This window comes from Cryptomeria japonica, chromosome 10, assembly GCF_030272615.1.
Source record: "Cryptomeria japonica chromosome 10, Sugi_1.0, whole genome shotgun sequence".
In the NCBI taxonomy this organism is placed as follows: domain Eukaryota; kingdom Viridiplantae; phylum Streptophyta; class Pinopsida; order Cupressales; family Cupressaceae; genus Cryptomeria; species Cryptomeria japonica.
In genome coordinates this window covers 404045613-404117701 of record NC_081414.1, presented here as the reverse complement: position 1 = coordinate 404117701, position 72089 = coordinate 404045613, and the positions used below count along the sequence as shown (strand labels likewise).

General features: G+C 36.8%; 2 protein-coding genes across 2 annotated transcripts; both read right to left on the bottom strand.

Annotated features, from left to right (window-relative positions):
* Positions 1-40291: 40291 nt before the first annotated feature.
* Positions 40292-41874, bottom strand: LOC131038511 (pentatricopeptide repeat-containing protein At2g03880, mitochondrial). The gene is made up of 3 exons (XM_059212515.1): positions 41574-41874; positions 41270-41341; positions 40292-41124 (listed from the first exon to the last, which is right to left on the bottom strand). Exons 1-3 carry the CDS (start codon positions 41872-41874, stop codon positions 40292-40294), a joined length of 1206 nt encoding a protein of 401 aa, XP_059068498.1.
* A 167-nt stretch (positions 41875-42041) lies between these two features.
* LOC131038512 (pentatricopeptide repeat-containing protein At4g21065) lies at positions 42042-42479 on the bottom strand. The gene has a single exon (XM_057970960.2). It carries the CDS (start codon positions 42477-42479, stop codon positions 42042-42044), a length of 438 nt encoding a protein of 145 aa, XP_057826943.1.
* Positions 42480-72089: the final 29610 nt, after the last annotated feature.

The following is a 72089-nucleotide window of genomic DNA, read 5'->3' as shown; positions in this document are numbered from 1 at the left end:
ACAAGGGGTAAAAGGGATAAGAATGAGCCCATTTTGTGATGGTCCTAGATCTTGCATGACTGAGAAGATAAATACCTTGAGAAACCAACCTTGCTTGACTAATACAAACATAGTTACTCTAACTAGACAATGCAAATGTGTGAGGAGAATTAGACTAAAAAGAAACATGTAAGATATCATTGCATAGATGTTCAAATTAGATGCTTAAATCCTCATAATATTCGATTGTGAAATTAATTATTTGTAGCCCATTATACATTTTTTCTTTCTCTACTTCATGTCCATGAATACATACCAAATTTGAATTACAAATCCAAGCCTCAACATAACTAAATTTAGCATCACTTTGAAATAGATTGTCTTTAAATTGTATAAGAGGACATAAAACTTGAAATCATGATTGCAATACATAAAATTGAGAAAAAAACACTTTACTTATCTACCTCATATGTGAAGACATTCATCATTTAATTTACTTCTAAAATTATTACTCTAAAATAAAAACACTAAAACCAAAATTGCAACAAACTAAACTTTGTCTAACCATGTGAAAAAAAAGAAGAAAAAGAAATGTTGGAGAGAAGGGTTAAAAAAAGTAGTCTTGCCTATCTTGAATTTCATACACTATTAAGAAGATCAAAAAGTTTGATGTAAATCATTCTTCATTTAGCCTAAAAATTTGTAACAACACACAAGAAGGCACAATATTCAAACAAATAAAATAAACTATGATAACTTCCCTATCCCAAGTGAAGGTGAAGATATCAATCCAATAACTGATGCAAACAATAAATATTCAATATTTAACTACACAAATATTTTCAAGTTGACCATACAAAACTTGTTTCCATCAATAAGACACTATTGATGTTAAACACGTTTCAAATTTATCCAATATTCATGAATAAAATGTATAAAGTGTAAAAGATTACATACTTAGCAATTCGAAAACCCAAAGAGGAATAGAATCAAGAGAGAATAAAGGAGAAAAACTACCTTATATTAATTTGAAATCCACTTTCTAAACCTCTCATGTGAGTCAGGTATTTGCATATTTTTATGATTTTTGGGTGGAGGAATATTGTAAGTTTTTCCTCCCAAAACCATATAGGACAAATTTACATCAGAATACCACAAAGCACCTAAATTGGACTTTTGAATTCTAATTTCATATTAAATTTGATTCAAAATTTAACATGTATTGTATGTCACGCTTCCTTATTCTATTTTCTTTTTCCTTTTCATCCAATTTCTCAACATCTTTATTCTTTTGCAAAACTATTGCATATTTATCCAAATTCGTTTTCACTAAATTTTGATATAGACCATAGAATATACAAATCCGACATGATTAACATAGATAAAAATATGTATCCCTCTTTTATACACCCTATTGAGCTCACTAAATCGTTATATGGACCATCAAAACATACAACACTAACATCAACATGGATAAAAATATCTCTCCCTTTTTGAGGTGCCTCTATTGAGCACCATGAGCTGTCTTTCAAAATCCTTTGAAGCTATCCTTATCTTCATTAACCTAATTATGGATGATGAATTAAAATCCAAGCTAATTTTTACTTCTTTTTTTATAACCTCTTTGAGTTATTTTTCTAAAATGTTAGTAGAATGAATACTATTATTTTCATTAAATCACTGAAAAGAATCCCTTATAAAAAATCATATTGTCAAAAGCATCTTGGGCCAAAGAATATGAAACATTATAAAACCAATCCTTTCTACCTTTAATGATCTTATTCTATACTTGAAAACCTCTCTCCACTTGTTATGTAGATATAATTCTCTCTGATTAAAAATACCTTTTGACACAAAAAGTCAATAGTCCTTAGCCAATTCAACAACCCGAGGGTAATTCTATATTGGTTCTAACTTTGAATCTAATCCTCCATCCAAATCCTTTATTGAATGAATTTCCTAGTGATTCTATGTGTAATGTAAGGAATTTGTTAGAGATACAACTAACTACTTTAAAGCAACAAATCCTTATATTAACCATTAACACAATGATTTTAGAAACAAAACAAGAACAAGAAAACCAGTGCACTTGAAACACTAGATTTACGTGGAGAAACGTTTTTGAGAAAAAACTCTACCACATAAAGAGAGGCAAGTATATTTCTAATCAATTGAAGAATACAACAACAATACACTTCTCTATAGACCTCTATAAAATCTACAAGCATTCTGTTACCTTGGAAACTAAACAAGATTGAATTGAAGAACACTAGCTCAAGGCACCAATTTATAGGAGCTTGTGAGGATGAATACCACTATGGTATCACCAAAAAATAGGCAACAAAACCACCTAGAAAAACTCACACCCACCTTCCAAAGTAACCTCTTACATATGTTTTTACAGATGTCATAAGACATCTCTAATGCATGTGCACTTGTGTAACTTGGATTTTGTCATAATATTATCATAGATGTTGTCATATAACAATAATGGTTGTCAATGACAATTATCTTACAACTCCTAAGAAGTGTCCAAGCACCTCAAAATATAATATTCCAAGAGAGGTCACCTAGCTATTTTATCATTTTCCCAGAGGACAAGTAGTAAAAGTAACTTTGCCTTTACACGGTCAACTCTTTCACCACTGTTGGTTAAACGGTTTAATCTCTTATAGGTAAATTACAAATGACATTAGAAAAATAATAAATTAAAGGGTTTGCAAGGTTGATGACACTTGAATCCTAACATTCTCATACTTGACATCATACATTGTAAATTACCCATAGAGATACATAATACAAATCAAGTACAATGACCAAGCCCCATGGACTTCCTGCACCAAGAGAACTTATTCATGGTTGTTGGCTTCGTAAGAGAATTTGCAACATTATCCAAAGTGTCAAATTTTTTAATCAATACCTGTCAACTCTAAATGATCTCTCACACAAAGTGATACTAAACATCAACATGTTTAGTACATGCATGATACATAGGATCTTTAGCCAAACATATGGCACTTTGATTGTCGCATCCAATCCTCACTGTCCTACAATCAAAACCAATACCATTACCAAGTCTTTATAACCAAATGACCTCCTTGGAGGTATGTGTATAAACCATATACATTACTTTAGTGGTGGACAATGGAACTGTAGGTTGTCTTTTATTCATCCAAATCATTGCATCTCCAAACAACCTAAACACATAGCCACCAGTTGACCTTCAACTATCCAAGTCACTTGCCCAATCTACATCAACAAAACCTTATATGTCCAATGACTTATCTACATCATCAGTACCATGATAAACCAAACAATAATCAAAAGTATCTCACAAGTATCTTAATACCCTTTTAACAAAATTTTTAATGCTCTTTACCTGGGTTAAACATAAACCTACTTAGAACTCTCATTGCTTGGGCTGTATCTGGTCTAGTACAAACCATTACATACATTAAACTACCAATGACACTAGCATAAGGAAAATTAAACATCTCTTCAATATCATCACCAGAGTCAGGAAACATGTCTAAATTGAACTTAGTACCAATAGAAAAATGAATACTTACTGAATTACAATCTTGCATTTTGAATCTCTATAAAATGCTATCAACATACTTACTCTAACTTAACCAAAGCTTCTCTAAAACCAATCCCTATTGATTTCCGTCCCAAGAATATATCTAATAGCCCCCAAATCCTCCATACTAAATGTGCCAAAAAGATGAGGTTTGAGCTCTCTAATCATTTCTTTGCTGTTACTAATAAAGAACATATCATCAACATACAAGATAATAATAAATAACTAATTATCAATAACCTTAATATAAACACAGTGATCCTCTTCGCTTCTAACATAACCCAACTTTAATGCAAAAGCATCAAATTTCTAGCACCACATCTTGGGCAACTATGTCAAACCATACAATGACCATTTTAACTTGCAAACCAAGTTTTCTTTTCTTTTCTCAACAAAACCGTTAGGCTGTCACATATAAATCTCTTCTTCAAGACCCCCATGCAAGAAAGTAGTTTTAACATTCATTTAGAAGTATCTTAAAATCACGAGCAATAACAATAGATAATATGAATCTAATAGATGCTAGTTCAGCAAAAGGAGAGAATATTTCACCAAAACCAATTCCTTTGTTGGCATATGATGAAGCGGTGATAATGTATGTTGTCATTGATGCCAATAAAGTGCTCAAGTAGGTGAACCAGTATGAAGATCAGAAGCGGTTATGGTCAAACAGGATGGAGTGGACTGGTGTCGGGGTTCACTAAGTGTGACTACAAGTTGGTAGTCTCAGTTCAGCTATAGGGTTACCGGTTTGGCTTGTGCGGTGCAACCGATGATGTTTTGTGACCAGTTAGTTAAGGAATAAGGATAAGGATCGAGATACCATGTCAGTTGTGTGCACATGAAGGATTTCTTTGTGGTTCTTGCACGTGAATATTGAATGCATTAAATGCCTACCTCGGGAATGAGAGTTTTTCTTAGCAGTGTGTGAAGAGCGCGTGATGGGTTATTGATTTTTAGATGCAATGAAGATTGGACAATGCAGAATGCCTTGAGATCTATTTTAGATCATTTCATTCTATGTAATGTGTTTGGATGGTCAGGATTGGACTGCTTGTAAGTGTAAATTTGAAATATTTAGGGTTTAGGGTTTATGCTACCGACCTAGTTGTTGTCTATAAGGTCGATGAGTTTTGTTATTGCAGGTGTTGGCAAAAGTTATATTTTGTGTCCGTGTGTTGGAGATTTGATACTTGTCGAACTAGAGTGAGGAATTTGCAGAATGTGATTGTAGAAGAGAGGAACTGAAAAAGGATATGCCTTAGCAAGAAGTGATGTTATCAGATCGGTGTTTTACTTGTTGCCTTCTAACCATTTCAACAGAAGGTAAATCCCTTGACCAGGTAGCTTTAACAGGCTTTGTTGTAAATCCTCTAACCAGGTGGCTCAAGGTTATTGAGTTATTTAAATCCTCTAGCGAGGTAACTCCTAACAAGGTTTCAACCTTTAATAGGGTATATAGCCATCCCTTAACCGAGTGATCCCTAATAGGATCGGTTCCTAACATGACCTTTATTGTAAATTCTTTAACTGGACTAGGCTCCTAACAGAGCGAACTTCAAAAGAATTCACAAATAGCTTGTGGGTATTCATTCCCACTATGGTTTTTCCCATTTGGGTTTCCACGTGAAAAATCTGTGTTATGGGTTGTGAGATTTTCATGTGATGATTGTGTGGTTTTGATTAAGTTAGATATGTATGCATTGTTAAATGGTTTTGGTATTATTGGTACAACTCATGCATGATTATATCAGTGAAGTAGTTATCAAGGTTTGAGATCTATTGAATGTTGTCTGAAGTATTTTTGTTTAAGCGGTATAGCTATGGTTAAGTTCAGTGGTGAAGACAACCGGTCAGCTGTGTTTTGATATGACAAAGTGTTGAAGCAGTATTTTTGTGTTTACTTATTCACCCCCCCCCCCCCCCCCCCTCTCTTAGTATCGGTTAGGACCTTAGTAGTTCATCATTATTCATCATCCTTCTCTCTGGGAGTAGCCCTTGGCTACTAGTTTTGCCTTGTGCTACTCGAACTGCTTATCTGCACCAAACTTCTTAAATACCCACTTGCATCCAATAGGCTTTCTTCCTTTGGGAAAACTAAGAAGATCCCAAATATCACAACTATCCAAAGTTGTCATCTCCTTCTGCATGGCCTACATCCAAGACTCATTTTCCTTGGAAGAGACTTCCTCCTTGTAAGATCCAAGTTCATTGTCAATGCATAGAAAAGATAAATTACAACGAAAATCTAGCGGGCTATACCCGTCAATTGGATTTCGTTGTCTTGTAGACCTTCTCAAATGTGGAGTACGAGGTTCTTCCTCATGTTCTTCATGATTTTCAACTTCTTTTGTCACAATTGAATTTTCAGAACTTCCACTTGAACTCTCTTCTTCTTATCCATCTTATTGTCCATTTCTTTGTCTTCCACATGCGCATATTCTTGATTAGTTTCAAAATGCATTGTTTATTACTTTTCCTTTGGTTGTTCATGACCCAAGTCAGCTCAAACTTCTCTAAAAATCACATCTCCAGAAAAGATCATTTTATAAGTTAGAGGATTTCAAAGCTTATAACCTTTTACATTCTCACCATATCATACAAATACACATCTTTGTGCTTTTGGATCCAATTTAGATCGCTTCTCTTGAGGAACATGAACAAAATCCTCACAACCAAAGACCAATAAATGTGAAATTGAAGGCTTTACAAACCACATTTCATAAGGTGTTTTATCAACAAGAGCTTTACAAGATCTATTAACCAAATAAAAATCAATACCTACGGCTTCTCTCCAAAAATATTTATCAAACTTAGCACTACTTAACATGATCCTACCTTTTTCCATTAATGTACAATTCATTTTTTTTTGTTACCTCATTTTGTTGGGGAGTGTAAGGTGTAGTCTTTTGCCTAACAATTCCTACATGTTTCCAAAACTCATCAAATTCCCTAAAGCAATTTATTCATCCCCATTGTCAGATCTCAATAATTTTATCTTATAATTAGATTGATTTTCAACCAATGCCTTAAATTCCTTAAACTTAGTGATTTCTATTTATTTTGAATGCATAAAAAAAATCCAAGTATATCTTATGACATCATCAATGAATGAAACATAATAATGAGATATATTCAAAGAGTCAACATCCACTAGACCACACACATCCAAATGAATAATCTCTAAAAATATCTTAGCTTTATTGACTCCTTTAGGAAATGAAGATCTATTTTGTTTACCAAACACACAATGCTCACAAAAATCACTCTTACTAACATAATAATTTGAAATAACCTCAACTAGTTTCTTATCTAGAATGGTCTTAAGACCCTTTTAACCAATGTGACCCAATCTATGGTGCCACAACATACATGTATTTGTAGGCCTAATTAAAAAAGATAAATTACAAAGAGTAGAAGCTTGTAGCTTAAACAAAGTCCCTATCTGAGATACTTCAGAAATTACCAAAATTGCTCTTACCAACCTACTCCAAACTTATCAAATATCACATGCACTCCATGATCATTTAACTTGGAAACCAAAAATAAACTTCTTGCAAGATCTGAAATATATAAAATATTATCAATGGAAACAATCCTCCAATCACTGAAACACAACTTTAGCTTTCCTTTGCCAACAATATTCACTGAGGTGTTATCAATAAGAAAAACATCTCTTCCATCATATCCTTTATATTTATAAAATCTCTCCTTGTGAGGAGTCATATGGTAGGAAGCACCTGAATCAACAAGACAAGCATCATTACTAATAGACATAGGTGAAATAAACAAAGCATTAGAATCACTATCATCTAAGGTCTTACCCATGGAAGCTTTAGTACTCTTTTTCTTGTTTCTACACTCCTTCACATGCCCTCTTTTACCACAATTCCAACACCTAACTCTTCTCTCTCCAAGGGTCTTAGAACATCCTTTTGACTTATCCTTTTTTTAATCCCCTTTAGGCCCTTTTTCTTTAGGGATTCCCCGAACATGCAAGGTATCTTGGGAGCCAACATTCATTGTCTTTATCCTCATCTCTTCTAAAAGAAGTATGTGAATCAAATTTTCCATCTTAGGCTCCACACCACCACTACTTATGGCAACAATTAGATTTTCCCAAGAATTAGTTAAAGAGAAAAGTAAAAGAATACATGTATCTTCATCTTCAATATTAAAATCTATTGATGCAAGTTGACTTAAAATTAAATAAAATGAATTAAAATGTTCAACAATAAAATCTCCATACCTCATTTTCAAAGAATACAAACACCTTTTCAGATATAGCTTGTTAGACAAACCCTTAGTATGATAGATATCACCTATTTTCCTACATATTGTGTATGCAGTGTCTTCTATAGATACACTCAAGAGGACATAGTTAGTGAGACATAACTGAATGGTTTCTCATGCCTTCTTGTTGAAATTTTTCCACTCATCATCTCTCAAGATATAATCCTTGGTTTATTTTCTTTTGAAACTGGTAACCACTGATCTCTCTCTTCTAGGAGATCCTCAAATTTTAGCTCCTAGATCTCGTAACCAATGAGATTGAACTTCTCAATATCTTGATGAGAGGTGGAGGCCATGGTATAAAACCTTTCTCAAATCTAAGAAAATAAAAAACCCACAAAAAAAAGCTCCCACTCTAACAAAAAACTTCAACACTTATCGAGAAAGGCATCCCTCCCTCAACAAAATCGCTAGTTCTAATACTAAACGTTGTAAAACAAGGTGAAGAAATCTTGCAATATGAACTTAAACTAAAAAATTATTTCAAATATGAAACTAAAGATTAACCATTAACACAGTGATTGTAGAATCAAAACAAGAACAAGAAAACCATTGCACATTAAACACTAGATTTACATGGAGAAACCCTTATGGGAAAAAAATCCACCATAGAAAGAGAGAAAAGTATATTACTAATCCAATTAAGAATACAATAGAAATACACTTCTCTATAGACCTTTGTAAAATCAATTAGCACTTCGTTACCCTAGAAACTAAAGAAGATTGAATTTTAGAACACTATCCCAAGGCACTAATTTATAGGAGTTTGTGAGGATAAATACCACTATGGTATAGCCAAACAATATGCAGAAAAACCACTTGGAAAAAGTCACACCCATTTGCCAAAATAGCCTTTTTCAAATGTTCTTACAACTATAGTAAGACATACCTCATGCATGTGCACCTATATAAGTGTAAAGTGGAAAATTGGACCTTAGTGACTCCCCACCTAGGAGAGAGAAAGGAAGTCACTAGGATGATTTTCACTTGGGGGAAATTTACATTCAAAAAAGGGGCTTGAATCCACCAGATCCAAATCTAAGGGAGACAAGGATGTGAATTCCAAGTGGGTTGCAAGGGTTGAAGTGTGTTTTGCCCTCTTTTGTAAATAGGAAAGTTGACTTGTTGACTATATGGAACAAAGAGAGAAATTGAGTGAAATGAGGAGCTACTGGATTGGAATTGCCCTGTAACTTCAGATCTGAGCTAATTAGATTGGTATGTATCTGCCCTGCAAATTTGGAGAAAATTTTTCGAGACCGTGGCGACAGTGTACATGGTCCTCCACAAAATCCGTGAAACGAAAATGGTTCTTTCGTCTCTGCAATGAAGCCCAAACCTGCAATTACAGCTGTGCACTTACAACCTACACACATAAATGAGGGGAAGAAGGGTTGTGGATAGGGATTTGCCTTAGCCAAACCATGGTTGAGGAATCAACCTTGAAAGAAAGTAATTGCAAATGCTTGAATATAAACAATGGAAATGCATACCTTGTAGATCTGGAACTTGCTGATGATGATTGCTTTACTTCTTGAATGTAATCACAAGTGTTGCATGAAATGGCATGTAATATGACAAAACCATAATGCACACACATGCTTGCCAATGAACGTTGTAATATTTCTCCAATGAATGAATAAAGAAGACTTGAATACTTGAATGCTTGATGATGAAGACCCTTCACTTGAATTTCACTTATTATCCTTATCTTTCTCATGTCTCCCCTCAAATGAGGGAATTGAATCTCCTTATATACATGCATCAAGGATTAATTTTCAATCACTAAAGGCTGACAAAGAGGAAATGAAAACCCCGAAGTCGGATTATGCATAGGGGACCGGGTAGACCCATCATAGGGCCACCCTAAGAGGTGGGGACAAAAGTGCTACACCCCTGTCCGAGGGAGGACAGGGATGCCACACCCTTGTCCTACACTATTTTGGGGTCCAAACAGGGTCTGGAAGAAAGGAAAAGGCCTGAGTAAGGAAGTACCCAAGGGGGAAGGTGTAGAAAGGGGTCTCAATCAGGAAGGAGGGTGTCGTCGCCAAAGTGAGGACTTCGAATATGGTTAAAATTGTAGGAGGCAAAATTTTATGACACTAAATTTAGCCCCCACTTTAGCGAGAGTATGAATTATGCCACTATTGTCGGTAAAGTAGAAGACAGAGAGAGATGAAGATAAGAGATGCAGAGCAATACCACAAGGAGTATAAGACATCACTAATATTGAGGAACAAAAGCCCCCAATCCTAGGATCTTAACTCACTCGAACATATGCAAGAGCACACAAAAATAAAAAGGAACAAGACACACGAACAAAAACAAAGTAAAAAAGACATGAGATGACAAACCAACTAGCCGAAGAGACCTTGATACTCAGATGTCTCAACAACTAATCTGGACACAAAGATCAATTCCATCACATAAACACAAGTGATCACATAAAAGAGCAAAGATGACATCATCCATGAACCAACAATAGCAAAACTATGGGTTCATGAGAAGAAAGAGAGAGAGTACATGAATACACACTTTGGTGATCCATGAGAAGAAAGGTGAACAAGAGAGAAACCATGGACATCTCGCTCCTAAAACTAGGTGATCCATGGAGAGAAGGACATGAAAATCTATCCCCTAGAGTCTGTCTAGGTGATCCATGTAAAGGAGGAGAGTGGGAACACCATTAGTTACACTCAACCCCAAGCACATGTGTGTGCAAGTGAGGTTCGAAGTGCCTCATAGGAGTTTATGCCCGAGTATGCTACAACCTATATAGAATGTATAGTACAAGTGTCAAGAAAAGCGTGATATCTCTCTCTAATAGTCTGTGCTCTGGTTCCAAGAATAATCACCCCGCATGAGAGAAAAGTGGCATCATCTCGCTCTAAGAGTCTGTGCTCTGGTTCCAAGAATGAGCTATGGTATAAGAAAAGAAGAAGTGAATACATCTTTCTCTAAGATTCTGTGCTCTGGTTTTGAGAATGACCCAATGTACCAGGAAAAAGTAGTGTTATCTCACTCTAAGAGTCTGTGCTCTAGTTCCAAGAACGACTTACTATACAAGATAAAAGTGATGACATCTTTCTCTAAGAGGCTTCCCTCTAGTTCCAAGAATGTTTCACTATACAAGAAAAGTGATGACACCTTTCTCTAAGAGGTCGCCCTCTGGTTCCAATTAGAATGTTCCACTGTACAATGCACAAGAAAAGTATAGTACAAAGGAGCAGTGTGGGTGCCCCCCACTTAAGATGTCAACATAGGTTGATTTTTATATCTTGAGGAAAGTAGAACAAGGATACCTACCTTCATCACAAAGAAGATATCCTCTATGCAACAATGTCATAAATCCAAGCAAGAGAGGGAATACTCTTCAAACAAGGATAAGATAGTTGAAAAGAGATATCTTGTTGTAAGTGTAAAGGAGATCCTTGGAGGAGAAGAGATCTTTGTTCAAAAGACATCTACCCCCAAGAGGAGTTGTCTTAGACAAATATAACATCTTCTAGAACAAAGAAAAGGAGAGAACAAGAATGCAATCCTTCCTCCTACTCCTACTTGAAAGGGATTCTTGATGAGGGATGACTCACTTTTATCCCCAAGATGGATGGATGAATTTATCATAGATGTACATTACCAAGTGTGAAAGAGGTTGCAGTCAAGGACTTACTCCTCTTGTATAAGAGAGAATCCTTGAGCCAACAACCAACAACTATGCACAAGGAATGGCATCAAGCAATATAGCTCACACCATCCAAAAAATAGGGCAAAGTAGATCCCGAGAGAGACAAAGAGAGAGAGAGATCATTGCCCCCCAAGTGTAGGGACAATGAGAAGAGCTTACACAAACTTCTAGAGAGAGATTAAACATAAGCAAATGTGCAATAAACTTACATGAACACATGCAAGAGAAGACATTAGTATATGTAAAATACACATCTCAAGAAGTGGTAATCTTCAAAAGGAAGAAAAAGTATCAGATATTCCCCAAGGGGAATTTAGCATATAGAAATGATAATCATATATGAAAAATGCAACCCCTAAAGGAAATAGTGATACATGAGATAGAGAGAAAGAGATAGGAGTGAAAATACTTGCCTCCCAAGTAAGAAGGACAAAGGGAAAAGGGGTACACAATTTCTAATGGTGTTTATTTTCAATTGATATGCCTTCTTAAAGGAACAATTTCTCTAAAGGAAGCAATATGCACTTCTCGAGAGATCATTTCATGCAAGGAGGCATATTGTGTTTGAGAATAATTGAAACCATAGAAAAGATACTCTTTCCAAGAGAATGAAAGAAATAGAAGAGGTGCATTACTTATTAAAGAAACTTCCTCTCTAAGCAAAGTGGAAAACCAAAGAACAATTACCTGCTCTCATAAGGATAACACAATGCAAGAAAGGAGATCTAATAATGAATAATGTACAAAGACAAAGACATATGTATAGAAAGAAGAAGGACAATGGACTTAATGTTGCTGCCCTAAAGTATGTAGAATTGAAACAATATCACCACAAATGATAACGAGCTCCCGATAAATGGGCTAGTTATGTCATAGAGTGAAGAGAAACATGAAGGGAAAAGAAGTGCTAAGGCACTATGTTTTTACCAAGAAATACAACTAGATCTGTTGTGAGACAAATTTGTGCAAGATCATATTGCAGTTGATCAAATTTATTAAATGCATAACATTTTCCAAGAGAATGTGAATATGAATAATGAAAAATGCAATATTCAATACCTTTCACTTGCTTAAGATTTTTGTTTTAATTTTGAGGAGGAAAGGAAATGTTTTTGTCATATTTCAATCTCTAATAGATTCTTGCAGCTGATCTGTCAGGATGGTAAATATTGTCTTGACATAAAGGAGAGGGTTTGTTAGGAGAGGAAGGTTTATTATCCACAATTCTAATTTTTCCACTATCTATGCCATCTTGAATAGATTTTTGAAAATCAGGGCAATCATCAGCATTGTGGTCATGGGTTTGATGAAATGAACAAAAAGGACGTTTGGAAGAAGAAGCATTCTTGCGGGCTCTCTTGATTTGTTGTCTTTGAAGATAATCTTTAAAGTTTTGGAGCCTAAGGGATTCGTCCATAGAAAGAGGAGTACCATTTCCTAGGCCTCTTGTAGTATTCTGTGTGGGAGGATTTATAGGGACACGAATTCCATGCTCAAATTTCCCAATTCCTTGTCCTTTAAAACCTTATTTTGTAATTATATGAGAGCCACGACTATAAGAATGTTGCAATTGACTAGATGGAGGAACATGATCATGAATTTCTTTGAAATCTGATGTGTAAGGAGGAAGAAAAGGATTTATAGATGGAGTGTCATGTGAAATGACAATATATTTTCCTTTATCAAGCTTATCCTTTGTGGGGGATTGGGGAGGAACTTCTTCATCATCTAAAAGCTCATTTTTAGTTATTTCTATGCGAGGGGAAAGGTCATGAATAAAATGCATGACATCATCCTCCCTTCATATACTTTGATGTTGAAGATAGGTCCTAGGAGAATAAGGAGGATCTAAAGATGTAAGAATGTTGATGTTTTGATTATTCCCCCCTTGCTCAAGGGTATGTGTATGAGAAGAAGATGGATTCATGTTACTTTCCAATGCTTGCTCATTTTTAGAGAGATCATTGGTTAAAGCATTAGGTCTCATCTCATCCACACAAGATACCCTAGGAGAGGTACAAAGGTTAGGATCTACCAAAGCTTTGTAGTGATTAACATATGAAATGCAGTTTGTTAACAACATCACCATAATTCAACATAAATGATACATGAAAGCTTTGAGATTAAGTGGAAAAGAAAAGAATTTGGAAATCCTAATAACACAATATGACCAAGTGCTATGAATAAAGAGGAGCAATAGGAAATGAAATAAATTCTTATCTGACACATGATTGTAGTAAATATATGCAAAAAGCAATGTAATCATATGTGAAAGAGCATGCAAATCCAATCTATTAATTGTCATTGAAAGTCTCTTAGTTAAATTTTGAATTTGTGGGAAAAGAAGATCTAAAATGAGGACCTTTCTATGAAAATCAATTTTAAGATTTGAATTTGATGAAGTTTGAATTTGTGTTTGACCTTAGAGGGTGTTAAAATTGATAAAGTACGCCGATTTTATGGATTTAAGCAAAAAAATACAATCAATTCCGTCTCTCAAAATCTCAGGAAAAAAAACGAGGACCGTGGCAAAAGTGCCCACGGTCCGACCAACTTTTTCCAAAATTTTTAAGGGATGATAAAAATTATGATTTTAATGTGGAATCCAAAAAAACAGCCGATTTGAAGATGTCTAGATCAGTCAAACTTGCAGTCAAAGGTTGAAAATAGAAGAATCTTAAAAATTAGGGTTTTATGATTTAACCACTAAATTTTTAGAATAAAGAGACAAATTTGAATTGTAATTTTGAAATAGAAATCAGATCTGAAACAAGTAATTAAAATTTTACACTTCACAAGCTTAATTTTCTCAAAATGAAAAATTAGGGTTTTTATGCCATTAACCTCTAAAATTTGCAAGTAGATGAAACTTGGAAATTCAAATTGCAATTAATCAGATCTGATAATGAGATATCAAAAATAATGTGTAAGACGTCGGGTTCACCAAAATGTAAAGTGGAAAATTGGACCCTAGTGACTCCCCACCTAGGAGAGAGAAAGGAAGTCACTAGGATGATTTTCACTTGGGGGAACTTTACATTCAAAAGAGGGGCTTAAATCCACTAGATTCAAATCCAAGGGAGACAAGGATGTGAATTCCAAGTGGGTTGCAAGGGTTGAAGTGTGTTTTGCCCTCTTTTGTAAATAGGAAAGTTGACTTGTTGACTATGTGGAACAAAGAGAGAAATTGAGTGAAATGAGGAGCTACCGGTTCAGGATCATGCTGTAACTTTGGATCTGAGATAATTAGACTGATACGGATCTGTCGTGTAAATTTGGAGAAAATTTGTCGAGACCATGGCAACAGTGTACATGGTCCTCCACAAAATCCGCAAAACGAAAAGGGTTCTTCTGTCTCTGAAAATGAAGCCCAAACCTGCAATTACAGTTGCGCACCTATAACCTACACACATAAAATAGGGGAAGAAGGGTTGTGGATAGGGGTTTTCCTTAGTCAAACCCTAGTTGAGGAATCAACCTTGAAAGAAAGTAATTGCAAATGCTTGAATGTAAACAATGGAAATGTATACCTTCTAGATATACAACTTGTTGATGATGATTGCTTTACTTCTTGAATGTAATCACAAGTGTTGCATGAAATGACATGTAACATGACAAAACCCTAACACACACACACATGCTTGCCAATGAATGTTGTAATATTGCTCCAATGAATGAATAAAGAAGACTTGAATGCTTGATGATGAAGACCCTTCACTTTAATTTCACTTATTATCCTTATCTTTCTCATGTCTCCCCTCAAATGAGGGAATTGAATATCCTTTTATACATGCCTCAAGGATTAATTTTCAATCACTGAAGGCCGACAAAGAGGAAATGCAAACCTTGAAGTCGGATTATGCATAGGGGACCGGACAAACTCATCATAGGGCCACCCTAAGAGGTGGGGACAGGGGAGCCACACCCCTATCCTAGGGACAACAGGGGCGCCACACCCCTGTCCTGCCCTATTTTGGGGCCCAGACAAGGTCTAGAAGCAAGGACAAGGCCTGAGCAAGGAAGAACCCAAGGGTGAAGGTGCAGAAAGGGGTCTCAGTTAGGAAGGAGGGTGTCATCGCCAAAGTGGGGACTTTGAATGTGGTTAAAATTGCAAGAGGCACAATTTTATGACACTACAATAAGGATTTTGATAATATAAATATTATCATAGATGCTACCGTAGAAAAAATGGCTATCTAACCATCATATATTCTCTCACAACTCCTAACAAGTGTCCAAGGACATCAAAATATAATATTCCAAGCGGGGTCACCTAGCTATTTTGTCCTTTTCGTAGAGGACAAAAGGTAAAAGTAACTTTGCCTTTACATGGTCTCTTTCACCACCGCTGGTTAAACGGTTTAACCTGTTATAGGTAAATTACAAATGACATTAAGACAATGATAAATTAAGGGATTTACGAGGTTGATGCACCTAAATCCTAACAAGAACCTTGCACCAAATGCAAGAGATCACTACTTAGGATGCCAACATGTAGCACAAATTTCCTCATGCAGAACTATCATTCTTCACCAATCAACTCTAAACTTATTAGAAATCTTGTCTTAACTCTATATTTCCTACTTTCTTATAGATGAGAAGAGTTTTGGGGGATGTTTAGGTTTACCTTAGTAATACTCTCAAATGAAAAATATGATACAAAAAGATTTTAAATCCTAATTGCATTAAGAGTCAAAAGAAAAATGTAAAAGAAAAATATTTGATAATGGTGTCAACCCTAGTCTATGAGTAAAACAACTATTGAATATAAACAGATTTGATTAAACAATAAATAGATATATTTTAATGTAAAGATATCATTTGACAAAAAGCAAAAATATAACAACACATAGAGATTATTACCAATAGTTTGGGCTCCCTTGTGGTAGTCGTCATTGATTTGACAATAAAGAACTAGCTTGGAAGCTTCAATTGTTGTAAGAACGAGATAAAAAGAACCAAAATCACTTTCTTGAATATAACAATAATTGTTGTAGATATTTTGAAAGAGTTTCCACAAAGTGAAGGAAATAGAGAATTGCTTGCTTTAAAGAGTTGAAAGATGAATGCAAAAATAATGAAAAGAGAGGTTTTTATTTGCTCAAATGGGATGGAAAATATTTTACTTTCTCATTTGCATCTTATGAAACACATCATAAATAGTCCATGTGGAAAGTGCACTTTCGAATTCAAAAAATTTGCATCTCACCCAAATGTTTGTAGGTTTTGCTACTTTCCAAGAGAATTTTATTAAAATTTTGGCTGCAACTTGGTAATACTATATGTTTGTTAATTTTAAAATAAAATCATTCATATCAAAATATTAATATTTATAATCAATTTTCAATTGTAAGTGAGTTTAGTTTGTATGTTTGAAATTGCACTAAATATGCAATTTTTGACACTATAATATGATACAATTTAAAATTTCCTTAATCATCTTTTCTCTCAAGGAAAGCAATTCATCATTCCATATCTAGTTGCTCTAAGTAAGCTCCCTAATTTTCTTGGTAAAGACATAATCTTATTGTTGCTTTGATGAATTATCATTTGGGCATAGTATAAGAAGAGCCAACATAATCAGCTAAATATTGTATGTATGAGGTTATGTAGTTAAATTTTTCCTTGAGCTCTTCTTTGGTGACATTGTCCTTGTAAATATTTTGGATCATTGAATTAAAAGAAGAATTTATGACCTTTTTAACCTCATCCATGGGTTGTTTATCTAGAGAAACCTTGGTTACTTGGTAATCTATGGGTTGTAAATCTTCTTCTACTTTATTTGTCAAATAGAACTAGTAGACTTATTGCGGAGGTGAGAAGTCCTATTTGGTTCTTCCCTTATCTTCATTAAAAGCATGAATTTTCAATGAATACCATCTCTTTACACATGCTTATAGCAATTAATAGGAACAATGCTTAAGATACTATATTTTTGGTTTGTAAAATTTTAAAATAGGATCTTTGGAATGAACAATCACAATTGTCATTTAATCCATCTCCATATGCTAGGACCTTCTCTATCTCTACTCTATGAAATAAATAGCTCTATTGCTTTATCAATCTACATCTTGTGTTCATAATTTTTTTCCAATAATTTCCTCCATAACATTCTCATGATAAAAATATATTTTTTATTATCAAAATAAAAACGTGCAATCATATATAACAAACATTATTTATTGCCTGGAATAAAATCTGTTCTCCTAAGGCCTTAGGGGGACTGGGCTTAAGGAATATTAGTTCTATGAATAAGGCTTTACTAGCTAAACAAATTTGGAGAATGAAAGGGGAGGAAAGAGAATGGAATTTAATCTGGAAAAATAAATATCTTCATATGCAACCTTATGAGGAAGAATTTTTAGATGAATCTTTTATTGTTGAAGGTTCTGCAATATGGAATGCAGTCCAATCGGCTAAAAGTTGGGCCACTGTTGGTCGAATGTGGAATCTGGGGGATGGCAGGAGTATAAGATTTTGGGAAGATAGGTGGATAATGGATAAACCTCTGGAGGAATTTCCAATCCTCAATGACTGGAAAGATTGGTTCAAAAGTAGGTTTGGGGAGTTGGTCAGAGACTACTGGAGAAATGGGAAATAGATTGATTTTAGCCAGCAGTGTCCGGAACTAAAGTTCCTTCAGATTGCTCTCTTTGCTAAAGTTCCTAGAGACAACAAAGAAGACAAATTGATATGGAGGGAAACCCCAGATGGGAAATATTCTATGTACTTAGCTGTGGCTATCCAAAATGAAGTTGTGGAAGAAATTCCTATTTGGGCTAAAGTCTGGAACACGAAATTAGTTCCTAAGGTTAATATCTTTTTTTGGATTTTCATCCAAAACAAGGTTTTAACTCTGGACAACCTTCAAAAGAGAGGTTTTTTTTTTCCTAATAGATGTTCTCTTTGTTGCAGGGAAGAAGAGACAGCTTGCCATATTCTTAATCAGTGTACATTTAGTCAAGAAATCTGGAAAATCATCTTAAGCAGGTGGAAATTGAGCTGGGTTTTTTCCGAATTCCCTAGGGGAATCTTGGCAGCAATGGCATTGCCCTAATTCCAATCCAAAGATTGTGGAGACTTGGAAACTTACTCTCCTGAATGTTATCTGGAATATTGGAAAGAGCACAACAATAGGATTTTTAGGGATAAAAGTGCCATTCCTGAAGTGCTGGTGGATAAAATTTATAGGAGCATATTTGAATGTATCTATGGTACTAATAATGGACCAGCTGCTAAAGATGACTTCAATGATAGGTGGAACCTCTCTACTACCATACCTAGTAAGGAGAAGGGAAGAGAAGGTCTAGTCTGGTGCTTCGCTCCTCAGGGATGGATTAAGCCTAACTTTGATGGGGCCTCTAAGGGGAACCCGGGTAAAGCTGGATATGGGGGCATTGTCAAGAATTTTGCTGGAAGTTGCATAATGGCGGTGGCTGGTCCTTTGAGGAGTCAAACTAGTCATTTTGCCGAAGCCTCAGCTACACTGAATACCCTAATTATAGCTAAGAACCTTAATCATGATAACGTATGGCTTGAGGGAGATTCACTTAATATTATAAAGTGTTTGAAGGGGGAGTCTGAGCCATCATGGTTAATTGAAAACATTATTTTGAAAGCTAGGGAAATCATTGCCAGTTTTAAAGAAATAATTATTCAACATGCCTTTAGAGAGAAAAATATGGTGGTGGACTGTCTGGCGAACCTAGGAGTTAATTCTGATTCTCAAATGATGTGGCATGGGGAAGATATTAATATGAATATTAAAGAGCTCCTTAGAAAGGACATATTTATGGGGAGAGAAGGACCGCATAATCATGATAGGGTATATGAATAATTTATGCTTTGATGGAAGGGTGATGATTACCTGGCAAAGCGGCAGAATCCCAACCAATTTTAATATTATTTCTCACACTTTGTGGGTCATCCTTTTCAAAATTTTGAGTAACTACGGGAAAGAAGTGTTGAGTTTGCAGAGAAACGAAGTTGAAAGTCCGAATTCGAAAATGGGAGGAGATTTAAGGAGGGAGGAACTAGACAATACGTCAAGATGGAAGGTGATGTCGAAAGTGTGGGTGAAGCTAGAAAAAGGGTCCCTCACAAGCTTTATGGAGAAGCTGGTGGATTATGACAAAGGTAGGGTAAATCTTGCTGTTTCCAAAATTTCTGAAAATTGGTGTAATGGGTCCTTTAAAATCTATGGGGTAAAGTTCAAATTGGACGCGGGACTCATAGCTACTATGACTGGTATGCCCCAGTCTGGGCTCAATTTTTTAAGAGACCTTAAAGTTTCCAACAACGCGGTTAATCTTTTCCCGCATAAGGAAAAAGAGAGGGCTAAAATTGGCAAAGCCACAGGGGGTTACTATGAAGCCTCCAATATCAAGAAAATCTGGGGCTGGGTTTTGAATGCCATAATGGAATATATAACTGTTGAGGGCCGCTTTTCCAGGGCCCACACTTATCACTTTGTTCTATTTAACCATTTCAGACATGACAAAAAGGGTATCCCTGCCCTACTATCTATTCAGGTCCCTCAACAAACACAATAAGAATCCCTCAAATCCGGTTCTCCATTGCAGGCTTTTGCTGCTCATTTATGAGCACTGTAAAACCCTCACCATGCTGAAAAACATGAGGTTATCCGCTTCTCCAGGGAAAGCCAAGAGAAAATTGGAAGAAGGTGAATCTAAGAAGGAGAAGGCGACCTCTAGCAAAAAAAGTAAGAGTGCCTCAGGGATGGAATCCCATGAAGAAAATAATGATATAGAGGAAACTGGTAAAGACGGCAGTGAAATGGATATGGATGATTCTGATGGTGAAGATAGCTGGAAAGATGAGGAGGTGGGTGTAGAGGATGAAGGTGGTGAGAATGAGTCTGATAATGACAGCCCAATCCATAGTGCTAGCCCTAGAAATTACAACAACAAACCTATGGTGGATGTGGAAGACAAGGATAATGAGGATAAAGATGTGAATTCTGAGAGGGAGGAGAACAAGGAACCTGAGCAGGATTTGACTAAGGACAATTTAAGTGAGGATAAGGAAAGTGCTGGTAAAGGGTTATTCCCGGATATCCTTAAAAAACTCACTGAGGCTAGATTGGATTATGACAGATGGACATATGAACTTTTGAAGAACTTGGAAAAAAATGGGAAACAAATGAACGAGAAAAGGAAGGATTATGATAGGGATCAGATAAAATGGAAGCAGGATATGGAGGAGAAGGTTAAATCGCTGGAAGAAGGGAATGTGGCGATAAAAATTTTGTTGGGCATTATCCCGAATATCCTGTCAGCTTTCACTAAAAACCTTGAGGATATTGCTAAGGTCCTCGATAATTCCAGCTCTCCTAAACTAGTGGTGGACCTTGACATGGATGAAGATACTATCGAGATTGGCAGTGGGGAAGCTACTCCAGGTGTTGCTACAAAGAGGACCACGGCAAGTGTCAAGAAAGTTGCGGCTGCTTCTGCTAAGGATATCCCTAATCTTAGGGAAAATATCAAAGACCTGTATGGGATTAGCAATACCCTGGCTAATGCCCTGAAAAATATCAATTAGTTTCTTCTCTCGGATTTGGCTGGTTTTTGTTGGCTTTAGCCGGTTTTCTATGGTTTTTTGCTAGCTTTTCGTTGGTTTGTTCCTTTTGGTTTCTTAATGCTATATCTTTTAAGTTCCTTTTGTAAAGGGTTTCGGGGTCCCTTCAAAACCTGTTTTTACTTTAATCAAAAAAATCATTTATTCCTCAAATAACAAAGAATAATCAAATTGGTCAAAACCTATCTTGTTTCTCATGCCTAAGTTAAGAATGATATGAGTAATGTATATGCATATTTGTCTTCCAAGACCTATTCATTTTAGCTAGGTACATTATTCATATCTCCCATTTTAAATGTTCACTCTTACACATCTTTCAAACTTAGTTCATCTCTATTTCACAATAAGCTTATGTTGAAAACTCAAAATGAAAGAGAAACAACAATTGAATCACTATATAATCCCCAAGCTTCTCCATTTTTTTTTCTCTATGAACATTGTAAGAATGCTCTAAATATTTAGTCAAACTCTCAAATGTTCTTAGTAGTCCTCATAGGTGTTTATACTCTTTAGTCTCGAGCTTCATGTTGATCTTCTGCTTCATCCCTATTCCAAGAACTTGAGCCATGTTCAAGTTGCCTATAGGTTATAAATATGTTTCCAAGATGTGCAAATATGTAAATAAATGCAAGCAAATCACTAAAGGTTACCTTCCATAAAATTATTGCTTCTTGTATAAGAATAAGACTATGAAGCCTAAAGGAAAAGACCCTGAAGGAAGGAGGAAGATAATTTTTTTTTTAAAAATATGGTACAAAATACATGATTGAATGCACCATTAAGAACTAGAGAAAAGAATGTAGCTTTAGAATGAAGCCCCAAATCACAAAAAAAAATATTATTGGGATGACAAACAAGTTATGCAAGTAGTAGAAATATTAAAAGAATATGAAGACATATTTCCTTAGATGTATTTAACTATCTAAAAGAAATAAAAGAATACTTAGGAATGATGAAGATTTAGTTAAAGGAATGAGTGAAATCATAAAGGAAAAAACCATATTGATTGAGCTCTAATATAAAAACAAGAGCAAAAGTTGAACTAGGCAAAATATTAGCAAGAGGTGTAATTAGACCTACAAAATATGTGGAATGGATAAGCACTATGGTGGTTTAAAATAGAAAATTTGATGAGATAAGAGTTTGCATTGAGTCTAGGGAATTAAATAAGGCTTGCATCCATGACCCTTTTCAAAACCACTTCATTGAAAAAATACTCAAATTAGTAGTAGGAAGGGATGTCTACTTATTTACAAATGGTTTCTTAGAATATCACCATGTAAAATTACATGATAAAGGCCAACCAAAAGTCACATTTACAACTAAATGAGGATAATTCCTATACACAGATGTCATTTGGCTTAAAGAATGCCACAAACTATTTAGTAGAATCATGACAAATGCATTTAAGGACTTTATTCACGACTTTCTAAAAGTATACCTGGATGATTGGATAGTATCCAGAGTAGTTAACGATCATGTTCACGTATTGAGATTTATGTTAGAATGATGTAGAAGCCCACAAATTCCATTAAAATTAAATTAATGTATATTTGTGATACCTTTTGGGATACTCCTGGGTCACATAGTATATGAAGAAGGTTTGCAGGTTGATTTGCTAAAAATAGTTATAATCATAAACTTATTAGACCCAAATATACTAACAAAAGTAAAGATATTTTTGGGATATATCAAATATCATAATTTTTTTATCAAGGGATAAGTGATAATAGTTGTAATAATAGAAGAAATTCTAAAGAAAAAGACAAAGAAAACTTTCCAATGAAAATAGTGGTGTTAAGAGCCTTTGATACACTTAAAGGGGAGATTGTGGAAACATTTATTATGTTTTTTCCAAATTGGAATATCCCATTCCAATGTGGATGCATCAAGCACCACAATTGAAGTAGTAATAATGCAACTAGATGAAATAATTACAATCCAATTGCATATGCTAGTTATGAGTTATCACAAGAAGTAAGAAATTACACTACCATTTAGAGAGACAAATTGGCTATTGGTTATGAACTATATAAAAATTGGATATTATCTATTAGCTACCCCATTAACGTTTTTCACCATATATGAACCACTTAAATATTTGGTGAATAGACTAATAATTCAAAGGATAATTTGTAGATGACTACTATTTCAAAATTATGATAAAACCAAGAAAGGAAAACCAAGGATCATACCATATTTCTGTTGACAGTGTTTTGCATTTTGACACACTCAATAAAAAGTAGGTAGAACATGAAAGTATATACCACCTCTCATGAAATGTAACCAATCTTGAAAGATTTATGACCTAAGGTCTCTATAGTCGGTCTATGATGATGTTGGATAACTCAATGGCTGATATATAGTTGTACCTATAAAAGGGACTTGGTGGTTTGATCTTTTCACTCATCTGAAAAACATGGAAAAGCTATTATGAGAGGACTAGGAATTCCTCACTCAACATTTCTGGCTACCTCACAATTTCCCAAAAGATGGAAGAGCCAATGTGCCAAATTGTTTTGAGACAACCTTCTTAAGGATGAAATGGTTTTGGAAGAAAACTATGAAAAAAACCTTTCCATATCACTCAACAAAATGAGAAGTGAAACCCTAGTTACTCCACACATTGTTAAGACATTCATCCATATACTTTCTAGCAAGCACTTTTTCACAATCAATAGCAGTGAGAAAAATAACAACATTCTTTAATTTTTTTTCACTTTATCTATTCCATCCACCATATCAAAGTTAGTAGTAATGATAATTTTTCTAGGGCCAAGAAAAAAAAAATTCTAGGGCCAACAAAGGGGTACTTCCTTTATCCTCTATTGGCTTGCTGCTCTCCGCTACTTTTGTCATTTTTAGCCTTGTCAAACCTTGCAGAGGTTTGGGAGGCATTGTTTTTAGCAAACCCTTTATTTTTCTCATTAACACCACCTGCCTTGGTCAAAATATTAGGAGGCTCACTCGATGCCTCATCATTCCCACCCATTAATGCAAGGGTAGGACCAACATCAATCACATAAAAGATAATAAATGCAATCCGACAAGGGCGAACGTGTGAAATAATAGAGTGAGAAAAAATATGAAAAAATCACAAAATGAAGACAAACTAACAATATTTTGGATCATTGAATTTTGAGTGTTGAAACATTGATATATAATTGTGTTCAAAAGTTAATGATTTAATTTAGTATAGTGTATAGTATTCTAGATTTAAATTTGGTTTTATTTTAATCTTATTTGATCTTTTGATTTAAGGTGTAAAATACATGTGACACGAAGAGCTACACTATATAAACCCACCCAGATTGCAAACAAAAAAGACACCAATTTTTCTTTTTTAATTCTTTTTTGTAATTGTTTGTTTGCTTTTTAATTCAATTTTTTAGGGCAGATTCTACATCCTCTGCATAAATTACCATGCTAGAAAAATACTATTGTTGTCCTTCCCCTTCCCACCAGAATTCATATTACACTCCTTAGAGAAATACATTAGAAATCCACTTTTATTTAGAAACCACCTCCTATGGAAGACCAAGAGTCACAACTTAGATTTTCACTTTAGATGTCCGTGTGAGAAATTGAACTTGGGCTTGGACATAATAAGAACCCAACTTTTAACCAAGTAAACTCAACCGCTTAATCGAGTTATAACATTATTAAAGTGAATTTGACTGGTATATGCCTGGCAATGCTACTGCTCCAAATACCTTTGTATCTTGATTTTTCTGCAAAATAGTTATTTTGCATTCTTATGCGCCAATGTAACTTCATGGATAAAATCCCTTTTTCCTTTGGAATCTCACCTGCTCAACATTTTTCTGTGTATACCTTCTTGTAAAGACTTGAAGATGAGTGTCTGTGTATGTTTGTTGTCCACCACCAAGCTCACTTCTTACATATGTATTTGCTTGAGAGTTTCAAAAGCCTTTTCAACAAACCATTATTCAAACGAGCAACCATGAGATTACATTTCATTGCCAAGCATTTTATTTGCCCTCGTTATGGTGCATGGGGAGGAACAACGTCAGAATACTTAGAGATATCTCGACAAGTAGATCATCTCGAACTCCCTTGCCATTGCTCTACGGACTGTATTTCGTGTCTGAGAAAGCAATATTTTGTTGTGCTTATACTCTTTCCGTGAAAAAAAAAAATGATATCGATTCTTGTGTTAATGCTGGTAAAGTAGTTATTTTTGAGAAGAAAATCAATGACTGGGAGATAATTCAAGAAAAATCTCAATGCCTTGCTTGAAGTGTTGATAATCCTGTGCGTTCTTTCTTCTATCTTTTGATGCGCAGTTCTAAGAAGTGTTGACGGTTTGTGTCATGCATTCTATGTGATGGAATTTCGTTGAGGCCTTCTATTTAGACAACATACATGCCACGACTTCGATGCTTTAATGTCTGCTAGGGCGTTGTTTCAAGGTTCCTGTTTTGGCACAGGCAAGGAGGATAGTTACAAAGGTTGTGGAATTTGGTTTGACACCTGCCATTTGCATCTGCTTGAAAGTTTCGAAAGCATTTTTAACATATTCATTTTGCTCGATGCTTCAACCAATACATTTGATGAGATGACACTTCTTAGAGCCATTCTGTTGGAGAAAGACAGAGTTAAGAAATATGCATCGGGTACTGATGAGGTTTCGAAAACCTCATTAGGACCCGATGTGATTCTCAAAGCCTATTAAAATTCCAATCAATTGCATTTTGCAAGCATGAGATCGGTGCTTATAAACTACTTGACATTATTTTCTTCAACTTTCAAAACATTATCCTCAAAACTTCCCTATGCTGCGAACTTATGCAGGCAGAAGCTTTAGACATCGGTTTTATGCTTTGTCAATTGCATTTAATAATTTTTATAACACAACAACAGATCAATTGTTCAACAAATATCACAGAAAAGAAACTATCTGATTTGTAACAATTAATACACTGGGTTAATTAACAAAAAACAAATAGCAGAAGCAAATTCAAATGAAATCAAATACATGAATATAGTTAAACCTGCAAATGTTGAATCTTCTATTCAACTTCTAGAGAAAACTTTCATTTCGAATACAATCCTAGTTGCTACAACAATTTTACATATATAGCCTTCTTGATGAAAACATCAACTATGCGAGAGAAGTGAAACTTTCCTCATGCAACATATCCTAAGAGAAACTTTCCTTGAATGATGCAAACTGGAACTTTCCTTACATGAAGCAAGAGAAAGGAAACTTGTCTCACATAACTAAAACTATCCACACATAAAACTGCTCTTGGTGCCAACTTTGATGATTTCCCAAATGAGATAGAGCTCTTATGAGGCTTGACCCTCAAAAAGACTTTATCTCCCGCAACAAACTATCTGAAAGTCCTGTTTCTATCAACATATTTTTTTGTCTATCGGCTGCCTTTTTCAATCTTGTCTCGATCAACTTCATCTGCTCATCCATTTCCTTGAGTATATAGGAGTAGGAGTCTCCTAGAAAAACTAAGTTGTCCTGAGTAGAATGATCCTTGGGAAGGATCAAGGATATGCTTAAGAACCTTTGAAGGGTTGGAGAGATTGGACCATTGGATGGTGCCAAGTGTTAACCCTTAAAGAAACCAAAGAATTTTCTCATTAACATCAAACCCTTTGCATCAGGTTTCAATAATGAAACATGGAAAACATTATGGATTCGAGCTAGAGCAGGTGGTAAAGCTAATCTATAAGTGACTATATTAATAACTTCCAGCACATCAAAGGGTCCCACATATCTTGGTGCCAACTTCGATGATTTCCCAAATGAGATAGAGCTCTTATGAGGCTTGACCCTCAAAAAGACTTTATCTCCTGTAACAAACTATCTGAAAGTCCTGTTTCTATCAGCATAGTTTTTTTGTCTATCGGTTGCCTCTTTCAATCTTGTCTCGATCAACTTCATCTGCTCATCCATTTCCTTGAGCAAATCAGGACCAATAATGATCCTATCTTCCATTCTATCCCAACTAATGGGTGTGCGACATTTTCATCCATAGAGTGCCTCAAAAGGTGCCATCCTTAAGGATGCGTGAAAAGAGTTGTTATATGCAAACTCAACCAAAGGAAAATACTCCTCCCACTTGTACTACTGATCCATACAGTACATTCATAGAAGATCTTCCACAACCTGATTAACCCTTTCCATTTGGCCATTAGTCTGAGGATGATATGTTGAACTAAAGTTCTATCTGGTTCCCAAAGCTGCATTCAATGTTTTCCAAAATATAGATGTCATCCTGGTATCCCAATCTGAAATAATGGTTTCTGGTACACCATGCAATCGGAATATTTCTTGCACAAATTTCTTTGCAAGAATAAATGATCCATCCTTGAGATTTCTAGGTATGAAATGTGCAATTTTTGTCAATTTATCCACAACTACTAAGATGGTATCATGCTTGTTTTTGCTCATTGGTAATCCTTGGATAAAATCCATACTGATTACTTGCCACTTATACTTTGGTATGACATGTTGAAACAAAAGTCCCATTGGATGAACATGCTCAAATTTCACTCACTGACATTCCAAACACTATGCCACATACTTAATCACCTCTTTCCTGAGTTTAGGCCAAAAATACAAAGATCTCAATTCAGCTACCATCTTTGTCACTCTAGGATGTCCTGAATAAGGTGTATTGTGCACCTCATGCAATATTAATTTCCTTAAGACTCCACCTTCAAGAATATACATCCTTCCTTAGTATCTCAAAATACCATCAGGTTCCAACTCTTATCCATCAAATTGGTGATCTGAAGGATCTACTCCCAAGGCTTGCTTAACCCTTAGGTAATGCTCATCTTCAGAAAGATTCTGCAACACTTGCTACTTCAAGTTTGACTTTGTAGTAACCATAGCAGATAGATGTCTTCTTTTGCTGAGAGCATCTGCTACCCTATTTTCCTTTCCTTTGATATATTCAATACCAAAATCATACCCACTTAGGAATTCAAGCCACCTTCTCTGTCTTGCATTAAGGTTAGGTTGTGTAAAGATATATTTCACTCCTAAGTGGTATGTCTTCAGCTCAAATGGCTTCCCTAAAAGGTAATGCCTCCACATTTGTAATGCATGAACAATAGCTAAAAGCTCCAATTCATGTGATGCATAGTTCAATTCATATTGCTTTAGTTTCCTAGACTCAAAAGCAACCACCTTTCCTTCCTGCATTAACACTGCTCCTACACCTTCACCTGAGGCATCTGTAATCAATGTGAGGTGTCCATTAGGATTTTGTATAGTCAAAACTGGTGTTGTTGTCAACTTCTGCTTCAAAAGTTGAAATGCCTCTTCGCACTTCTCAGTCCATTCAAATTTCTTTCCCTTCTTCTGAACAGAAGTAATAGGTGCTGCTATCTTTGAAAAACCTTCCACATACTTCCTATAATATCCCGCAAGACCCATAAAACTTCTAACCTCTCTAACACTCTGAAGTGTTGGCCAATCTACAATTGCCTTTATCTTTACCAGATCAACTAAAATTCCTTCAGCAGATATAACATGACCTAAGTAGTGCACCTTTTCCTGAAAGAAAGCACACTTTGAAAACTTTCCAAAAAGCTTATGAGCCCTTAATCTTTGCAAAACTATCCTTAAGTGTTTCTTGTGTTCCTCTTCATTCTTGGAATAAATCAACATGTCATCAACGAATATAAGCATAAAATCATCTAGATAATCTCTAAAAATGTTGTTCATAAGGTTCATGAATGTTGTTGGGGCATTGGTTAAACCAAAAGGTACGAACGTGAACTCATAGTGTCCATACCGAGTTCGAAATGTTTTTGATTAAGGTAAAAACAAGTTTTGAAGGGGCCTCGAAACCCTTTACAAGCGAAACTTAATCAGAAAATGTTGTCTTAGGAATATCCTCATCCTTAATCCTCAGCTAGTGGTAACCTAATTGAAGATCGATCTTAGAGAATATTGTAGCTCCTTTCATTTGGTCAAATAACTCATCTATCCTAGGCAAGGGATATCTATTCTTAATGGTTACCTTGTTTAGCATCCTATAGTCAATACATAATCTCAAGCTACCATCTTTCTTCTTCGCGAAGATTACTGGTGCACCCCACGGGCATACACTACGTCTTATGAAACCTTGCCTAAGAAACTCCTCCAATTGAGCCTTAAGCTCATACAATTCTGTGGTAGTCATTCTATATGGAGCCTTGGATTGTGGCTCAGTTCCAGGTAAGAGTTCTATAGAGAAGTCAAATTCCCTTTTTGGTGGTAACTTAGTAGGGTCTTCTAAAAAAAATCCAAAAACTCTCTAAGAACTGGATAATACTTAGGGCTCTTCTTAGCGTTATCCACATCACTTACAATAACAACAAAGATGGAACATCCCTTCCTTTGGGCTTTCTTGAGTTGCATAGCTGAAATGTGTCTCAATTCAAAAGGCTTTTGAGACCCAAAAATCTCAACTGGATTTCAAAAATCATCTATACAACTAACAACATTATCCTCACAGTTTACTACAACTTTGTGCTCAGTTAGCCAATTGATACATAAGATTACATCATACGATCTTAGTGGTGCCACATATAGATTAACCTGAGATTGGAAACTAGGAAGCTCTAAATCACTGCAAAATAGACATGAAGTTACCCTCTCCTATGCTTGATTTCCATATTGAACCATCCATGCATTTGACATATAACCAGGTCTAATAGATAATCTAGAAACTAATTAAGGATCAATAAAACATTCAGTAGCTCCTGTATCTATCAAAATAGAAACCGGTTGACCAAAAATCTTACCTGTCATCTGGATAGGTGAGCCTGAAAACTAGCCTGATGATTGTCAACCGCTGCATGAATCTAATGTTGTGAAGCTCCTTTCTGATTTCCTCCTCTTTGAGAAGTGGTACATTGTGGACAGTTTGAAGCATAATAAATTCCCCTACAGTTGTAACATCCATCTCTAGGTCCTGGGTGTCCACTAGATCTATTCTTGTCAAAATTATGCCTAGTATTGGGATTAGTGAAGTTGGTGTTACTATTCACTTTCTTGTTTCCATCCTGGTTTACTCTTCCTTTCTCTTGAGTGTTAGGTCCTCTTTTTAGATTTCTTATCTATCGGTTGTCCTTCTGTTGATGATTGTTTTGAAAATTTCTCTTCCCAAAACCTGGTTTGGTATTCACATTCTTTCGGAAATTTGCCAACTGCTGCAACTTTTGTTCTTGTTTAGTTGCTTTCTCAAAAAAATCATCCATAGTCAATGGATTATGAATATCCACTTCTGCTCCAATGCGAGTCCTCAAACCCAAGAAGAATTTCCGAATGTGGAATAGTTCATCCATCTGTTACTATGGAACATACTTTAGGAGGTTGGTGAACTTCTCCCAATATTGAGTCAAGGTCAAACCACCTTGCGTTATATTTTGGAATTGAGTCATCTTCTTGTTGAAGAATAACTGAGGAAGCCACCTCTTCCTAAATGATTGCACAAATAGTTTTCAAGTAATATCACCAGGTTGTAACTTCTTCTCAAATTTCTCATTTACCCACTATGTCGCAGCTTCTCCAGTAAGCTGATAAGCAGCCCCAACTGCTTTAGTTTCATTGGACATGTTACAAAGTTCAAAATACTTCTCCATCTTAATTACCCAAGCTTCAACACCATCACCAATGGTCTTACCATCGAACTTCGGCGGGGCTGTCCTTTTCAAGTCTTTGGCTATCTCCCCTTCAATCCTAACTCGATAATCAGGTTGTTCCTCAACTCTAGAAATTTTATTTTGAACCTCACCAACCCTTCAAACTTCTTGTTAGATTCCATCCATCCTATCATTCTGCTGATTTAAAAGATCAAGAGTCTGGTCAAGTCTTTCATTCACATTGTTTGATCCAGCTCTAGTAGTTCTAGAACCCATTGCAATTCAACAATTCTTGTATCAAGAAAATGTTTCTTTAGCGTAATGGTCATAGGTCCTAGTGTTTCAAACCTAGCGCTCTGATACCAAAATGTAAAGACATAAAACATTCTAATTTCAATAATAAAATGTAATACTCTTTATTCTTAAATAAACTCATAATTCCTTAAATAAGTCTATTTACTTCCACTATCTAATCCTTAGTTTTAAATGATCATTTCCAATGATATCATTATAAACACGAGATTGCTATAAGGAGATATAGATTCTTTATTCAATAAGAAAATGTAGTAGTATTTCAATCATATCTACATACAATACTTAGGCCTTTCTAATGCCTTAAGTTCAATAACAAGAAAATATAAAGTAAAGGATGAGATGCGTCCTTTGATCTGCAATCCAAGATATCTTCAATGCAATCTTTAGAATGAAGATGAGAACAAGATTCAGGTGTTTTTTCCACCCAACCTTGAAGCTTACACTTCCCCGGAATTCTTGGTCAATCAAGAATACCCGACCCTACACGAATTGCTTAGCAAAAATAATTCGATAGACAAGATGGAATTTGGTGCATACTTAGAATGATACATGCATTTTCTATTTTCTAATTCCTTTAAGAAAAAAGAAATATCAATCAAGGATATGGTAAAGAGCATAGATAAACCCATCTATTTCAATGGTCAATTAGTTACTCGGCCGATTATAATGCCATGCATAGCAATAAAATATAGTTTAGAAAAGAAAACTATTCTCTCTATGATTCCACATTCAACACCCATCTCGGAAGGTAACTTTCCCATAAACACAAGCATATCTAGCTTTTCTAATGTTCATATGAAACTTAGAATAAATATATAGAAGACAATCTTTCATTTTTCAATTCTAGCTTCCTATTTTTCGCATGATAAAAATACAATGTTAAAGAATACAATTTGTCGTTAAAAAGAAATAGAAGGAAACAATCTTTCATTTTCAACTAATATTATCTGGCAAGAAAACAATATTTCATGGACAAACAAATATATATCCAAAAAGAGAACAATCTTTCACTTCTATCTTTTCAAGTAAATCAAAGACAAGAATTAAATTAAGAAGGTGTAACACATGTATGAATGTATATTTACATATAAACAAATAGAATATGAGTATGCATTCTTTCTTCAAATAACATATTAAATTTGACACTAACATGTGTTTTCTATGATTTACGAATTCAACTATCTAAATTCAGTAATTTTTCTACAACGAGTATTAAGTAAGATGACATTTCATAATGCACATACCTATATGATTTCTTCAAACGAAATTTCAAAATAAATTATCATGTCTTCTAATGCATAAACTAATTCAAAGTTTACTCTTTCTTCATTAGTGATCTAAAATAAACAATTCTCAAGATAATTCTATTCTTATTCTATAAATATATAATAAACTATTGCTTGATTAAGAGCTTACCTCTGAAATTCGACGCCAAAACTGTGATGTTCAACACTAATTCTTCTTCTAAATCTAACCGCAACACTTCTAGATTTCCAATGTTTTTCTTCCTCTATGTTTTACAATTCCTTTTTCTATGTTCTTTTCATCTCCATTCTATGCTCTATCATCTCTAGTCTCTATTTTTTCATCTATATTTTTTGCATATTTCTCCCTCGTGTTTTCCTTCAAAACCAACAGTCTATATATAGTGATCAAATCTATACTAATTCTTATTTTTGAGCCAATCTCTCATAGTGGTGGACTGATTTATTGGTATCTAAGTGACACCACACATTGTTTAACTGCAACATCATAGTCCTAAATGGTTTCGAACACTTATGTGTTCTCCATGCAATGATATTCATTATCTACTACGTGACACCAAACTGTTCAAGCCATTAAGTTCATTATTACTGGTGTTATTATGTGGCTAGGCAATTGCTTAGTCGATATTACTATCGACTCCCACTACTAGCAATGTAGTTTATTATCTTCCCATGCACCACTGTTGGCATGCAGATTAGTTTGCATGCCATGTGATGCTTATTCTAACGGTTTTCAGCCATGTCGATCAGTCCATATTCAACTTGAACTCTAAGTTTTGTTTGCAGCATGGTCGACTAATACCGATTTCACTTTGCAATAGTTTCTAGTCTCTACGATGTCAAGTCGACTTTCCTCATATCATGCATAGTTTGTCGACTATGACTTGTAGTGATAACCCGCCACCATATCAGATATTGCTTTCAAATAAGTCACTTTCATGCATATATATATGTATATGTATATATATATACATATACATATACATATACATATGTATACATATACGTATATGTATATATATATATATATATACATATACATATGTATATGTATATATATAATATAATGATTTATCATAAAACAAAATAATTTAATTTTAACAATATATTTACATATATAATAATGACGTACGTGTAGATATATGTGTATGATCGAATTGTTATTCAAACTCATATACATATATAATACGTATAATTATATATATATTTAAATATAACTATAGTGATAAATCAATTCTAATTTAATTATCTTTTTTTTTTCAAGACATCATATAATTCATATACATATATATATATATGTGTATATACTTGTATATGTATATCCTTACACACACACATAGAGGTATATATATATAAACATCATTATCATAAATCAAGAAGTGGAAATATAAGCACGATATTTATTCCATTTCACAAGATGCACATACAAACATCAAAATACATGTACAAATATTTAAATAAATCTATCAATTAAAACTACTCATTCAAAATTCATCATTCCAATTTAAACAAACACTCAAATAAAGTCATTTAAATCATCCATCTTTACAAGATGCGGATTATAAATTCTAATGTGGTGTGTGAGATTCCCATCTATTCTAGCGAAGTCCAAGAGCTAAAACAACTCTACCTGAACCTGTTCTCGCCCTCATCCGCGTTCACCCGTTCCTGCATTCACTTGCACTCAATTTCTCATTAGCAATGGCAATCCCTAGTTTCACAAAAATAATATTGATTATTCAATTACATTTACGTAATGTAAATATTTTCATTGCATTTGAATTACTATTTCATTATCATCTATTTCACTAAAAATTCCATTTCCACTTCATTTCAATTTCATAAATAAAATAAGCATCATTTTCAAAATAAGTAATTATAGGAATGTACTGTAACTTCACTATCCTCTTCTCCACACAATCTTTGATTAAGTGGTACTTGGTCTCAATATGCTTCGACTTGTCATGAAACACTGGATTCACATAGAGTTTGATACAACTTTGATTATCATAGTAAATGATTGTCGAATCTAGCTTCTGATCAAAGAGCCCAACTAGAAGTTTTTGAAGCCATATAGCCTTACATGTAGCCATATTGGCTACCATATACTCAGCCTCTGCATAACCTAGTGCAACAAACTTCTGTTTTCTACTGTACCAAGAAACAACTCTTGATCCCAAACTGAAACAACACCTTGAAGTGGTCTTCCTATCAGTTATATTGCGTGCCTAATCTGCATCGGTGAATGCCTTGAGCTTCACTCCATCCTACTGAATATACCTCAGTCCATAATCAACCTGCTGAATATACCTCAGTCCATAATCAACTATGCCTCGAAGATACCTCAAAACATGTTTCGCAGCTACCAAATGCACACGTTTAGGTTCCACCATAAACTGACTAAGTGATTTCACCACAAAACAAATGTCTGGCCTTGTGTTGACCAGATATATTAGAGAGCCTATCAACTGTTTGTACAAAGTTGGCTCCACTGCCTTTGATTTAGAAGCATCAACCTTCTTCCAGTTGGTCACAAGTGGCGTGGACATGGGCTTACAGTTTTCCATCCTAAATCACGTCAAGATATCAATTGTATACTTCCCCTATCCAAGAAAGATTTCTCCCTTTTTCTGCCACAACTCCAATCCCAAAAAGTAGTGTATAAAACCCAAGTCCTTCATCTCAAACTCTCCTGCAAGATCTCGCTTGCAATGTGCTATGAGCTCTTCTAACCCTATAAGAAACAAGTCATTAACATATAACACCAATATGAGAAGCTCACCCTTCACCTAGACATAGTACAGGTTTGGATCAACATCACTCTTAGTGAAGCCCACACTCTGCAAGTAACCATCAATACACACATACCACGCCTTGGGAACCTGCTTGATCCTATACGTTTCTCTCTTCAACCCGCACACATGAGAATCCTTCCCATGCACCTCAAAACCCTCTGGTTGTTCTAAGTAAATCTCTTCCTCAATTAATCCGTTGAGGAAGGTCGTCTTTACATCCATCTGGTGAATCCTTCAACCCATCTGCGTTGTTATAGAAATGATAGCCCTTATGGATGAGTACCTGGCTACTAGGGCAAAGGTCTCATCATAGTCGATCCCTACCTTGTGAGAAAACCTCTTAGCCACAAATATTTCTTTGAACTTTTCCACGCTACCATCTACAACATGCTTGATCTTATACAACCATCTCGACCCTAACATTGACTTGGTTTTGGGTCCTGGCACTACCTCCCACACACTATTCTTCATGATAGAAGAATACTCCTCCACCATGGCATCCCTCCAAACATTATGCTTGGATGCCTCCTGAAAGCTAGAAGGCTCCACCTCAATCAGTTCACTCATGAGTGCCATACAATCATAAAAACGTTTGGGAGGATTCTCTGTCTGACTGGATCCTGAGGATCACCAACATACTCTTGAGCCTCTTTCAATGTTTGTTCAGCATCCCTATTTCTCCTCCTCCCTGTCATAGGAGTTTGAGACTGATAAATCCTTTGTTCTTCCTCTTGATCAACTTGCTCGACCTGCTTTCTCTGCTCTCCAACTTGTGTGACTGGAGTTTGAGGAATTTGTGCAGCATCAACCTTGGGTGTCTGCTCCTCCTCTTGAACCTCCATCAAGCTTCTTGACTTCTGAAGAGCTCTTTCCTCCTCAAACTTCGCATCTCTGCGAATAACTATCCTCCTAAGGGAAGGAATGTAAACACGATAGGCCTTAGAAGTTTCACAGTACCCAACTAGGATACCCTTCTCTGTAGTTGGTTCCAATTTGGTTCTCTTCTCCACAGGAATATGGCAATACACAAGGCATCCAAAGATGCGAATGTGCGTCAGATATGGTTTCTTCCCAGTGAACGCCTCTTCTGGAGTCAATTCGCCCAACACTTTGTGTGGGCTCCTATTCTGCAGATACACAACTGTATTGCAAGCTTCTGCCCATAAAAACCAAGGCAAATCCTGATCATGAAGCATGGCCTTGGCTACTCCAGCTATAGCCCTATTTTTCTGTTCAATAACCCCATTCTGCTGAGGGTTGTATGGAACTGTCAACTCTTTCTTGATACCTTCCTGAGAACAAAAATATTTGAAAGCATTCGAGGTATAATCGCCTCCATTGTCAAATCTCAGTATCTTGATCTTCCTCCCTATCTGGTTCTCCACAAGAGCCTTAAACTCTTTGAACCTACTGAAGACTTCATCTTTGTTCTTCATAAAATATATCCACGTCTTCCTAGAGAAATCATCAATGAAGGTAATATAATACTCATACCCTTTTAAGGATGTTGTTGACATGGGCCCACATACATCTGAGTGTATGAGATCCAAAATCCCTTTAGATCTAGTGTCATTGCTTGGAAAATTGGTCTTGGCATATTTCCCAAGAGCACAGCCCTTGCAAACCTCATGCTTTTCAACCTTCATCTGAGGCAGCCCCGTCACTATTTCCTTGAGCACATTAAGTGCTCCATGGTGAAGATGAGCCATCCTCTTGCGCCACAATTCTCCAAGCCCTCTACAACTGCTCACCAATGCATGTGTTGGTTCAAACTACAAACAAAACAAGCTTCCATGCCTAACTCCAATCACTTTTGCTACCTTGGAGTTCTTTGGATGGATATAGACTTTGCCCTCTTCAAATGTCACTATGTAACCCTTGTCCTCCAAAGTAGAAACATAGATTACATTCTTTGTCATGCCAGGGACATACAACATGTCCTCCACCAATAGAGGTTTGTCAGACTCCCTCTGAAACTTGATTGTGCCCACACCAGTTGCTTGGTAATTGCCATTGTCTCCAATCTCAATACATAAATCTACCTTTTTCTCCTCCAATTTGGTGAAATATTCTTTGACTCCCGTCATGTGACAAGAAACCCCACTATCAATATACTATACACTTTTGGCATTTGAACTTGAGAGACATGTAATGAGTGAAAAATCATTCTCAAATTATGTTGCAAACTCGTCCACCTCTACTGTAGCCACAACTTGCTTCTTTTGCTTGCCCTTGTTTTTCTTATTTGGGCATTGACTAACGTAGTGACCCATCTGATGGTAGCAAAAACATTTTATCTTACTCAGATCTTTGTTTTTCCCATCCTTGGAAGAAGACCCTTCAGTTTTCCCTTTATTGAATTTCTGCTTGCCCTTGCTTGCAAGAGCAAGATTTTCTTCATCTTCAACCTTCTTTGTTTGACTTGCTCGATGAGAATTTTCACGGATCTCCTCTTGGACAAAATCATCCCAAAGCCCCGCCCAATCAGGTAGGCGATCTCTATTGACAATGCATTTGACAAACAATTCCCATTGCTTTGAGAAGCCATTCAGGGTTCTCCGCACGAGCTTATCTTCAACAATCGTCTCTCCAACACCAACCAACTCATCCTTGACTTGTGTCAATCTGGACAAGTAAGAGGTCACACTCTCGCCCTTGGACATCTTGGTGTTATGCAACTTGTTCTTGAGCATCATCTTACGACTCTAATAGTCGCTCTGATAGAGTTTTGTGAGTGTATCCCACATTTCCTTGGCGGTGTCTTTCTTGGATAGATAAGGAATCAAATGATCTTTTACCCCATCAAGGATAATTCTCTGAGCCTTGGCCTCCTTGATTTCATGTGAATCTAGGGCAATAGGATCATTTACTGGAGGAGTCACTTTTGTACTAGCATAGGTCCACAACCTATTCTCCTTGAGAACGGATGTGATCTGAACCTTCTATTGTAAGAAGTTAGATGTACTCTCAGCTTGTCCTCATATCGAACACTGGTTGCCATTACGAAATAAAACTATTGAAAAAATTGAAAGCTGAAACCTGAAGAAATTTGTGAAACAAAACTTAGCTTCGTATTAAGAGTTTATAGCTTTGATACCATGTTAATTTCTATAACCCAACAGCTGATCAATTGTTCAACAAATATCACAGAAAATAAACTATCTAATTTGTAACAATTAATACACTGGGGTAATTAACAAAAAACGAATAGCGGAAGCAAATTCAAATGAAACACACAAATAACATCGATATACCTAGGAAACCCCAATGTAGGGAAAAACCTGCAAATGTTGAATCTTCTATTAAGCTTCTAGAGAAATTTTTCCTTTCGAATACAATCCTAGTTGCTACAACAATTTTACATATATAGCCTTCTTGATAAAAACATCAACTATGCGAGAGAAGTGAAACATTCCTCATGCAACACATCCTAAGAGAACTTTCCTTGCATGATACAAACTGGAACTTTCCTTACATGAAGCAAGAGAAAGGAAACTTATCTCACATAACTAAAACTATCCACACATAAAACTGCTCTCGGTGTAAACCTCACAACTCTAGGAAATATTCTATTTACAAAATAAAAAACATTCTCCTGCTGAACATTCAACACAAGCTGCACTTAAGCAACTTCCACAACCACACCTTCCGAACTATAGAAACTTAATGGCATTTGCTTGAGAGTTCCTAAAGCCTTTTCAACAATTCGTTTTGTGCATATCCTACAGTCATTTCATGCCTTGTTATGTTTCCACAATCCATGTATGTGCCTACCAAATTTGTTGCAACTATGACATCTGGTGAAGCTTCCTCTATTTATGTTTCAAAGGATGTCAAGCCTTTGTTTCAAAGCTCCCATTTTGGCACACGCAACAAGGGAAATGGTGAAGGTTTACAACGTTCAGATTCGCGCATACCAAATACATTTCACATGTCTGTTTTGTACAACTTTTGCAATCATTTATGCGCTATTAGATCATGTTTCATTGAGGCACTCTGTCCAGTAATTCATTTGTCTTGTTTGAGCTTCCATATTTGGTTGTCGAGGAAATAATGGGGTTTCAAAACCCCCTCCGGCTTTGAAGCCTGTTTGGAAACCTCTCAAAAAAATACCGATGAACTTAAAAACATTGACTTTTCCTTCACTTTGCGAATTCAAAATAAAGTGTCGGCCTTATTGATAATGGCTACTATTTTAGGAAAACCAGCAAAAGTTGTTTAAGATATGGTGTTCTATTGCTAAGAAGTTTTGTATGTTGTTCTTGAGTCTTGTAGAATGCTTGAACCTCGTAGACGTTATTAAAATCTTTCATTCATCAATCTTCTCAACAACTCCTAACACCTTCGAAAAATACCTTTATGTTCCGTCTTCAAAAACTTCTGTTAGATGTCTTAGTGGCAACCAATGCTTTGGCCGAAAATAGTTTTGAAACCATTTGAATGACTAACATGTTAGCCCATTACGTGGTTGTGAGAACCACGTCAGGTCCGACATGGTTGTCACAACCATGTTGCATTGCATTGAAGTTTCTATCCCTAGAAAATAAAAAGTTGTTTGTCTGGACTCCGCAATAGGAAAAAGTTTTTAAAAATTAGGGAGGGGTCAAAATTGTTAACAACTTATATAAAATTATATCCTAAATTAAATTGTGCAGTTTAATCTCAGAAGTCAAAATAAATATGCAAAAGATGATAGAATTAATCTAAATAAAATAAAACAAAAACTATACACAATGGCAAGGGTTGATTGTGAGCCCATCCCTCCCATTTCTTGCTGGTCAAGCATCTCTCCATTTACTTGTTGAGCTCCTCATCCTTTGGTTTTTCCATTCTTCACCTAATCTAACTTTTGATTTCGTGTGTATATAATCTTTGAAAACAATTCAATGAAACATCCATATCATCATAAAACAGTTCTTAGATGGATACCATAACAGTGTGTATATAATCTGCATTGCACTGTACCCAGCTAATTTTAGGAAAAACAATTGCATGGTCTAGGCTGCAAAATAAACAAAACAAAAACCAAAGAAACTTTTGTATAACCTAAAAATAAAACCTTGTCCCTTCTCATTTTTAGATTGCTCCATTTAGCATCACCAATAATCTCTGCAAGAACATTGTCCTTGCTTAAAATGATGGAAACGGTTTGCATCTCTCACAACAATTTCTCTTCCAATGATTTTGGAGATAAATTTTGTTTTGCAGTGTGACAATCAGTACATACTCGAAGATTTTTAACAACTCTAATAGTTTTTTCAGGAGGTGTGTTTAACAAACCAAATGCAATTGCCAACTTTTCGCTATGGTGGCAGAGAAATAATTCTTTTTCCTCCTCTTCCACATTATTAAGTGAATGTCTTGAATCTGGAAGATACCCTGCTGCCTTCATCTCGTAAGCCAATTCCTTCAACTTTTTATAGATCTTCTCTGTATGTGGATGTGATCTGTCTCCTACACAAAAAGCATGTACCGTTTTATGGTCTGCAATCCAACTACATCCAGGGATCTTTATAATTCCTCTGTCTTTCATCAATTTCCTTACCATTTGAACTTCACCCCATCTGCCCACTTCTGCATAAATGTTTGAGAGTAAAACATAAGTCGCAGCATTTTTAGGATCAAAATCAAGAAGCAGTGTTGATGTAAATACTCCTAAGCCTATAATCTTATGTGATCTACAGGCACCAAGAAAACACATCCACACAACCACCTCATGTTTAACAGGCATCTTAATGATAAAGTTTAGTGTGTCCTCAAGATAGCCAACACGCGCAAGAAGGTCAACCATGCACACATAATGATCAACTGTAGGTTTAATGCCATTCAGACTCATGCAATTGAAGTATGTACAACCCTCATCCACTAAACTTGCATGGCTGCATGCAAATAGAACACAAGCAAAGCTTACAATGTCAGGAGATGTTCCAGAATCCTTCATTAATTCAAAAAAATTGAGAGCATCCTTATAAAATCCATTTTGTACATATCCTGAAATCATGGCATTCCATTTTGTCAAACTGTTCACGTGCCTTGTCTATGCATCCGCATTTTGCATACATGTCTACCAGGGCACTCGCAACTACAACATCTGAAAAAAATCCCCCTTCGTTTATGCTTTGATGGATGTCCATACCCTGTTCCAAAGCTCCTAATTTGGCACAGGCTGGAAGGATGCCGGAAAAGGTTGTGGCATTTGTCTTTACACCTGCAAATTGCATTTGCTTGAAAGTTTCTAAAGCCTTTTCGACAAGTCCATTTTGTGCATATCCTACAATAACTGCAGTCCATGAGACCACATTTCTTTGAGGCATTTCGTCAAACAGTTCACATGCCCTGTGCATGCTTCCATATTTTGCATACATATCGACCAGAGCATTTCCAAGTATAATATTTGAAAAAAAATCCACTTTCGACTATGATTTGATGAACGGCTGCACCCAGTTCCAAAGCTCCAATTTGAGCACACACAGGGAGGATGCTGGCAAAGGTTGAGGAGTCTGGCTTTACACCCGCCAATTGCAGTTGTTTGAAAGTTTCCAAGGCTTTTTCACCAAACCTATTTTGAACATATCCTGCAATCATGGAAATCCATGAGATGACATCTTTTTGAGACATGCTGTCGAATAATTCAAGTGCCTTGTCTATGTTTCCACATTTTGCATACATGTCTGCCAGGGCACTTCCAACTACAGCATCCAACAGAAATCCCCCTTCCGTTATGCTTTGATGGATGTTCATACCATGTTTCAAAGCTCCCAGTTTGGCACAGGCTGGGAGGATACTGACAAAGGTTGTGGAATTTGGCTTTACACCTGCCAATTGCATTTGCTTGAAAGTATCTAAAGCTTCTTCAACAAATCCATTTTGGCATATCCTGCAATCATTGCAGTCCACGAAACATCTCTTTAAGGCATTCTGTCAAACAGTTCACGAGCCTCGTTTATGTTTCCACATTTTACAAACATGTCTGCCAGGGAAGTTGCAACTATAACATTTGACAAAATTCCTCTATCCCTTATGCTTTGATGGATGGCCATAGCCTCTTCTAAAGCTCCTATTTTGGCACAGGCAGGGAGTACGCTGGCAGAGGTGAACTGATTAGGTTGGAGTCTTGTTCGTTGCATTTGGTGAAACAGTTTGACTGCCTCGTGAGGATACCCATGTCTCCGGTATGCTGCAATAATCGTATTCCATGAGACGTTGTCTCGCTCTTCCATGTGGTCAAACACTTTTCGAGAATACACCAAACTCCCACACTTGGCATAGAGGTTAATAAGCTTACTCTGAAAACTTGTGCATTTAGCAAATGCAAATCGCCTGAGAACGATGAAAGAGTGGACCATTTTCCCTTGAGAAAGCGCATTTTTGAGTGTGCAGGTCTGCAATAATTGAAGATATGTAGAGGAGTCTCCAGAGGGGTTGTGTAGTAAGCAGAACGTGCAGCGCCTGCTTCAACTGGCCCTCTTTACATAATGTTGTAAGATTCAACTGAGAAGTGGATGACAATGCCATTTTATGATTGCAATTGGACCGCGGAAAATCTGCGGTGTAGTGCAGTCCTATTCTGCAACACATTGCCATGGACAAGCGAGGCAACATTTTGACTTTCAGTATCTATTTCCTCATACAATAAGCTAATTGCAAATTTAAAATGTTTCTTGCAATTTCACTTTTACTATTAGGGGAAGAGCACGAGTTACTATTTAGGTTTTTAATATCAAATCTCTTAATTATTAATTTAAAAAAAAATGATAACTAAAAGTCTATTTATAAATTTTACATGTACCAATAGCCGTTCACTTGATTTCTAGTGGTTAGAATTTTTGGATTTCAATTGAAGGAGTTGTGCAATTTTATTGGTACCCATAGTGCACAACTACTAGGGCATTTGTGCATAAGTATTGACCATTTTTGAGGTGGTTGTAGTGTATAGTTACTAGGGCATCTTTAAGTAGGTATTGGACAATACTTTGAAATGACCACTTTTGTATCCTTGCACGCATAACAGATCCCACAATGTGGGTCATTACTACCCAAAAGCTAGATCAATAGCTATAAGTAGTTAAGCCGCATATAAATATGACAAAAAAATCATTGAAATATGATGTATCGTTCAGGATTTGTGGGTGCGTGAAGTTAGCTATAATGGCTACTGGTACGCTTCCCCTATATACACACTTGTGTCATGAAGAAAATATTGCATTCAAGAACCATTTGTTGACTTGCAACATCTATTTTTCATGAGAAAATGAACCTTCACCTTCCATTGATACCCTAAAATACGATAATGGAGAATACTTATACAACAAGTCAATGCCCAAAGCTGAAAACCAACTAACAACCACCTTTTTTCATCTTTCATGTATGTAAATATATCATGTTAATCTTATTGTGCAAGATGTCTATCTTTCATCATTTTCACATGATCAATATCTCAAAATATGCCCCTTGTATTAGTAACTATCTCTAATTGTACACAAACCATTTCTCTGAAGGGTCCACACATGCTAAAAAGTATTATAAAGCCACCATGTATCTTATGTGTCCATTAAAGGCCACTAATGGAATCCTAAGTCACGCATGGGATAGGTAGGGCTTTCAACTCAAATGGTGGGAGTTCAATGAATTTCATGACAAAGGGAGTAAAATAGGGAAAATATATTATAAAGTGTTAAAGTTGTGAAATACAACCTCACAGAACCCAGTGAACACCTGTATGCAAATAACCTATCACAACAATGAAAGATTCACAAAACACAAAGATTGCTTTGAAAACCCGGAGCAAAAGAATGCAATAATGATAATTGGATTAATGAATTACAAAAGAGATCAATCCTTATAAAAGGAGATCAAACCTAAAAAGGAAAACCCTTAAAGCAATTAATAATTAATAATATTCCTAAGGTTAGCTTCCTAAATTTAGCTTAAGTGAAATAGAGAAAATGTGACTTAATTATTAAATCAATATGATTTAATTAATTAAGTAAACTAATACCTTTTACTCTAACACACCCCCTTAAGATGAAGTTAGGGAGAAGCTAAAAAAACTAAGGACCAGATGCTAGAAAGCTAAAAATGGGTCCCGACAACAAGGCCTGATGAGGTACCCAAGTACAATGAAACCTATGTAAAATGGAGAAAAAGGAGAAAACCTCGTGGGAACAAAACTCCTCTCCAAGAAGAGATGAAAGCTCAAGTGGAGGACTAAGACGCCTCCAAACAAGAATGTTCCAAAAGATAGGAACAAAAGAAGAGCATGAAGAATCACTGAAGCATGAAGAACCTGAAAAATACTATCATTGAATGACTGGTATGATGCTGAAATAAGAAACTCCTCTGAAACAAAAGATCATTAGGATCAAGAAGACATGAATTTGCATGAGTGCCCTCAATGACACTACTCGAATCCGAATCAGATGGCAAACATAGGCAAAACATCTGGAATCCGAAGATACAAATGGCACAAGTACCAACAATCTAAAGAACTGATCAAATGAAAAATGGAAGGTTGCGTCCAAAAATAGGAATGCAAGAGTGTCCATATGATAAGTATTCCATCTCATCGAAATGCATGGGTAACCAATTGTTGCATCTGCCTAGTACATAAGAACAAATACTGAATACATAGCTCACTCCAACGAACCAAGGAAGCATTAGAACCAACAACAACAGGAGAACCCCCCCCCCCCCCCATAATGTTGACAAGGGAGATGTGACAGGTACATTGAAACTGAATGCCAAGAAACACTGCATGGCAAAGAACCAGGAACATCGAGAGTGCAACAGAAAGTACAAACACATATAAAGGCTAGTGTCATGGAAGGAACACTTACTTGACACACATCATGAGGCTAAGGTCGTGGAAGGAATACTCACATGACAAAGGTAGATGGCAAACAAAGGCAAACATCAAACTCCCCATGACACTTTATAATGAAGTGTGAGTACAATAAGGTACAAGATGTGCAAAATCCCAAGCATGCAAAGCATAGTGGCACTTTATCTATGCGTTTGCAAAAAAGAAAATGCTTACAATGAAGGCTCAAAATGTCAAAAAAAGACACAAGACTGGAAATACATGAAGAACAACCAACAACAAGGCATCCCACCCAAACGAGAAGTTTCCAGGAGCTCAAATGTCCAAGTAATTCACCAGAGTGTGAAAACACAAAACACTGAATAAAATATACCTGCAGTAAAATCTGGAAAAAGTGCATGGATGGATGTGAAGAGATCTGAAACACTGTCCCAACGCCGCTGGAATCGTGAAAAATAGAGAAACTAGCGAAATGATATGAACTCAGGACTGAAAACAACACCTTTGACTTCAAATGGTTGTAGAATGTACCAGCAGCAAAACCAGGTGATGAAACCCACAAATGTGGAAAGTAGACAAAACCAAATTTCCAATGATATCTTGTTTGCCAAAAAACGATATCGTATGCCCAAGTTATGGCCAAAAGAAAAAAAACCCCTCTTTTAGGGCACAAAGAGGGTCTTAGGGGCCATACAAAGTTGTCTATATTGCTGATGTTATCGAAATATTCCAAAAACATTCCCCTTCCTGCCAATTTTTTTTTTTAAAAATACCTTGCCGGAAAATTTTTCTCTTGTTGAAAAAAGATGTTGGCTGCCGGAAAAGAGTGACAGTGGTCGGAGAAAGAAACTAGTGGGTGGGTGTTGGCATTCTACACTCTAGTGAGAAATGATGGTGTTGTCATTGATGGAAACCTACCGGCAACCTACTGGCAACCTTCAGGCAACCACCCGACATTCATCTGGTAAACCACCGGCTGGCACCAACACCGGCAGACTCTTCACCGGCAGCGGCAACAATACATACGGATAGAAAATGTAGAGGTTGAAGTGCAAACAGTGCATACAGAGCAACCTTTGGACAGTGGAATAAATACTGGTAGCATAGATGTTGGCACAGTGAAACCGACAGAGACAAAGATACCGACAATTGATAACACAGAGATATCGGCAGTTGATAACACTGAGAAACCAACAGAGAAACCGACAAAAGCACAGATACATGTTGAGATAGTAAAACCGGTAATCACTGAGAAACCCAAACCACTACAAGTGGAAACACAAACTTAGACTGATCCACCGGAGGTTGAGACAAGCAAATTGGTTACTATTACTGCAAGCATTGAGATAGTAAAAGTAGTTGGTCAGACATCAGGTACTTCATGAAGTGAATTCAGACCTACAAATGTGAATAAAGTACTTCTGGACTCAATAAAAAAGATAACTGATTGTAATGCTTTGGCCTACAAGGAAATTGATGATACCATACGTATTCTTAAGATGATTGCACCAAAATGCAATGTAGATAATGTAAAGGATTCTTTAGGTCAGTTAGACACATTGTCTAAATTTATTGTTGGAAATGTAATAACAGTGGATAAGGTAAATGAGGACACATTCAAAGAGAAAATGGAAAAAGGAAAAGAAAAATTCTTTGAGGAGACAATAAAGAAGTGCACTGAGCATATTAACACACTTCTACCGGAACTGAATACAACAATTTTGGAGTATAAGGAATTGTATAGAGAGACATGCAAGCCACATCTGTTGACCCAGGACATTGATAAAGAGATAAGCAGAGTACAAAAGGAAATTGATGATATAGCTAATAACAAAATTGGTTCTGTTGGGTCTCAAATCAACAGATTGGATAGGTTCTAAAGAAATGCCAACTCCTATGATCAAACCCTCCAATTGACTTGGCCAACTTATAGAGTGAACCTATTTGGTTACTAACTCTGTCACTTCAGGCTCTGCAAGACCTAGGCGGGTATACCTATTCACTAGTAGCTTTCGATGACTAGTGCCTTTTATAGAAGAATGAGTATCTTGATCTAACTTCCTCCTATCTCAGAATGGCATAAGTTCCCAGGATGGAGATATAGCAGATGAGTTCAAGATTGTTGTTGTGGAAGCTATTCGATCTTTGTGCTTGAAATCTATATGTATACACTGTTAGGTCCCGGAGACAACTAAGAGGTGGGGGGGGGGGGGGGGGGTGAATCAGTTGTCAAATAAATTCAAACCAAAAACAACTTAACCAACTTAATACTTAATACCGGTAAACCAGTTCAATATGCTAGCAGACAGTTTTAACAGTTAATTGCTATACCAGTAAGGATTAGTGTATGAAACATAAACACAAAGTCATCCACAATACATAACACCAATATGTGTACGTGGAAACCCTGTAAGCGGAAAAACCACGACCGAAAACCTTACCCACAATCAGATGATACTACTGCAGATAGTAAGTGTACATAAATGGGGTCTGCACATGCAGAAAGGCCAACAGCCTAGAGCTCACTGCTCAATCACAAAATGGGAGTCACACTGACTACAGTTGGATGGTTAAATCCAAAAAATGTACTGCACAAAATAGCATCTCAATATGTTGGATTCAGTACCGGTGTAATGCTGACATGCTTTCACAAAAACCTAGCTTCACCTTCAAATGATGTTTGCGTGTATAGCTCTGCTTAATCTCACATATACCTTCACACAATCCTTTTTCGCATTCCACATTTGATCTTACAAATAAGATCTTACATTTATTCCATAACCTAAGACCAATTTTAGTAGGTCGGCTCTACAAGATATTACAATAAAAACATTTTACAAACAATATAATATCTGATGCAATAACCAATTAAACATGTCGGCTTAATGCATTTACAACAATAATTAATCATCTCCATAGCGTGCCATGTTGATCTGGAAAAGATAAACCTGCCGGTGTAACCCTAGACCTATTTGCCGGTAACAACAAATATGCAACAATGAATATACCAATGAACAAAACTCCAGGACAAGATGTCCAAATGATGTCTTCGACATAACCATGTGTCTTCCATGCCATTCCAAGTGCCGGTGATCATTATATCTTGCCGGTGTACCAGATAACAGTATTTGTGCAATAGTTACTTGCTTACCAGTGAATGTTGTTGATTCTCCAAAGTGCTAGTGTTTTAGTAGGTGTTGACATCAATGACAAAACCATACCAAAATACCAACAATCTCCTCCTTTGGCATTGATGGCAACACAAGATGGAAAAACCATCAAAGTGCCAAAACAGAAATGCCAAATACCAAAAACCAACAATCTCCAAAAAGATCATAAACAGAAATCAAAATACAGATACAAAGAGTAACAACAATCTCTCCCCCTGGGAGAAACATGTGTTTTCCTTATGTTTCTCAAAGTTTTTCCATACCAATCTCTCCCCAAAAGATAATGTGTTTTTCCATAGATATCTCTCCCCCTTTGACATCAAATGCCAAAGTTACAATAAAACCAAGTTCATATACAAAATACCAATCAATTTAGTATACCAACTACTCCCTCTGAGAAGTAGCTTCCCATCAAAGACTAGAATAAAATATTTCTCTATTAATTGTGTCGGTTGATGTCAATCATCAACTGTCTAAGTCTCTACCGGTGGTGGTATGACTCCAAGCTGATCTCTAAGATATTCAAAAGTCTCCTTAGGCAAAGATTTAGTGAAAATATCTGCAATCTGCTCTTTAGTATTCACATAAACCAGTTTTATCTCCTTTGCTTCAACATTTTCCCTTACAAAATTCAGTTTGATAGAAACATGTTTGGTTTTAGAATGTAATACCGGATTCTTAGATATATCAATTGCTGCAGTGTTATCACAATAGATGGTAATAGGTTCCTTGCATTTTACCTTTATGTCTTTCAACATTTGCTTAAGCCATAGTACCTGTGTACAGTTAGTTGCTGCTGCAACATATTCTGATTCTGCTGTTGATAAAGATGTACAACTTTGTTTCTTACTCAACCAAGAAACTAGTCTGTTTTCAAGAAAGAATGCTCTGCCAGTGGTACTTTTTCTATCATCCATATCTCCTGCCCAATTTGCATCTGTGTATGCACATAATTCAAAGTTTTCATCTCTAGGATACCATAATCCAAGATTTATAGTGCCTTGTAAGTACCGAAAAATCCTTTTTACTGCAGATTCATGATTTTCTCTAGGATTACTTTGAAATCTTGAAACAATACATACTGCATTCATTATATCAGGTCCGGTTTGTGTCAAATACAGTAAACCTCCTATCATAGATTTGTATCTAGTTGGATTAACAGGTGTAGATTCATCCCTTTGTGATAATTTGTCATTTGTTGTCATAGGTGTGCTTACCAGTTTAGAGTTCTCCATCCCAAATTTCTTTAGTAACTCTTTTAAGTATTTGGATTGATTCAAGAATATACCTTTATCAGTCTGTGAAATCTGCAATCCTAAAAAGAATTTTATTTCTCCAATCATAGACATTTCAAATTCTTGGTGCATTTTAATAGAAAATTATTTGCATAATCCATCTTCTCCTCCAAAGATTATATCATCAATAAATACGTCTATAATCAAGATGTCATCATTAGTTACTTTATAATATAAATCGTTGTATGCATTTCCTTTAGTAAAATCAATCTTTAAAAGATACTTATCCAATCTTGCATACCAAGCTCTTGGAGCTTGTTTTAGACCATACAGAGCTTTTCTTAACCTGCAAACCATATCATTGTGATCTATCAAAGAAAATCCATCAGGTTGTTCAATGTATACTTCCTCTTCAAGATCTCCATTCAAAAATGCACATTTAATATCCATTTGATAAACTTTGTAGTTCTTGTGTGCTGCAAAAGCCAAAAATAATCTGACTGCCTCAATTCTAGCTACCGGTGCAAAGGTTTCATTGTAATCAACTCCTTTCTGAGAATATCCTTTACACACTAGTCTTGATTTATTTTTGACAACCTTACCATCTTCATTAAGTTTGTTTCTAAATACCCATTTGGTTCCAATTACATTTTTATCTTTAGGCCGGGGAACTAATGTCCAAGTGTTGTTTTTCTCAATTTGTTCTAATTCTTCTTCCATAGCTTTAATCCAAAATTTATCTTCACATGCCTCATTAATAGATGATGGTTCAATTTCAGAAATAAGACATACCTCTTCATTTGCCAATCTTCCTCTTGTCATAACTCCTTTAAACTTGTTTCCAATTATCTGATCTTCAGAATGATTCAGTCTTACATACCGGGGTGTCTTGGTTTGTTGTTGTTCCTCAATTACTGTGGAATCCTCAAATGATACTGGGGTAATTGGATCTTCATTCTGTACCGGTGGATTTAGAGTAGGTTCATTTGTCAAAAATTTTGTTGCCGGTTCAGAGTCTATATACCTTGAAGTTCCTCTGAATTGTTCATCAATCTTTACATTTGTACTTTCAACAATTTTCTGCAATCTCTTGTTAAAACATCTATATGCCTTGCTCTTAGATGAATAACCAAGAAATATTCCTTCATCACTTCTAGGATCAAATTTGCCAATATACTCATCTCTTCTGATATAACATTTACTTCCAAAAATTCTGAAATACTTAAGAGTAGGAGTATTACCAAACCATAGTTCATGAGGGGTCTTACCAGTTTCACCTTTGATGTGAACTTTGTTAAATGTATAGACCGTTGTACTGACTGCTTCTCTCCAATATACATGTGGTAGGTTTTCTTTTGATAACATACTTCTTGCTGCATCCAAGATAGTTTTGTTTTTCCTTTCAACAACTCCATTCTGCTGTGGTGTCCGAGGTACTGATAGTTGTCTTCTGATTCCATTCACTTCACAGAATGTATTAAATTCCTTAGATGTAAATTCACCTCCTTGATCTAATCTTAAACATTTGATTTTCTTACTGGTTTCATTTTCTACCATTGCTTTGAACAGTTTGAACTTTCCAAGTGCTTCTGATTTTTCTCTAAGAAAAGTAGCCCAACACATTCTAGAATAGTCATCAATAATTAGCATGAAATATCTATCACCTTGTAAGCTTTTAGTTCTAGCTGGACCACATAAATCAGTGTGAATCAAATCAAGAGCATTATTTGATTTTTCTAGAATACTTTTGAAACTAGCTCTAACTTGTTTTCCAAATTGACATTCCTTACATACTGTATTCTGAGGTTTGACAATTTTAGGTAAATCTCTAACTGCCTTAGTAGTACTGATCTTTACCATGCAATCAAAGTTTACATGACAGAGTCTCTTACGCCATAACCAACTTTCATCTATATGTGCAATTAAGCATATCTTTTCATTGTTATTCAAATGAAAGATATTACCTCTAGTCTAATTACTGGTTGCAATTTCCAAACAAGTTCTATTCATGATTTTGCATTTTCCATTTTTGAATTGTAACTGAAATCCTTTCTCAACTAATTGACCAACACTCAAAATATTATGCTTTAATCCTTCAACATAGTAGACATTGTTAGTGTTATGCTTACCATCAAGAGATATTGTACCCTTACCTTTGATTGAACAAGCTTTGTCATCTCCAAATCTCACTATGCCTCCATTGTATTCTTGAAAGTTCAAGAATTTACCTTTGTCTCTTGTCATATGATGTGAACATCTTGAATCAATGATCCATTCATCCTTTACTTCAACTTTAGCTACCAGGGCATGTACTACCGGTTGAGCAGTAGGTGCTGGCTGATCTTCTGTTATAGCAACAAAAATCCATCTGTTGTTTGTCGGATCTTCATCAGAATCATCAGTCACACCTTCATCAGCAATGTAACAAGATTTGTCTTTATTCTTCTTAAATCTGTATCTCTGATATTCAGGGTTAGGCGTGTATGTTCTTCTAGCTTCTTCTCTTAGTGTAGCATGTCTATCAGGGCATCTTGAAGCCATATGACCAATCTTATTGCAGTTAAAACATTTAAAGGGTGCTTTACCTTCATACTTACTTCCAACTAGACCTTTAGGCATTTTCCTTGCAAATAGTGCTTCAAGTTCTTCAAGATCTTCATTTTCCTTCCTACTTTCTTCAAGTTCTCTTGCATAAAAGGCTTTCCAATCAGATTTTGTCAAATGATGGAGTAGATGATGTTGATGCTTTAAAGGCCAAATCTGTCTTTATAGTAGCAATAGGACCAAATTCTTCAATTTTAAAAGCTGAAAGTTTCCCAATCAATGTATCCCTAATAACTGATGTATTAGGCATTGTTCTTAACTCATTTATAGAAGTGACTTTCATTTTATATGCCGGTGGCAATCCTCTTAAAACTTTTGAAACAATTTCATCCTCACTTAAGGTTCCTCCACAACATTTAATACCCAAAACAATTTCATTTACTCTTTCCATAAAAGCAGAAATCCTTTCATCTTCTTCCATTTTCAGATGTTCATACCTGACTCGGAAGCTTTCAAGTTTTGCAATTTTGACTGTGGAATCTCCTTCATTTTGTGTTTCCAAATGATCCCAAATAGCTTTAGCAGTAGACCTATCTGATAGTCCCATGATTTGTTGATCTAATAATGCGCTCAAAAGTGATTCTTTTGCTTTGCAATCATTTTCCTCATCTTTTGTCAAGTTAGCTGGACTAGGCTGACCTTGTACAGTAGCAGTATAGCCATTCTTTGTAACTTCCCAGATGTCTTTTCCAATGCAATTTAGATGTGTCTCCATACTGATCTTCCATATGCCATAGTTGGTTCCATCAAGTTTAGGACTGTCCTTCCTGAAATAATTAGTAGACATTGGATCTCCTCAAGCTGTTAAACTTCTGCAAAAGAGGACTAGGCTCTGATACCAATTGTTAGGTCCCAGAGACAACTGAGAGGGGGGGTGAATTAGTTGTCAAATTAATTCAAACCAAAAACAACTTAACCAACTTAATGCTTAATACCGGTAAACCAGTTCAATATGTCAGTAGACAGTTTTAACAGTTAATTGCTATATCGGTAAGGATTAATGCATGAAACATAAACACAAAGTCATCCACAACACATAACACCAATATTTGTACATGGAAACCCTGTAAGGGGAAAAACCACGATGGGAAACCTTACCCACAATCAGATGATACTACTGCAGATAGTAAGTGTACATAAATGGGGTCTGCACATGCAGAAAGGCCAACAGCCTAGAGCTCACTGCTCAATCACAAAATGAGAGTCACACTGACTATAGTTGGATGGTTAAATCCAAAAAATGTACTGCACAAAATAGCATCTTCATATGCTGGATTCGGTACCAGTGTAATGCTGATATGCTTTCACAAAATCCTAGCTTCACCTTCAAATGATGTCTGCATGTATAGCTCTGCTTAATCTCGCATATACCTTCACACAATCCTTTTTTGCATTCCACATTTGATCTTACAAATAAGATCTTACATTTATACCATAACCTAAGACCAATTTTAGTAGGTCGGCTCTACAAGATATTACAATAAATTTTTTTTACAAACAATATAATATCCGATGCAATAACCGATTGAACATGTCGTCCTAATGCATTTACAACAATAATTAATCATCCCCACAGCGTGCCATGTTGATCTGGAAAGAATAAACTTGCTGGTGTAACCCTAGACCTTTTTGCCCGTAACAACAAATATGCAACTATGAATATACCAATGAACAAAACTCCAAGACAAGATGTCCAAATGATGTCTTCGACATAACCATGTGTCTTCCATGCCATTCCAAGTGTCGTTGATCATTATATCTTGTCAGTGTACCAGATACCAGTATCTGTGCAATAGTTACTTTCTTGCCGGTGAATGTTGCTGATTCTCCAAAGTGCTAGTGTTTTAGTAGGTGTTGACATCAATGACAAAACCATACCAAATTACCAACATACACTATTGCTAATTTATTCTATATTTCCTACTCAGCTACTCCTATTGCTTTAAAGTAAAATGTGAACTGATATGGTGATAAATTGTATTTTATAGATGACCAGTGCCTTCTTCGTTGTTAGGGCTACAAAGTCTTTATATTTCTTTAGGGCTTATTATGTAAACTTATGAGATAGTTTTTAAACCCACCCCTTTTGGAAAGTCTGTCAGTTACTATTTCTTATGAGCTCTACTTTGATGTTTATATTGTAAACCGCTTGAATGAATTTAACCCTAACTTTAAGAGACCATCCAAGGAAGAGTTCTAGGGAACAATTGCAATTCACAAGCAAATCCTTTTGATCCAAATCTATAATATGGAACACAAAACTTCACTAGAAGAACACAAGTAAACTTATCTCCTTTAGATAATATCACAAGCAACTGCCTACAGAAAATGTAGTAATCCACAACACATATGCAAAAGAAAACAACTGATTGTATTATATATTCATCAAAATGGTACAATGGTGAGCGCGAGGCTATAATGTATCTCTATTCTCCCCTTTTATATTACAAAAATTCCCTCATTTATATGAGAGTATACAATTTCACCAAGAGGTGTGACTGTTCAGTATGTAACCACTAACTAATGCTTTTGTTAACACACTGAAAGATAAACAAGTTTAACATCCCCACATGTTCTATGTATTTTTCATCTTTGTACATTACAATATCATTGTTCATTCTCCTCATGTCGGTTTCTATCAAGAAATAATTAGAGAGAATGTGATTCACATAAGGTGATAAATTTTTGTCTCGATCCAATCCTACTACTGCTCGATCTTTGTCATCAATGAATTCTTGTCTCCACTACTCCAGCAACACCAATTCACCATCATTGTAAAAAGAGGGAACCCTAGGGGTATTCCCATTGTACAATATTTGAAGTTCATTTCTGAATCGATCCGCCAACTCATCATGTGACTTCAAGTAAGTCTCGGCTTCAATCCTCTCACTAGGAGTCATTAAACTGTCATCATTCATCATCTCCTGCAACCGTGATCTGAGCCTTTCATGTTCCCTCAAGGCTTTGGTTGTCCCAGTGTATGTTTTCCAATAATTCTCTGCAACCATCATCACACTCCTGAATCTATGCTCAATGATTTCATAAACAAACTTATCCATCTTCTGCTGCATCTTTTCTATTTGCCGAGATGATTTTTCTACCTTGCTCCTCCAATATATTGTATCCGTCAAGGCATCCATAGCATCTTGGTCAATACCATATGGCATTCCTGTTTCACTGGTGCCTGTCTTAGACTCAATATGTAGTAATCATGCTTGCAGTCTTTGCTTCTCTTCATCAGCCTTTTCATATAGGTTCTTATATGTAGAGTTTTCTCTGACAAGAAACTCTATTTGATCCTGATTTAGCTTGGCCACATCCAAGTTTAGTTTGGCAGTGATTCTAGGATCAGTCCTTCCAACTTGTTGTATCATCAAATGTCCAAAATCTTCTTCTGTGTCAACCAATGTGGGCCTCTTATCTTTAGGATAGATAGCCCATTGTAGAAGAGCTTTTTGATTTGGATCATATCCTGATCCCATGAAGAGTTTATCAATTTCATCTGGCATCATTTGCTTACTTGGATCCTGTCCTTTGAGAAAACTGTCAAATAATAGGGTAGACTTCATATCCCATCCAGAATACAATAGCACACCAGCCTCCTTAGGCATCTATCTCCCTCTTTCAGGTGTCATTTCTTCCATTATAAGATCCATTTCCTCCTATAGCTTCCAGACCTGCTGCTCTTCATTGCTATCTTTCATGATGTTTCTGATCTATAGTCCTTTATGTTGACGCAAAAATGTGGTGAACTCTTTGGAGGCAATAAAATCGTTATCAGTAATGAAATCCTCATGTTCCAGGAATCTAACATCAACAACCTCTTGGACGTTGAACTGTCTTGTTGTCAAATCTATCTGTGTACCCCCTTCAGAACCAGGAGGGTAGTCTTCTCTAGGAGAAAATGGAATAGCACCAGATGTAGAAGCAGGGGACATATGAGCTAAAGGTTTTTTACTTCTAATGGTATCAATATATTCCCCAAAGACATGAGGGGGAACTCCTTCAAGTATTTCCAATTCATGCTCCATAAGTTTGTAGGCCAACTCCAAAGGGTCCTCAATCTTTTGCAATACATCTTCATTCATTTTACCTCTTAAAAGCTTCCATTTGTAGGATTGCATCACCTTCTCATATTTTCCTCTTTTTGCTCTGGCCTCTTCTCTATCAATGTTCTTAATGAGATCATCTGGCAAATATGACTTATGTTCTCCAACCTTTAGCTCCTGTGATGACCAGGCTGTCCTTATATATCCCTCAGGATCAAAATTTGGCCTTGGGTCTCCCATTTCCATGCCATAATAATTCAACTTTGTCTACAGCAAGCCGTAACTTTTGAAACTTTTCACAATAAAGTCTGAAAAAACTAACAATCCAGGCACAATTGACTATTTCCCATGGTTTGTTAGATGCTTTGCACTCACAATTGACAGTTGCCTTATAATTTCCAGGCAAGGCACTCTGTTAGGTACTATAAGTGGCAATAGATGTGGTCTTCCTTCAAACCCATACACCCTTATTTGTGTGCAATCTGAAAAACAATACCAGTCTCCCCAATTGTGGTCAATTGAGGAATCTTCATCGGAATCCTTAGGTCTCAAGAATCTCTGAATCTTTGGTGCAAAGGCATGATCATATGGACAACCCAATAATCTATATAATGTTTTAACAAAGAACTCTTCAAAGTGCCAATACTGATTATTGGCATATCTCTGATCCCATGAGGAAACCCACAATTGAATCGGTTTTCTCACTCCAGCCTTGTCATGGGCTTTGACACATAATTCTTCCGGCCACAATCCTTCATCTTGTCCAAAATATAACAACATATGCATAAGAAGGGAATAATACTTAAAATACACATTGACCACATCCCCTTTCAGCTTCTCTAACCCATGATTTAGGGCTTCAACAAGGTAAGTAGTAAAATCAAAGAAGCGGGGGTCTCTAGACTGCAAATCAACACAAATGACCATGGCTGCAATATCCATTAAAAGGATGGGCTTTTATCCCTAGAACCTGAGCAACACAGTAATAGGTATATTTGAAGTAAGGGTGGAAGGAGTGGACATCATAAGGGGCTTTGTCACCCTGACCTAATGGCACTAAAGACCCTGTATTTCTAGGCATGTGTATGGGGAGTATCCATATTTTGTAAATGTCTTCTAGGTTAAAGTATTCACTCATCAATTTCTTGAGGTCAATTGGTTCATCAAACCCCCAATCTAACTCAAACATGGTGTCAATGACCTCCCTTGTAATTGAAAGAATCGGCTCACCCATATAATTATATATGGTTCTGGTTTTAGGGTCATAGTTGCTTGTTAAGGCTTTCATGAGTTCTACATTTACAAAGACATTAGCCACAACCAGTTTGCCTGCGTTTAATCGCCATAAATTATTTATAGGTTGAGGGGCAACCCTTGTGGTATATCCATATACAAACAACTCATATCCCCTTAATTCGGTCCATGTGTCTCCAAGATCCTCAAATCTGTCCTCCAGACCTTCCTCATCTGCCTTAATCTTTTTAGACCTTAAACTGGATGATGGCCACTAATCAATCAAATCTTGGGCCAACCAACGCCCTTCCTTCTTCTGTCTTTTGGGTTTTTCTTCTATGGTAAGAGGTTCCTTCCCCTTTCGAGTTTTACTAGCTTTAGATGATGACTCCATTTGAATTTACAAAGAGGCTCTGTATATAGATAACTTACTTTAAATATGTGAACCTTCTTTGTGAATTTGTTCGACTTCTACTTCTGGTTCGTCGCTTGTGGATTCTTTAGTACTGTGTCCTTCGTTACCAATTTATCACTTATGGCAAATTGAGTAGTTAGTAATGGCACTTCAACAACGGTCACTTAGATATACATTTGAATTAAATGGTGATGTGACCTAGCCGAGATTTGATTATGATCTTCTCGGCAATTAATAATCACTTCGATGAAAACATGTCTTTCGATCACTAGCTTTTCGGTCCATTGATCCCTTTATTTCCATCAAAAACGCTTTTGCCTCAAATATCATGTCGATGAGGTATTTTCTCCTTTTATCGAAATACTATATTCGATGAGAACGTCTACCTTTTCACCAATGCATATCCTATATCAATCGGTTTCCATGTCGAAGAAACTTCAGGCTTCGATAACTCCCTCTATCTTTCCATCGAAACATATTTCTTATCGATACCATTGTACCTTTTCGATGAATGAGTATATTGAAGCTCTTCTTTATTTGATGACCTACTTTCATTGACATCTTTTATCGGTGAATTCATTAATGGTTTCTTCGATAAAATTCCCATCGATGAAACAACATGCATCAGTGACTTGCCTTTTGGTCTCCTCGAAACTTATATCCTATCGATATCATTTATCGATGGAACTTTCTTTTGTTTGATCGACATCACTCTTTCGATAAGATTGTTGTTTTTGGTGAGTCTTCTATGTGTTGAGATGATAGAATCACTTCCTCGAAAGCCTTCTCCCGTTGATGAGACCATTTCCACTTTCTTCGATATTCTTTGTCGATGGAATCATTGCTTTCAGTAAGTCCTTTTTTAAGTTCATCGGTATTCCTTTTTATTCGATAGCCCTTTTATATCGATGAGACATCGATGGGTCTCATTGATACTGATTAAATTTTGAATCTTTCGATAGGATGCCATCACATTTATTCGACAACTTATAGGATACTTTATTTTGGTAGGAAAATGATGGTTTTTTCTTCTAAAAATGGAGGAATTTAAGATTTAATTTCATAAATCAAGAAATTTTATTTAATTTAGATTTGGTGCTCAATAGGTTCATCTGAACCAACATTTCAACATACTGATCTCTTAAGGAGGAAGCGGCAATGGGAGAATTCAAAATTCAAATTCTCTGCACGGTGGGAACTCTGGTTCCAATGGTGGGAGCGGCCAGAACAATGTAGCTGGCCCCATAGGAGAGAAGGGTAAGCCTCCGGACATTTCGGAGGTTGTTGACATTCCACAGACTGGTGGTACTCTGACAGAGAAGACTGTGGGTTCCTCTAGGCTTTTGGGGGAGGGGTCCAGCGAGGGGCCCATCCCAAGCGGTGACTCCTTGGAGAGCGGAAAAGACAAAAAAAATGGTCTTCCCTCTTTGGAACTAGACCATCTGGTAAATCCTCTTTACCTCCTGTCAAGAATATTTCAAATCCTTCTGGTGGAAAGTTTGCTATCTCTATCCCTAATCTGGTTCTATATCATAATATAAATAGTATGTCGAATTCCTTGGTAGACAAATTTATGGGCTCGCGTCCTAATATCGAAGTTGTTAGGGTTTATGTTAAACGAAAACGGGCCCTGAAGGGTAATGTTGAAATCTCGGCTTTACCTAAAGGCCTCCTGTCTTTTTCTTTTTCATGTGAAGAAGATAAATTAAGGATTCTATGTGGGAGCCCCTGGATGGTAGGAAAGACAACTTTGGCTATTCGAAAATGGCATCTGAATTTGAAGATGAATGACTCTCTCTTAGCACAAGTTCAAGTATGGGTAAAGCTACGAGGTTTGCCTCTTGAATATTGGGTAGAAAGCATCTTCTCAGGAATTGCAAACTCCTTTGGTGAACTCCTCTCTATAGACCCTGTCATAGCTTCAAAAAGGAGACTCACTCATGCTAGGTTCTATGTAGGGATAGCCCATGACATAGATATGCCAGAACAAATAGATCTAATATCAAATTTGGGAACATGGAAACAACATATTGAATATGAATCCATCCCCTTTGACTATTTCCATTGTAAAAAAGTAGCTCACTAGGCAAAATTTTGTCCAATCAAGCCGAAGGTAGAATCCAAGCAGTCTAAACCCCAGATTGAAAATCAAAAGGCTCCAGAAAAAATGGTATGGCAAGTTAAAAACTCAGAGAATAAGGAAGAATATTATAATCTCTTTAATCCATTGGGGCAGAAGAAGGAAGTGTCCTCAACTTCTATATCTAGCCCCTCAACCTAGGAAGTATTGAGAAATGAGTTAACCAAAGTCAACACCTCGGTTACTACTCGAATAGAGGAACTGAAAGATCAGACTGAATCTTCAAATGACATAGTTGAAGTGGTAGCTGACACTTATGAGGGAAAGGAACTACAAGAGAAAGCTGGCCAACCTGAGGAAGGGGAGATTCCTGGCTCCGGAGAAGAAAAGACTGACTCTTCACTGCTCATGCCAAGTTCTAAAATACAAGAAGCTCAAAAATATGCAATACTAGGTGTTTATGGTGAAAATGGAAACAACAATATTGAAAGACTAAATGAATTCAACCACAAAACCCTAGCCTAACATTGAAAGACTAAATGAATTCAACCACAAAACCCTAGCCTAACAAAAACAAAGATCCACCATAACATATGAAGATTACCTAAGACAATGCAAATCAAATGAAATCACAAAGATTATACCATCACATGTCCAATAGGGTTTGGATCTCCATTCTTCCTATCTCCATTGATCTTGCTTGATATATTTGCTCTCAGATTTTATATGCAGAAGAGCTCAACAAAGAACGGAAATGCGGTTGCAAGTTCGAAAGTGTAGTCGGGGCTGAATGCATAGTGAGGGTTTGATAATGAAGGAAGCATCTCCTTATATAGAAGGCACTATAAGAAATGGAGGGATAAGATTGAGAGGTGTAAAAGATAAATGGTCGGCTATGATTAGAGGGTAGGTAAAGAAAATAATAAAATAATAAGAGGGTAGGTAGTGTAGGAATTAAGAGATGAATGACGTGTGTCATAGGTAGAAAAGGTTAATGAATTAATTAAATAAATAAAGATTTATTTAATTAATAGAGGAAGTGAGATCAATTAAATAAATAAGATATTTATTTAATTTAGGAAAGGGGTAATTTAAATAAATAAATGAATATATTTAAATGAGAAATAAGGATAGAAGAGGATAAATGAATTAATTAAATAAATAAATATTTATTTAATTAATAGAAGAATTAGGATAAAATAATTAAATAAATAAAGATATTTATTTAATTAGATAGGACAATTTTAGGTGTCTACATTTTGCCCCTCTTTGAGACAATGCAGCTTGTTGTGTTGTTTCAAAGAAGATAAGATTAACTGATACAAAGTTACCCCAAGATGGGAATGATATGCCCCCTCGAGTGATTGGATGAAAATGTTTGGAAAGATCACGGACAATCTCTCGATAAGAAAGAAAGGCTAGAATGGACTAACCGGATAGAGTGATAGAGTCACAGGAGATGAGGGCTAGGGATAGGGCTAGGGCTAGGGTAGTCTATAAGATAGACCACGAGGGGAAAACATCCTCATTATCATCCACACATCCAAGAGATCAGAGTGCAGAGAGAGAATAGAGCAGCAGCAGTCAACAGCGATGGCATTGGTTCACAGATTCGATCGCGTTCGCCGATTTCAGAGGCCAGCAGATGCAGGAGAGCCGATAAGTACCTCAAAACCTCCTTGTACTTTGTTGCAATAAATGTTGTCATAAATGCATGCTAGGTAGTGCAATAAATGCACTTTAGGATAATGTCAAAAAATGTCAAAAATGTGTAGGCGCATCTGCGTTGGTGCCAGGCGCGTCTGGGTTGGCTAGGCACGTCTGCATTGGTGCCAGGTGCGTCTATGCTGGGAAAAGTGTATGTGCCAAATGCGAGTGCGTTTGCATTGTGCAGGCGCGTTTGTGCAATGTGGGCACATCTGTGTAGGACAGGCGCGTCTGTGCAGAGCATAGGCACATCTGTGTATTTCAGGTGCGTCTGTGCAGAGCAGGCGTGTTTGTGCAGTCTGTAAGCGCGTTTATGTCTTCAAGGTCAAATCAACAGTTTTGTGATGAACATACACTGTCGATTGGATAAGCTACTAAGAGGATACACTCAAGCAGGTCCTCTAAGGAAGACTAGGATAGCAGATAGGGCTAGGGTTGACAATTCTGTGATAGAACATACGTTGCCAATTAGGAAACTACTCAAGAGGATACACTCAAGAAGAGGCCCTAGGATAGGATAGATCAAGGCACTTTGTGATGAACAATGAGTACCAAGACATAGTACTTTGTGATAAATAGAGAGTACCAATAGGAGCAACACTTTGTGATGAACAAGGAGTGCAAATATGAGCAGTACTTTGTGATGAACAGGGAGTGCTAAAATGTAGTACTTTGTGATGAACAGGGAGTACCAATAGGATAGAAGCAACACTTTGTGATGAACAGTGAGTGTCACTTTGACTGACATGATTGCTTTGCTTGACTGCAGGAGTACTTGCCTATGCTGGAGTCACGAGAGAGATTCCCGTCGATGCAGAGATTACGACCAGAGTTGACATTCGAGGACAGGGCTACCATTTAGGTTATGGGTCTGTGATACATTTTGTATGTGCCTGAGTTTCGGGCGAATATGGGTTTGTTGACTGCACTTGCTGAGAGATGGCATTCTGAGACATGCACTTTTCATTTGCCGATGGGTGAGATGACAGTCACCTTGGAGGATGTATATAGGATTCTGAGGATACCGATCGATGGGGCGCTGATACCCTACGATCGAGATGGAGACAAGGAGGCCTTGAGACGAGTGTTCCAGGATCTGGGACTGGAGATGAGGGTTGGACACGTGGCATGGGACATGATGATAGCGACAGGACTGGCACTACCAGCAGTGCTAGGAGGAGTGATCAGTGGGTTCCTGTGTCCAGACAGGGCGACATGAGGGTTGGCTGTGGGCTGGGGGAACACCTTGGAGACATTGGTTACACAACATACTAGATATGCCTGGGGACCATGCATGATGGCACACTTATACTATGAGCTTCATCAGTTTGTTTATCATGGATCCGTAGGATTGGGCTGTTGAGTTACATTTCTATAGGTGTGGGCATATGAGCATTTGTCGGATACTCGACTGATATATTTTAGGGGCAGTGGTCATGGACGCAACTTTGTTCACTTATACAATATGATTACATCATAGCCATGGATTGGTAGGTTGGAGCATTGGCATCGAGTCTTGGATGAGATCGACACTGGGATATGGAGGTCGTACCATGAGTGCGAGCAGTGGGAGGATGACATAGTGGATCTGCCATACACATTCAGGAGTAGGTATCTGATTGGGCGGACACCCTATGTATTGGAGAGACAGCTAGTTGACAGGGTATGCAGGCAATTTGGCAGGATCCAGCGGATGCCACGAGGTTCCGGTATGTATGCGCGAACAGTGCGAGACCAGGCACACTTTGGGCCATTGTTGTCGTATGATCAGGTTGTTATGCAGCTGGTAGAGATGGTGCCAATGCCATGGGATATGTGGCCGAAGATTGAGGATGCAGGTATGGATGCAGAGTACATTACATATTGGGCTGAGCATCCCTTTCCATGACTGACAGACCCAGGGGAGCCGATAGATGGAGATGGTGGGGGAATGGGGATGATGATGGAGATGGTGGGGGGAGAGGCCGATGGATGAGGTGGGGTGTTGTTGGAGAGAGGAGAGTGGCTCCATGGAGAGAGGGTGGGGAGGAGAGATAGGCTCGGGTGGTGAGGGGTCATGGTGGATTGCCACTACAGGTGCCAGAAGCACAGGGTCCTAGACAATTATAGGGACAAGGACAAAGGTAGGTACAGGTATAGGTACAGCCACCAGTACAGGGGGAGCCACAGGCACAGGGGGATGAGGAGGAGGAGGATGAGCTATTTGAGCTGAGGGAGATCTGCCAGGGATAGGCATATAAGATCTAGGACCTAGAGAGGGAGACAACCAGGCTCAAGAGATAGCTAAGGGATACAAAGCAAGAGAGGGATCAGGCTATCCAGTGCTATGCTGAGGCTGAGACAGTACTGAGGGTTGGGAGATAGGCGGCAGAGGACACAGGGGCTGGATATGCCTATGCTCTATGGGAAGGGGAGGAGATAAGCTATTGGCGAGACCTATACTATGAGGCAGTGCCACCAGAGCAGTGGGCGAGGAGCTTCCGCAGACCATCGCGGACAGTGACGGCTAGTGGAGGGAGTCAGAGGAGACAGACATCCGGCGGTAGGGTTATGGGTCCTCCACCACCACTAGATAGAGGGGGCAAGAGAGACGATCCTAGGGTGGGTCCTTCTAGGGCTCAAACTCCATCAAGGCCAGCGGCTCCGAGGGAGGGAGTTCATCATAGCCATAGAGAGCTCCCTATGTATCAGTTTTGTACCATTTTTGTATGATGATGTAGACACCTTCGGGTGATTTTGTAACCATATGTATTTTGTCATCATTGTATCATGACACTTTTGATTATATATATGAGATGATTCATCTTTGTGGTAGCTATATGCATGTGTACCTATGTGATGCTTATGTCTTATGATGTATGTTTCTATGTGATGCTGATGATATGGATGCAAATATGTACATGTTGTAATGCACTATTTTTGTTCTTTTATGTTTTTAATATGTTATGCCAATGCAAATGTGAATGTATGAAATGCAAATGTGAATGTATGAAATGCAAATGAATATGATAATGCAAATGTAAAATGTGCTAATATGTGTTGTGTGCAGGATGTGATGCAATTATGATATCTATATGTATGTATGAACTTTTAACATGTGTTAATGCAGGTGCAGCTACATGAAATGCAGATATTTTTTGGGTGTGTCATTATACTCAGTCATGTGATAGCAGGCTACACGGACTCAAGAAGGGTGATGGAAGTCAATCAAGAAAGGGGGATGGAAGATAGAAGATATGAAAGTGAAAGAGCTTCTTGTGCGTTATCATCATTGAGCTTTATTATGGCAAGTAGGTTATGACAATCTAGGCATATGTTCGACCCAAAAAGTCATTGTACCTGTTTGCATAGAGATAAGATAGTTGCAAACAAGGAATGCCCCAGTTCACACGAGACTCACAACGTCCTCATATCCTTGGACAAGTCATAGCATTACTAAGAGACAATCCATAGACAACAAAGAAAAATAGGCGATGATACCCCATCCTCGCCTTTCTAGTCAAAGACATCCTGGAGATAAAATCTCTAGTCAAAGACATCTGGGAAAAGCTAAAAGACATGTCACCAAAAGATAAAATCAAAAGAAAACCAAGACTCGACACCAACATCCACTATAGTCCTCAAGTTTAGTATCTCTTGTCACTTGTATAAGTCTTATTTGATTGTGGTCACAATGTTTACTTTCACAAAAAGGATAGATAGCACTGAACCATAATGTTGTCTGAGTCTGTTGAAAGATTTGATTTGTTGAAGTCCATTGTTGCTGTTGTGTCTCATCTGAAACTGACTGAATCCATGAAACTGATACTTTATTGCGGAGAAGATGAAACTTTATTGTGGATTGGCGATGCAAATGTTGCTTTATTATGCATTGTGTGCAGATAGACTGAAGAAAATTGTACTCCTCAAAAATATGTGATGCTCTTAGTTCCACACCCATCACTAGACGTAGGATTTGCCTTGGCCACAGATAGGAGCTGATTTATTATGGATGGAAAGGGGTGAAAAGGAAGGGATTATTATGAATGGCTAACCAATCTTGGGTAGATCAATAACAAGCCATGATGGGAATGTGTAAAGTTTATTGTGGATGAATAGGTTGTGAGTGTGTACAAAGTGAAAGGATGAAATGGAATCCCGAAGGAGGGAGGAGCAATGTCTCTACGCATAGCATCGGTGACCCAGTTTTCACCATGGTACTTGCCCAGGGCGCCACTGTAGTGGTTTTCACCATTGGATGAATTTATTTCTCTTTACCTTTATTTATTTATTTTTGTTGTTGTCACAAGGCGCCTGTTTGCCAAGTTTTCACCAAGTAACGATTTTTTTTGTTTTTATTATTTTTTTTTGTCTTTTTGAATTTTTTGACTTTTTTGTATTTTTGAATTAGGATACTCTGAAGAGCTATGTGTAAAACCTGTGAAGGTGTATGCTGTTGATAGGATCCTCCAAAGGTTCACCCTCTGTGGTTGAGAGTTGATATGCACTACATCCATATGCTGTTGTGATGATGTAAGGACCAAGCTAGTTTGGTTCAAATTTGCCCTTCTTCTCTCTATCTTGTTGATTTTTAGGATTTTCTTTGATAGCCAAGTCACCTACCTCAAATGTGTGAGGCTTAACCTTATGATTGTAGCTGCATTGTTTCTTGATTGAATGATGTGTAGCTCGAGTGAGTGTCTTCCTTGATGAAGGAACTGAGATAGAATTACTAGTGTGTGGACTACACAAGCCCGTATGCGTGTCACCTAAAGAAGTTTGGGCATCCCTGACAACAAATTCCTTCAAGAAAGTTCCATTAAAGGTCCATGATGTATCGCCAGAAGGGAAATGATGTGTGGAACAAGTGGATGAGTTATGAAGGCTTATGATTGTGAAAAGAAGTGAAAGTAGGATAGCATGATGGAGACTTAGGATCAACAAGTATTCTTTTTTATTTGAAATTTTAGAAATTTTGCCCCCAGTTATTTTGATATTAGGGGACATCAACTCTTGCTCTTTTTCTTTCATAGGATTTTTATCCTTGACCTTGATTTTTTCCGAGTCCAATAGCTTTTGATTTTGATTTGGACTAAAGGACTTTTCTTTATTTTTGACTTTTAGATTTTTCTTTTCATATATTGATTTTTGATCCCCAATAAGAGGGCCGGTGATACGCTCAATAGATTCTTTGTTGGAACCATTCTTAGGAATATTGATATCAAGAGATGCTTGCACCACTAGAGGAGATTTGCATTCAGACTTAGTAGCCACAACACTAGGTGGTTCACACCCAATTCCTTGGCATTGTAAATTGTTTGTAGGTTGTTCCTATTGACTGAATACCTTAGGAGATAATGGGAGTTGTTCAACATGAAATATATACTCACCACATCCTAGGTCTTTAATCTTGAATTTTTCTTTGAGCTCTGTTTGTTTTGATGTAGAAGCTTTCAATGATTCTGGATCCACATATGTTGAAGATGGAACAACTTCTCGATTAGCTGGAATTGTTATTTCTGATCTAGGTCGTAGATTGTTGCAATATATGAATGGATTTGGGTTAGCTTTCATGGTCACTTCAACTCCATTGTGTGGAAACTTGATACATTGATGATATGTAGATGGGACTGCGTTCATCTCATGAATCCATGGACGTCCTAGCAATATATTGTATGTGAGATCCAGGTCTAGGACTTGATAAACCACATCCTTTGTAACTGGCCCAACTCTGAGAGGCAAGGTGACTATGCCTTTGGATGAACGCTCTTCATCATCATATGCCTTGATGGTAATTTTGTTTGTAGAATTCATAGCTTTATCAGAATATCCCAATTGTTTAATAGTGCTCAATGTACAAATATTTAGACCTGCTCCTCCATCTATCAGGACTCATTTTATTCGATGTTTGTGTATGAAGGCTTCAATGTGTAAAGGTGGGTTAGGTGGTTGGCTCACGGAGGCGTCATCGACTTCTGTGAATGTAAGAGAATGTGGAATGGAAAGGTATCCCACCATGGCTTGAAACTGGTCCACGTTCAGATCAGTAGGGACAAAAGTGTCTCTCAAGATTTTGTCAAGAATGGCTTTATGTGCGGGGGATATGCGTAAAAGCTCAAGGATGGAGATGAGTGCGGGTGTCTTCCCTAACTGTTCTACAAGGTCATACTCGGGCTTGGTTGATGAGGAAGCTGTGTTTTTAGCTGGAGCACCTTGCAAAGTGAATTTACCTCGATGAGTTGTAACATGACATTCAGAGGTAGGTTCGGAGGAAGATCCAATTCCTTTTAGGATAATCTTGGGTCTTTGGGTAGAAGTCTCAAGCATTTTATCCTTGATGATAATGGTAGAGACATAATTGTCCATCAAAATGTGATTGATAGTTGAATCATAGTTATAAGATGCTTAGGTATAGTTGGTCTGATCATCTGTGGCTTTAGCTTTTCCCTTGTCATGTTTTGGGAATGGTTCCTTAAACATCTCATGTTCTTGATTGGATGAGTGTCCTTCAATCTCAATGTCACCTCTATCAATGAGATCTTGTATGATGTTCTTCAGTCGATGGCAATTTCCTATCTTGTGGCCCTTTCTCTTATGAAATTCACAATATTCATCATCATTCCACCAATTTGGTTTAACCTTTGGCTCATATGGAGGCAAATCTGGAATTGTGATTATCTTATTTGCCACTAGCTTTTTGAAAACTAACTCAAGTGGTTCTCCCAATGGGGTGTACTTCCTTCATGATCTGGAATTTGTTTGAGTATTCACTTGATTGTTTGTAGAGCTTGATCCACAAAACACTATTTTGGGTCATACTGTATTGGCATCAACAACACCATCATTGACTGTGTTCTTGTTTTTTTTCCAAAATCTTGGCTTATCTTTTCCTTTAAAGTCATCTTTGTTTTCCTTGAATATCTTAATGACTCCTTGTTCAATTAGGACCTTCTCTGTTGCTAAGAATTTTTCAATGACGTCCTTAAAAGTGGACAAACAAGATTTTCTTAGGTCGTAACCAATGTCTTTCTTAACATTTTGGGTGAACATCTCTACCATTTGTTTTTGTGGAATTTCACAAGAGCATCTGTTGGCTAGATTCCTCCTTCTTTGTAAAAATGATGAAAAAGACTCTCCATCTTTTTGCTTGGTGTTGCACAAAGTAGTGACTGATATGTCTATCTCTATGTTGTAGGAGAAATGTTGGATAAATGCCTCTGCTAAGTCACCCCATGACTTAATTCTAGGTGGGAGTTGAGAGAACCATTCCATAGCTTGATCTCCTAAGCTTTGTGGGAATAATCTCATCAAATATGTCTCTTCTATTGCTACCTCAATGCAAGCTATGAAAAACTGTCTTATGTGTGCCTTAGGATCCCCTTTTCCTCTATACTTATCAAACTTAGGTGTCACAAAGTGTGTAGGAAAAGGAGGCATTGGAATGCTCTTGTCAAATGGATATGGACATATGTCTCTCATTGTGTATGTTGGCTTTGGTGTATTTATGTCCTCCATTTTCTTTTGTAAGTCCCTGATTTGTTGCTCCAAATTGTTCTTTGGTGGAGACCGACTTCTTGGACCATATCCCATGCCTGAACCACCGGGTGGAGGAGGAGCATGTTTCATATATGGATGATATTGATCATACACATGTTCATATGGAGGGGGTCTATAATGATGCTGCATATATGGACCACTTGGTATAGAGTCATGTTGAGGAACAAAATATCTGCTTTGTCCATGTATACCATACTCTATAGGCATGTCATGACTTTGTTCTAGTGTGTTGCCCCCAAATTTGACACGGGGTTTCCTTGTGTCCAAATTTTGAGCATGCCTTTGAATATCCAATTGCTTTGGTGGTTGATCCTTAGCATTGGTATGTGATTGAGCATATTTTTCTACATAAGACTTCCATAATGGTCTGCGAAGGTGAGTATCATATGCTTGACCATGTGTGTATGGGACCTCTGGTTTTTGAAACAAAGATGATGGTGATTCAGGTACAAGATGTGGTCCTCTATTGCCTCCACTATTAGGCCTCCTTTGATCCATGTTGAGGTGAGTTTGTTGCAAAGGTCTATGTTCCATTATTTGAGACATGTCAAAATGATGAGGGATCTTGGCTCCACTTTGTGCCATCACTTGTAGAAAGTATTGTCTATCTCTCCTCATTATTTCCTCAACCAATCGATTGAAATGGGGATTCATAATGGTATCTTCTACTTCTATTGAATGTATGGAGAATTTTTCCATATTGTCATTGTGTGTATCATTGTTGTTTAAAGTGTCCATGTTCTCAACATTTGGAATGTTTCTATAGGCATTCATGTCAGGTAATGTAGTATGATCAGAATTGAAAAAGATATCATTGTTATACTCATAAGAACTCATGTTTGCGGACTCTTGAGCCTCTTTAGCTTCTCTCCTAGATTTTTGGAAATGGTTTTCAACCATGAACTAGGTATTGACCAAGATGTGTGAGACTAGATGAAAATGGAAAGAGTATGGAAGACCAAGAGTTGGGTGGAATGTAAATGAATCTAAGGTGTACTTGCAATGTCCAAAGTGTAAGACCAAGTATGTATGTAGTAGAGTAGGTGTGACTTCCAAAGAGATGATAGTTTCTCTTGATGAGGTAAGTTAACCTTGACTCTAAGTAAGACCAAATGAGACCCAAAGGTGATAGACCTTGATGAGGGACCACTTAGCAAAATGTTGTTGTATGTAGTGTGCTGACAAAATAAGATGAGGACAAGCAAGTGACCTTTTGACTCAAGTTTAGACAAATGTGTATGTAATGTAAGGTGTAAAGAAATGATGGACTTTGTGAGACCCAAAGATAGGTTGAATGCTGGATGAAAACCCTAGAGAGATACTTAGGAAGCTCAATAAGTCTAAAATTGACTGTTCTTGTGTGTTGAATTATGAAAGTTTTCAATCCTGAACACAGACGTGCCTGTATACTTCACAAACGCTATTCTTGTCAGACACAGACATGTTTTTGAGATGTTGTAAATGCAATGTTGCTCAAAAGACACTGACGCGTTTAGATGACACAGACGCATTTCTGCAAACTTGGTGCAATTTTTCCAATCTGTGAAGTTGTTTGTTATGATCAAATCTAAAATTTTTGACTGTTGTTCATGACAAGATGACACAATGTTGATGAGGACTCAATGTTTGCAAGTGTTTAGACTCAAAAATGACTCAAAGAAAAGTGTGTTGTTTGATGTAAAATTGTTTTGCATACACTTGAAGACACAAAAGACACAATGTTTTGATGTTTGGTCTTGAATGTTTGAATGTTCAAAATAAGTCAAGCACAATTCTTATGGCTGGCCAAGACAATAGTTGTTGATCCCACATGGAGTTTTCCCCGAGGCTACGCTATTCAGAGCGGATACTTAGATTCTTGACCCCACTAGCTCCACCCTCGGCACTCACTTCTTGGGGCAGCCAAGCATTAGTCCCCACGAAAACTCCCCATGGCGAACTTTGTATCTCTACTAAGAACTGTATGTGTGTGGGCCGCTACCAGAGGTCTGACATCCTACCCCAGCAATTAGAAGGATTTTGGCTTCTAAAACAAAAAGGTGCTAGTAAGGGAATCTGCTTGTGTGACCATACATGCGGCACTTTCAGCTCTGTAAATACAGAAGGCTCCCAACCGGTAGGGGTTACGCCCTACAATTGATCAAATAAATTTGATCGAACAGGTTTATGGGGAGACATAGTGTCGGTATGAACTAATCAGCACACATTATCCATAGTTTTCACCATGGATACAGTTATTTATAGTGGTTTGGAAGAAGATGGCTTTTCTTTTGCTACCACTTGGGTCATTCTCTCCTCACTAGTAGTCCTAATGACCACACGGGGAGACAGGCCTTCTAAAGATTAAACAAAACGAGCCTATTGCTCAAGACACAAAAGACAATGGTTCAATTTTAGTGCACCAATTGAAGTGTTTGCTAATCTATGAAAACAAGGCACACAATAAATATCAAAAACCCTTGCCAAGGACCTGCAACAAAGATCTATTAGTAGTTTGGATCGTTTGAAATAATCACCCCTTCCTGCAAGCACACAAGTTAGGTAAATTTTAAATTCAAAAAGACTTTGTGAAATAGGGGCCTTCAACAAAATGATTTTTCTTTCAAGACAAGCTGCACCAATTTTGTTAGCTAGATCTGAAAATGTTAGCTCAAAATAAACCAGATCTGAAATCCGAATGACGAAAAACTAAATCAATGAAACCAAAAATGCAACAACCGAACACAAACGTAGTTGTCACAGACACAGACACTGCGAGAACACACAGACGCTCCTAGATCTGACACAGACGCGGCTCCTGAACACAGATGTGGTTGAAGACTTCACAGACGCGACTATGAAACACAGACGCGTTTCCCGAAATCTACAAAAAAAATAAAATTGTCGAAGACGCAGACACGGTTCCAGATGTCACAAACACAACAGAAAATCAAAAATGCGATCCGAAAGTGCGCAGATGTGAAATATCAAAATGTTGTCAGAAATGTCAGATCTGCAACTTCAAAACAAAATCTGCAACAAAAGATGTTAAATGCAAAAGGGACAAGCATCCCATCGGGCGTGCCAAAATGTTTATGGTGAAAAAGGAAATAACAATATTGAAAGAC

Excerpts from the sequence above, each read along its gene's own strand:
- LOC131038511 (XM_059212515.1), bottom strand. The coding sequence starts at position 41,874 with ATGAACATCCATCAAAGCATAACGGAAGGGGGATTTCTGTTGGATGCT. Across the intron at positions 41,342-41,573 it reads AATTGGAGCTTTGGAACTGG|GTGTAAAGACAAATGCCACA; the intron begins GTGCAGCCGTTC and ends TGCAATTTGCAG. Across the intron at positions 41,125-41,269 it reads ATTAGGAGCTTTGGAACAGG|GATATGTACAAAATGGATTT; the intron begins GTATGGACATCC and ends CCATGATTTCAG.
- LOC131038512 (XM_057970960.2), bottom strand. The coding sequence starts at position 42,479 with ATGGTCCACTCTTTCATCGTTCTCAGGCGATTTGCATTTGCTAAATGC.